Source organism: Thamnophis elegans, chromosome 2 (genome assembly GCF_009769535.1).
Source record: "Thamnophis elegans isolate rThaEle1 chromosome 2, rThaEle1.pri, whole genome shotgun sequence".
NCBI lineage: Eukaryota > Metazoa > Chordata > Lepidosauria > Squamata > Colubridae > Thamnophis > Thamnophis elegans.
In genome coordinates, this window is record NC_045542.1 from 5,989,720 (window position 1) to 6,061,808 (window position 72,089).

The 72,089-nt window shown below is 43.2% G+C and overlaps 1 protein-coding gene across 1 annotated transcript; it reads right to left on the bottom strand.

Annotated features, from left to right (window-relative positions):
* Positions 1-8,438: 8,438 nt before the first annotated feature.
* Positions 8,439-25,517, bottom strand: MRPL4 (mitochondrial ribosomal protein L4). The gene is given in 11 exon segments (XM_032211810.1): positions 8,439-8,668; positions 8,671-8,733; positions 10,570-10,640; positions 14,480-14,610; positions 15,490-15,596; positions 17,089-17,206; positions 19,700-19,751; positions 21,159-21,326; positions 22,794-22,878; positions 25,108-25,243; positions 25,420-25,517. Coding segments are annotated over 8 exon segments (765 nt in total). The 5' UTR covers positions 21,284-21,326; positions 22,794-22,878; positions 25,108-25,243; positions 25,420-25,517; the 3' UTR covers positions 8,439-8,570.
* Between the last annotated feature and the right edge of the window lie 46,572 nt (positions 25,518-72,089).

Consider the following 72,089-nt stretch of genomic DNA (forward strand, 5'->3'; position numbering starts at 1 on the left):
AAATCATTCAGTGAGTGGAAAGCCATTATTTTTCTCCGAACTGAGACCAAAAGAAATAGCTCCAAAATAATAAATACTTTACATTCTTTATATTTGGGAGGAATAATAAAACATCAGAACTGAAGGGACAACTTTGAATATCAACAGCACATTTAGGGCATGGGATGACAGTAGATGAACATAAAATATTGAAGAGCTTGGACTGAAACTGGGAGAGCTTATGTTTACATTCCATTCAACCCTGAACTTTCATTTCTGCTTACGAAAACCTATCACACAAACTTTCTAAAATTAACAACTCAAGTTATGTAATCCGTACGATATGTTCCTGTAAATTGCAAGCTTGACAGCAATTTCACTTTGAGCAATCTGCCAGTTGTCCTTAAATCAAAATTCCCCATCTAAAAGTCATCAGCTGTCATAGGTCATCCATTTCGTTCTTGATCACACAAATCTGTTCTTCCCAGTCCACTCTTTATATTCTATGGCCCAGAGATGCTCAGGACTCATGTCGCATAATCATCGCCATAAATAACCTGCATCTAGTGGTGAACTTCAGTAGGATTCCTTCAACAATCAAAACGGCCGTAATGCATTGCTTAACATGCACTGACAATTACTCACTGCAGTCTTCCATAATGTCATTGTTATGTTGTAACCAGTGATGTGCAGTCAGGGGAGGCACAGCCTCACCACTGTCAATCATGAAAAGGAAAAAAACATGTAAACGGGAAAAGGCGAGTGCTGAGGTTAGGCTAGCTAGCTGCTGCCACACCGTGAATGACTACCTGTTTAAAAAAGCCTCTATAAAGCGCCCTCTACTATGAGGCAGGAGAACTAGTCTGATTTTTTAGGCGCTCGAGCAGAGTTAAGAGAGGGTTAAAAGCCTAAAAAATCCCGAAGTAGTTGAGGCACGCAGTTCTCCTGCCTCATAGTAGAGGGCGCATTTTTTTAGAGGCTTCAACTCTGTCGTTCTGTTTAAAGCTGCAGCGTCGCGCTCACTCTTCCTCCTCTCTTTCTCCGTTTCTGATGCCCTCCACCCCACGCTCCCTCTTTTCCTTCAAATTTCCTTTTTTTCTTTTTTCTTTAATAAATGCAATGCTCAGGCATTCTCTCCTCCCCTCCCCCCCCCGGACACCCCACTGACTAAAGCACCCGTTGGGCTGCCGCGAGCACAGGTGGGCGAAAGAAAGTGCTTTAGTCAGTGGTGGTCGGGGGAGAGGACTGCCTCACCAGCCATAACCTCACTGCACGTCACTGGTTGCAACATTATCTTTTCTCATAGCAACTTCGAACTGAATGGGAAAAACAGAGGCTGAAGGACATATCAGAGCTGCCAGCAGTTTCTCAACCTTGGCAAATTTAAGACATGTGGACTTCAGCCCTCCCCAGCCAAGCTTTGAGAGATGAAGGCCACCCAGCTTAAAATGGCCAAGCTTGAGAAACACTGTCCTGTGTCAGTGCTCCTTCTTTTGGTGACCTGTAACATCCAAATAGTGCTTCCTTGAGAATTATGGTATTTAAGCCTGGATAAATGTGGTACTTGTGGTTCTTTTCATCCTCTAATTCTCTAGACTGAATTACTGTTACGCGCTCTACATGGGGCTGCCCTTGAAGAGTGTTCGAAGACTTCAGTTAGTCCAGAATGCAGCCGCGCGAGCGATTGTGGGTGCACCCAGGTACACCCACGTTACACCTATCCTCCGCGAGCTGCACTGGCTTCCCATTGGTCTCCGGACACGTTTCAAGGTGCTAGACGTTACTTTTAAAGCCCTATATGGTTTAGGACCTGGCTACCTGAGAGACCGCCTCCTGCCATTTACCTCCCAGAGACCTATAAGATCACACAGACTAGCCTCCTCCGGATTCCATCTGCCGGTCAATGTCGGCTGGCGACTCCCCGGGGGAAGGCCTTCTCTGTAGCTGCTCTGGCCCTATGGAACGATCTCCCCGTGGAGATCCGGACCCTTACTACTCTCCCAGCCTTCCGCAAAGCGATTAAGACCTGGCTGTTCCGGCAGGCCTGGGGCTGTTGATTTATCCAGCCCATTCTAAGCTATATGATGTTGTGAAATTTTAATGTCTGTTCTTTTTAATTTTTAATGTTCCCCTTCCTGCTTTATCTGTAAGCCGCCCTGAGTCTCTCGAGAGTGGGCGGCATACAAATCCTAATAAACCTAAACCTAAACCTCTAATATAATAGAGGAGGTTCCCAAATCTGGTTACCTTCCAAAGATTATCCCTGATTGTCTGGTGCAGCAGGTTTAATTAAATGCATGAATTCAAGGCCACTTCTCTCCAAGGTTCCAAGAGCATATGGCAAGGAACAATAGTGCCACTGAAGTAGGACCACTAGATGGAAGTCTGGGTCCCCATAGTTTGGAAATCCCTAAAATTTAGCACCATATCCATTTTTTATTCTAAAAAAAAGCAACAGGTGTGGATTTACAAAAAACTGTCCTCTTTGTGAGTTGCTGCCAGGCACGACAGGTTGCATCCATGCCTGAAGGTTCAATTAAACTGACTTATCACCAGAGGTGGTTCCTACCAGTTCGCACCAGTTCGGTAGAACCGGTTCGTCAAATCTACCGAACCGGTTAGAAGAGGTTCCACCAGTGGACCCGGAAAGCAGGCCACACCTACAGAAGAGCTTCCAAAATTTTTTGAAACCCACCACTGACCACACACACACACCACCACACTCACACAGAGAGAGAAAGAGAAAGAAAGAAAATAAAAAAGAAAAAAGAAAGAAATAGTGAGAGACAGATGAAGAAAAAAAGAAAAAAGGACAGAGAACAAAAAGGAAAGGAGAAAGAGAGAAAGAAAGAAGAAAAAGAGAAGAAGAAAGAAGAAGAAAGAAAGAAAGAAAGAAAGATGCCGGCCCACTCCCACCAGGTCACATGGCCCAAGTCACTCCCACAAAGGAGGCCACACCCACAGAGTAGGTTCGAAAATTTTTTTGAAACCCACCACTGCTTATCACTCATCATGTCTATGCAAAGGAATCTTCCTAAGTGTTAACAGCTGCTTGGGGTTAGCTAAGGCTCAAGAGAACTCGAGTTGAACTTGGTTCTCTTGTGGCTGTGTAAGGCTGATTCCTCTTTTCACTCCACCCCCAGATTCTGCCACTTCTTCTCTTACGTTTGTTCCGCAGTCTGTCTTCTTAGTTGTCTGCTGTTCCTCTCCTTGGGGAAAGAAACCGGAGGTCAGATGGGTGACAGCAGGGATGGGTCCTGCCAGTTCTAACCTCCTCTATAGAAAGGTTCCACAAATCTACAGTGCCGTTTAGAACCGGTTCCAGATCCATCCTCCCGCCCGTCCGGACATCATCAAGAGAAGAGCGAGAGGAGGAATTCTGGGAGTTGAAGTCCACAAGTCTTAAAGCTGTCAAGTTTGAACACCCCTGTGGTTTTTTTTTCTAAAGGGTTGGGGTGCGAGGGTCTTGTAACTTGACAGCTTTAAGACTTGCGTGCTTCAAATGCCAGAGTTTCTGAGCCAACATGACTGGAGGAGGAATTCTGGGAATTGAAGTCCACAAGTCTTAAAGCTGTCAAGTTTGAACACCCCTGGGGGTTTTTTTTCTAAAGGGTTAGGGGTGCGAGGGTCTTGTAACTTGACCGCTTTAAGACTTGCACACTTCAATGCCAGAGTTCCTGAGCCAACATTTGGTTGCTAAGCAAGAGCGTGTGTTAAATGAGTTTCACCACATTTTCTAAATTGGCCACCACCCACCCAGTCACATGCCGGCAAGCCACTCCCACAAAGCAGGGCCACACCTACAGAAGAGGTTCTAAAAAAATTTGAAAACCCACCACTGGGCAGGGCCAGATTGATAATATCACAGTAATGATGTATTTTATTGTCTCTCATGTAATTTACAAACTTAAAAATGGGAGGTGAAAGGGCTCATAAGTGGAATAGCCTAGGGCCTCTTTTCATCTAAATCCGGCACTGCCACTGGGTGACAGGCAAGTTCTTGTCTACTCACAACTTTTCTGATCTTCTGACAGCATCTTGTTCAGAGCCTTTCCTTTGGGAAGAGGATCTGTGCTCTTTAAGCCATCAATGGCTGCAACCACAGAGATAGCAAACTTCCTTTTACTGGGGCAGATCTCACTTTGCTATTGAGGAAGCGAAGTATCGTCTCTTAATTCTGTGGTTGCAATCTTTATCCTTCTTTCAGAGATCTGTGATCAATCTTTAGTAAGCATGCACTACCTTCATATTTAAGACAACTGTGCGAAATAGGAAACGAGGTGGCGTTTTTCCTCACTTGGACTTTTCAGGGAGAGATTTCCCTCCTCCCTTTTCAAAGAAGATATGTGAACATTATTTCAGCTTACACTAATTTTGCTGCCTTCAAATGATAGAAGATAGCTGTGCCAGGTTTAAGTTTTTTGTCAAGATTGTCTCCTAAAGGCACAGGAAATGATATGGGCACAAATAGAGTTTGCTCATCATGGTTTTATAAGAAATATCTTGCTTTATCCATTTAATCTAAGAATTAGTTTAAGCTGAACGAGGCTATCCTGTGAGCTCTGCAATGAGCATAATTTTTGAGTCCAAATCCCAAACTTCAACCTCCCCTTATGCAAGCTCTCTCCAACATGCACCCACAGCGTGAATAGGATGTGCATGAATTCATGACTAAGTAAGCTATGCATAGAGACAGAACGCCCTTCCCAGACTCTAGAAGCTACACAAAGGAAATTTTGAGATTTCAGCAAATTTCTGTGTAAAATATTCTGCTCTGAAAATTTTTGCTAAGTTGGAATGCTGGAAACCAATTCTTCTCTTCAGAAATGAAGATTAATTTGGTTCAAATAAACATTAAGTCACATTCCATTTCTCACTGTATTTGAATACTTACATGTTTAACCCCAAATATGTTTTCACTCTAGATTAAGGGTTGCTCTTTCACTACTTCTCTTACGTGCTGACATTACCTTTGAGGTTTTTAACTAAATTATTATAACAGTTTCACAAAATCACCAAGGAATTCCACTGAAATTGGCAACTGATGCTTGCGTAACCATATCCACCTCTGTTTCAAAACTAAGATTAAAAAAGGAAGCCTAATGCAAACTGTCTTCATTAGCAGCGCCCAAATCATTCTGAATTTGAACAGGCTTATTCTGAGTTCAAACCAGATTGCTTCAAACTAACTAAGGGTGTTCCAAATATTCCAAAAATGTTCCCAGCCTCCCCTACTCCCACCCAAAAGTATTTGATTCAAAAGTATTGGAGGTTTGTAGGGTATTTCAGAAAGGAAGAACCTGGCCTGAAAAATGATAAAAGAAATTTAATTACTACAATAGAAGAGGATGTGTTGGAAATGTGGAAGAAGGGATGGAACATTCTACCATATTTGGTGGTCTTGTACTGAGGCCACGAAATACTGGAGAAGGATTCAAAAATGGCTAAAAGTGGTTACCGGGGCAAGCATGAAATGGAAACCCGAGAAGTTTTTACTAAGCATAAAACCAGAAAACATGAGTAAATCTATATGGCATTGAGCCTACATATAATTGTGGCCGCAAGAATAACCTATGCGCAGTTTGGAAATCTACTATCATACCATCGGAAGATGCCATAATTAAAAAGATCTATGAATGTGCAGAAATGGACAGAATGACGGGTTGGCTGAGGGACAAAGGAGAAAACGGAACATTATCTTAGCTGGAACCTATGGTAATGTGGGCGACAAGGAGAACAGCAGGACTTAAAATTGGGGAAAGTCAAACAGCGGTTGTTAACAATGGGAACTAAAAGTGAATGTGGGTATTGTAATAGATCCCTGAACTTTGTAACAAGGAAAGATGCGGCTTAGAGACTAAACAATGAGGAAGGAAAAACAAAAGTTGGGCTGTGCATGACTGTCACCCGCGGGGGTGGGAGGGGGGTTGTATGTTTAAAATTGCATTTGTATTTGTATGTTTTGCTCTTTAAAAAATGTATAAACAATAAAGATTACTTTAAAAAAAAGAAAGATGATTTATTTACAGAAATACATTATACGGATAGGCCACCTTGCTAATTAGATCCTACCAGGACGGGAGTCAGAAAGAATTGCTCAATCAATGCATGGGTTGGAGAAAGGGAGACGGAAGTAACCTCAGATTACTCTTTTAGATAAAAAGCAAAGAAGGAACAAGTGAATACATCAGAAATCACCTCCCTCCTCACTTTTGTAGTCAGTAGGCCGTGAGATATTGCAAACTCAGCAGCATTGGGTGTGTATCTCCAACCTCATTAGAAAGCTGCCAACAAGATCAGGATGAGCTGTTTGGAACCCGAAACAAAGTGGCATTTCAAGTACAAAGCATTTTGCACACTTAGTTGTAAGTGTACCTTGTTCGATTAAAGTGTGTACTGTACACAGTTCAACAATATAAACTTGCAATAAATGTCAGTGCTGGAAAGTTTTAGTATTACAACTTTACAAATTCAAATATTCCTCTGTTCCCACAGTTTAGGGAGCCAGATAAGTAGTACTTATGAATGCAAAAATAAGAACGTATCTAATGGAAAAAACATCATCATCAAATTAATATAGGAACAGAAATTTAGTAATTTAGTAATTTAATAAATTTGTATGCCACCCAATCCCGTAGGACTCCGGGCGGCTTACAAAAACAAGATAAAAGATAAGAGTTAAAAATAGAAAAAGAGAAACAAATTTAAAAACAACACACCATACATTCCGTCTAGATGGGGCTGGACCTCGTTCGTGAAGTCAACAGCCCCAGGCCTGCCGGAATAGCCAGGTTTTAGTGGCTTTTCGGAAAGCCGAGAGAGTGGGTCTGGACCTCTACGGGTAGATCGTTCCACAGGGCCGGAGCAGCTACAGAGAAGGCCCTTCCCCGAGGAGCCGCCAGCCGGCATTGTCCGGTCGACGGCACCTGGAGAAGGCCCAACCTGTGAGATCTTATCGGATCGTTGGGAGGTATGTGTCAGGAGGCGGTCTCTCAGATATCCAGATCCTAAGCCATGTAGGGCTTTAAAAGTAATAACTAGCACCTTGAAGCGCTGAAGTTCAGAATGTTGAACTGGGCAAGTCTTGTCTCTCTGCATCTCTTCCTAAGTTACAATTCCAGCCATTATATTATGCCACTTTATTCTGTAGCTGTAGCATCACTTTTTGTTTCTCTGCCACTGACAGGTAACTTGCAGTTAATCACTTCCCTCCAAATACATCTGGGGCTTGCTAACAGTGAAGTATTGTTGGTCAGGAATGCATCACAGTATCATGAAACTTTTTTTTCTTTACAAGAGTAAAATTTAAGATATTTCACCCCCATCACTTTTTTTATTATTTCTAGGAAGCTGACGAACCAGGGAAACAAAAGAAATAAAATGGAGAACTCCTCCTGTTGGGCTAAGAAATTTCCTACATTAGATGTGAAATAAGTTGGGTAGTTACTACAAGGATACTTTATCATAATTTCCACTTTGAAGACTTTAAGTACAGTGGAGGGGAAAAAATATTTTTCATAAAGAACTTAAAAGAACTTAAAAGTGAGCATTCCTAGCATCTATCTACCTTCAAGGTCTATTTTGCACTGCGGGAAAACTAACATCTTGTTTTCCCCATAGTAAAAAAAACCCGTAAAAATCTTAGCTTTGTGAAAACCCAAGTTGACTCTTCTAATTTCTACTCAGGTGCAGTCACTAGTTGTTTCTGAAAACAAGATTCCCAGATTTTTATTTTCATTTTAAACCTCTCAATAACCTTGGTCTGATTCAGCAAAGTCTTTCCGCCATTTCTCTGAAATACATTATATAAACCAGGTGTACAGAGCCGAGGTGGCACAGTGGTTAGAGTACAACACTGCAGGCTACTTCAGCTGACTGCAGTTCTGCAGTTCGGCTGTTCAAATCTCACCGGCTCAAGGTTGACTCAGCCTTCCATCCTTCTGAGGTGGGTAAAATGAGGACCCGGATTGTTGTGGGGGCGATATGCTGACTCTATAAACCGCTTAGAGAGGGCTGAAAGCCCTATGAAGCGGTATATAAGTCAAACTGCTATTGCTATTGCTATTCCATCCTTCCGAGGTGGGTAAAATGAGGACCCGGATTGTTGGGGGCGATATGCTGACTCTGTAAACCGCTTTAGAGAGGGCTGAAAGCCCTATGAAGCGGTATATAAGTCTAACTGCTATTGCTATTGCTATTATAGTCAGCCTTTTATACCTACCGCCCACTTTTGTATTTCTGTTAGTAGTAAAATTTTCTAATCGCCCACCGGTTCCACAGTAATGGTGATTTATAAAGTAGGGAAGTAACTTTACTTTATAAAATTTATAAAGCAGTTTTACATCAAACCCCTACCGCCCACCATGAAAGCTGGAACACCCACTAGTGGGCGGTAGGGACCAGGTTGACTACCACTGATATAAACAGTGTTGCCTTCATCTAATTAATTCCCAGAGTGATAACATTTTTAAACTGAAAGTTTTTATTTCAAGGCTGCCCATTCTCAAGGACAGATGACGACTCAGGAAGAAAGTTTAGTTTTAATGTACATATTTTAAAAAGAACATACACACGCACACCCACAAAATGGGTCAGTCTTTGACCAATGAGCTAGGGGAAATCGCTGTAGGGCACCGGAAGGGATACAGTGGACTGTATCGTGAGTCATGCCACAGCAGTTTCTTTTCAAGAAGGAGATGGTCTCCAAGGTGAGCACCAGGGTTTCATGCTTCAGCATGCTGTGCACATTAAGACCTAGGGGGTGAAAAAGAGTTATTTTACTCCACAGGTGAAAAAACAGGAAAGACGCCGTCCTCAGCCCCCAAGTCTGTGGAAGCAATCTTTGGAAACACTGTTGGCATTGGAAGATGCCAATTACAGAATAGTTTTTAACTGTTTCGATTAAAATACCGTAGTTATATAAAGCTTTTATGTTTTATGTCTTGTTCACTACCCGGAATTGAGGGAATGGGGGGTTTCTAAATGAGGGAGGGAGGGAGGGAGTACTGCAGACCTCAAGCAAAACATAAGGACGAGCAAATGGTTACATATGCCCAGTGGTGGGATTCAAATAATTTACCACCAGTTCTCTGCCCTAATGACCAGCTGGGTAGGAGGGGCTCTGTGGTCATGTGATCATGTGGCGTGGCCAAGTCAATGTCACTCAGGTCGATGGGCACTTCGCCTTAGTTGTTACAATAGAGAGCCGAGGTGGCGCAGTGGTTAGAGTGCAGTACTGCAACCACTTCAGCTGACTGTTATCTGCAGTTCGGCAGTTCAAATCTCACCGCTCAAGGTTGACTCAGCTTTCCATCCTTCCGAGGTGGGTGAAATGAGGACCCAGACTGTGGGGGCGATATTGTGACTCTGTAAACCGCTTAGGGAGGGCTAAAAGCCCTATGAAGCGGTATATAAGTCTAACTGCTATTGCTACAATGGTAATAAGGGTTAATTGGAGAGGCAGTTTCTGTAAGCAGGGCAATAAAGATTAGACTAGAAACAAACACAGAAGGTTTCCTTCCTGCCTTCCTTACCAGATTAGCCCTGTAAAGTGGGAAAAAACAAAAGGAGATTTCTTCCAACAATCGGTTCTCCGAACTGCTTAGAAAGTTACCAACCGGTTCTCCCGAATAGATGCGAACCGGCTGAATCCCATCACTGCATATGCCTGTTCTTAGCGCACTACAAACATAGGCAGCAAGAATGTTTTATGTTCATTCTTCCTGTATCCTGACAAGCCTGACTGCGAGAATTGCTTTTACGATATTGGCGGCTGAAAGGAACAAACCCAGGTTCAAGCACCTTGTTAAGGTATCGCTTGGCCTGTTGTTGCTGGCTTAAACAACAAAAAAGGACTAAAAGGCAAAGAGGACACAAGGCAGTAGCATTTGCTGCAGATATAACCTGTCCCGGATAATGCAATATAGGTAATAGCACTTCGTAGGCGATGTAACTGAACATTTCTTATGGCCTTTTATTGGGGGAAAAAACATTCTTAACAAATCCTTGGTGCTCTCTTGCCAAATATCAGGGTGTCAGTCATATACCGAAGATGTTCTTTCTGGCAGCATCTCCAAGATTTGCAGTTAATATTTTCAGGCTGTAGGTGTGAATACCATCAGTTTGCAAAATGTTAGACTGACTGGTCTGTAATTATGGATCTCTCTGGATCTCTTTTTGTTAAAATAAAAAATAAAAAAAACGATGCTGCATTGCCTACCTTCCAGTCCTTGCTAGGAAGATTTTTTTTTAGTGAAGAATCAAGCCTTTTTCCCAGGAGAGGGCCAGCTGCCCTGTTATATTTTTTATATATATATAAGGTTTTATGTAAGGTGGGATGTATATTAGCAATTCCTTTTATTGTTTGCTAAAACTATAGCGAAGTAACAGATAACACAGCCCTAAACAATAAAAGAAGCAGCAGATTATCCCCAAAAGCTGAAAAGGATAAAAGGGTTTTTAACATCGTAGGAATTACTCTGATAGCTAGAGACTGAGAAGGGAACGGCAGAGGCCGATGACTGGTTATATAGTTTGAGAGGCAAGGACTCTCATCTGTTGAAGCATCCTACCCATCCAATCTCTACTCACCTATTGCTGGCACCACTGTGAACGTTTTAAGATCGCTTGTTGCAGACTGGATGTTTTCAGGTATTTCATCTCTGAAAGCCAAGAAATCAAGTATGTTATACAAATCCAGATCTAGGATCTCCTAAATACAAACTGCTAGCCAATGCCCTCCATTTGCGGGTAGAACCCCTTCTGACTGCTGCTCTCAATGCCTCAAGTCTCTCTCATCTTTTGAGCAGTGGGTCAAAAATAAATGGTACAATTCTTTAGTAATGAAACTCAGGCGTAGAAGCCTCAATGAGATATCAGGGTTCCAGAACAGGACTGCAGCTAACCATTAGAGCAGGGCTGTCCATAATGGACTGTGCTGAAATGAGTAAATTGACATTTGAAATTACAGAACAAGAAGATGGGAAATTTTATAAGATATGGGACTTGTTTTATCAGTGGCTGGGGGGGAAAAACTTGGAAATGAAAAATGTTTTACTCATGTTTTAACTGGAGGGGTTAAATGATAACACAATTATGCTGTGAAATAGATTAACAACCATACAATGAAAAACTGATACATCTATGAATTGAATACTTTAGAAATTTTTTTGTTTTAAAAAGGATAAGGATAACAATGATTTATGTATACTTGATAGAGGATTGGTGATATAATGTATAACCCTAAGAACATATTACAATGATATCTTGTTGTTGATAAATAATCTTAATAAGGGAATAATTAAAAATTGGTATATATATGTAGCAACTATTTAGAATATTTTGTTGAAAAATGAAGGAACATCTCTGTTTGAATGTATGATGTACAAGGACAATAATGAACATAAGCATACCTGATAGTTGATTGTGGAATTATGCATAATTGAAAATAGTGACATACAAATATAAATGGTTGGTAATTTTTTTTCCCTTTCACATTGGGATTATATAAAGGTATACTGTTATCAAATAGACAATCAAGAATGTAAGGGAATAATGATATATTGGGAAAAAATAATACTAATTGTAATTGAACATATATTCTACAATGAAAGTGAGGTATTTAGTTATACTAGATGAAAAATCTGTGATGGTAAATATTATTCGAGAATATGGATGTAAAAACACTTGTAACCAAATGACATGCTGTATGTGATGATGATTTTTTTTTTGTCTTTTTTTTGTTTTTTGATTGTTGTGTGTGTGTGTGTGTGTGTGTTGTCTGTTTGATAAAAATAAAAATTTATATTAAAAAAAAAGAATGACGTAGAAGCCTCAGCAAGATATCAGGGTTCCAGAACAGGACTGCAGCTAACCATTAGAGCAGGGCTGTCCAAACTTGGAAACATGAAGACTTGTGGAGCTGGCTGGTGAATTCAGGGAGTTGAAGTCCACAAGTCTTCGAGTTCCCAAGTTTGGACAGCCCTGCGTTAGAGAAAGGTTCCCCGTCTCTCTCCTGCTCTCCTCCCGTCATAAGCTCTAAGAATTCTGCTTCCTGACATTCCATTTATTGCCTTCAAGGGGTATCCCAATTTTGGAACTTCAGAACGAGGTTGGCGCTCAAATGCGGTTATTAGGGAATGGGCGATATTTGTTTCAAGGTACAAAAAGAAATATCAGGCCCTTTCACTAATTATACAGCAGGTGGAAAACAATTCTGTTCCGGAGTCAAAAGATGCAGGATTTCTAGCACTCTAAAGAGGTCTTTGTAAAATCAGAAGCCTTACAATACACTATGGAGAGTTTACAACTAGGGGTACTTCAAAACTTGGATTAAATCCTATCGGTGGCTGGGGGAAAAAACCTGGAAATGAAAAATGTTTTACTTATGTTTTAACTGAAGGAGTTAAGTGATAATATAATTATGCTGTGAAATAGAAACGATACAATAAAAGGCTGATACGTATATGAATTGAATACTTTAGAACTTTTTGTTTTAAAATGGATAAGGATAACAATGATTTATGTATACTTGATAGAGGATTGGGGATATAATGTATAACCCTAAGAATATATTACAAAGATATCTTGTCGTTGATAAATAATTTTAATAAGGAGTAATTAAAAATTGGTGTATATATATATATATATGAAGTGACTATTTAGAATACCTTGTTGAAAAATGAAGGAATATCATCTCTGTTTGAATGTATGATGTACAGGACAATAATGAACATAAGCATACTCGATAGGTGATTGGTGGGATTATACATAATTGAAAACAGTGATCTACAAATATAAATGGTTGGTAAATCTCTTTCATATTGGGATCAGTGATTATATAAGGTATATTGTTATTAAACAGACAATCAAGAATGTAAGGGAATTAGGTTTACTGAAAAAAATATTAATTGTAATTGAATATACGTTGTACAATGAAAGTGAGGTACAATTTTGAGGACTAGGGATGAATCAACCCTATTCAATGCCATTGTAACTTTGAATGGTCGCCGAAGGAGTGATTGTAATTCAAGGAGTACCTGTACTGTCATCCCTACAGCTAAATGTATTAAAGTTACCCCCGTGGTTGTTAATTCATGGGAAGATGAATAGCGGCAGAGAAACTTCCACTTGGGAGCTTTCAAGGCTACAATAATCTTCTCGCTCAGACTCCCACTAGCTAACCTGTTGTGGCCCAGCAGGAGCCGTTGGAGCTGCCACCATACTCCGACAGCGAGGGGCCCTATGAGTCGGCTTTGGAGGATGTGGAAGACTCTGGACAGGGTTCCGACTCCAAGCAGGGCGCAGAGAGGCTGGTTGGCTACTAGGGAGGCGCCTGAGCCTTGGACCAGTGGGGAGAGACAAGGGAGTGTGTTCCTGACGTCAGCAGTGAGTTGTTCCTGGATGGCCCGGCACCGAAGAGCTAATAGGTGTCAGGAACAGTTGCGCAGTTACAGGAAGTAATTGCACTCAGCTGGTGGTCATTAGGCTCCTCTCCAGACTATAAAAGGGATGCTTGTGCACACGCCCCTTTGCAGAAGTCGAGGTTCGAGGTTCATTATTATGTTCATTTTATTTATATGCCGCCCTATTCCCAACGGGACTCAGGGCGGCGCACAAACCCAAGGAGGGGAAGGGAAACACAAAACTACAACAGAAAATACAGAGCATTTAAAACAACCAACAGCCACACGATTCGAGAGGGGAAGGGAACTCATCGACCCCAGGCCTGCCTGACACAGCCAGGTTTTAACGGCTTTTCGGGAGGCCTGGAGAGAGGTGAGGGTCCGAATCTCTGCGGGGAGCTTGTTCCAAAGGGCGGAGCCCCGGGTAGTGGCCAGATGACATTGGCTAGTAGACGGAACCCAGAGGAGGCCTAATCTGTGTGATCTAATGGGTCTTTGGGAGGTAATTGGCAGCAGGCGTCTCTCAAGTACCAGGTCCAATACCATGAAGGGCTTTATAAGTGATGACTAGCACCTTGAAGCGTATCCGGAGACCAATCGGAAGCCAGTGCAGCTCGCGGAGGATAGGTGTAACGTGGGTGTACCGAGGTGCACCCACAATCGCTCGCGGCGGCTGCATTCTGGACGAGCTGAAGTCTCCGAATGCTCTTCAAGGGCTGCCCCATGTAGAGCGCATTGCAGTAGTCACGCATGCACTAATGTTGGAGAACAGCATTGTGAGTTTGGCAGGTTGGATTACTGCCAAGACTTATCTGTGCCAGTTTGCTGCCAAGGACCTGCCTGTCTGTTAATAAATTCCGTAAAGTATCTTTGACTCAGAGTGTGTTGGTGTGGGACGAGGGGGGGGGGGGGGTCACAACACTAACCTATGGCTGCCCTGGGATGTATTTTGAAAAAGATTTACAGGGGAAAAAAATTCATGGCTGAAGAGACCAGCAGTCCTAGGCAAAACAAGGTATTTTACACTGTGTGGCATGTATGTGTCTGTGTGTCTGTGTGTGTGTGCACACCCGCACAACATGCTTCATCCTTTTTACCTCACAACCAAAATCAACTCACACATCCACGAACAACACCGATCTCCCCAATGCCTGTAGCGAGCCAGGTCTGCCAAATACTGAGGATCGAAGGTTGGCATCTCTAGAGAGTCCACAATATGGAGATCACCCTGCAAGTTGGGGGGGGGGGGGGAAATAAGGACCTCTATATAATCCAGAGGCAATGGACTACTCCACCAAAAACCCTGTTTCTGGAACCATTTCAAAGTGAAAGAGGCTTATAATATGGAGGCTTTAAACACCCCCGCCCACCGAAAGCCTCCATATCCCCCAAGTCACTCAATCAGTTCAACCAAATATGGCAACATACCCTGAAGCTTAAACAAAGCCTTCTCTAAAACCCCTGCTCTCCGTGGTAACCCAGATTTCTGTGCAAAAGCATGCAAATAGCAATAGCAATAGCAGTTAGACTTATATACCGCTTCATAGGGCTTTCAGCCCTCTCTAAGCGGTTTACAGAGTCAGCATATCGCCCCCTAACAAGAATCCGGTCCTCATTTCACACACCTCGGAAGGATGGAAGGCTGAGGTCAACCCTGAGCCGGTGAGATTTGAACAGCCGAACTGCAGAACTACGTCAGCTGAAGTAGCCTGCAGTGCTGCATTTAACCACTGCGCCACTTCAGCAAAATATTTGAAATATCTGAAACTCCAAACCTACATCAACTTAAATGCAGAAAGCTTAGAAAATAATTCAGCAAAAAAATGCTCAAAACCAAGTATGGTCTCTATCATTCATTAATAGAGCTCATCATTCCTCTAGCTTCTGTGCCCACCTGGCATAGCAGCTGCTTTAAAAGCTTTTAATGCCCGTTTTATTTAATCACAGTGGGCTCAGGAGAGCCCAAAATATTTCTGGATTGTACAGACAGCTGCTCAAGGGAGCATCCATTGGAAAACTAGCTAGGAACCAACCCAACAAGAACCATAGAGTCTCATAAGCAGGCCAGGACAGAACAGGCCTTCCCATTGCAAGATGGCTCTCGTACCTGCATCTGCTTGCTTGTCAGCGCCACCTTGAGGCCGAGGACCCGCTCTTTCATGGGAAGCATATAGTAATAGCTGGTGGGGCCACGGGGGCCAAAAGCCTTACCGCCTAGAATGAAACAAAGGAAGGGTCATAGAGCTCAAAGACCTGCCTGCCAGAGTGCCACTCTTGCACGACCGGGCTGGATGTGAGCAGCAGAACCAAGCGGGCAGGGTGAGTTGCGGTTCAAGAACTGGGCTCAAAACTGGAGAACCCTGGCCACAAGGCCATCCTCAGCCACTGAAGCTCACTGGGTATTTGGGGCCAGCATGTTCTCTCTAGCCACGAACTTCACCGGATGTTACGAGAGATGAGCGCGGCTATATAAAGTTGCTTCCAGGGTACGCTCCGTACAAAGGTGGTTCTCATTTAACGGCCAAAAGTTTGAGCTGGAAGGTTCTGAGAAAGTAATACATGGTATTGATGGCCACTGCGGTGTCCCCTGTAGTCATATGATCCGGTTCCACCACAAAACCGCGGTAGACTAAAGTGCGCTCGACGAAAGCGCGTACATGACGTCATCACAGCGCGACGAAAACAGCACGCTGTGAGCAGTAAACTTAAAATTAACGCGTAAATCTAAACCTAACCCCCCCAAACCTAACCCTAAGCCTAACCCTTAACCTAACCCTAAACCTAACCCTAACGCTTAACGTAACCCTAAACCTAACCCTAACCCTTAACCTAACCCTAAACCTAACCCTAACCTTTATGTGAATCGGCTTGCTTTAAAAGCGCTTTTTAAAGCGCCCTTTTTCTTTCTTGTCACGCTGCTGCTGATGTCACATATGCGCTTTAATCGGCGCGCTTTAGTGGACCGCGGTTTTGACGTGCCACGATATGATCCAGGCACCTGGAATCACAACTACCACACATCACTCTATCCCTTGGTCCAATTGCAGCCTTCTTTGTTGACTTCCTACACGCAAAGTCAGCGGGGAAGCTTGCAGAAGGACACAAATGGCAGCTTGTGACACTGTACTTAACAATGTTGCAGGATTCACTTAATGACGGCAAGCGGAAGTGCTAGAATTCCTGTCGTTAAGCCGCACAGTCATGTGACACCAGGCTTTTTACGACATCAGTTAGTAAAGTAGAAATTCCAATCCCAATTGCCTTTGTTAAGTGAGGACTCTGCACTGCCTTGAGCTCTGGAGGAGAAAAAAAAAATGAGAAAACTTTAACAAACAGACAAATTCATGGCGGCTTTTACCATGGGCTGAGAAAAAAAAATCAGAGAGTGGTTTCACTTTCCGATCAAAAACCACAAAGCAAATTTCAGGTTTATGTGTTTCCAATCTTTAAAATATATTTAATGAAACACAGGCTTCCGGAGGGCCTATTTGCAAAAGAAAGAAGAAAAATCTCATCCTGTCTGCAGGAAGGCTGTGAAATCAAAAGAAAACTTGCAGAAAAGGCCAGGCAAGAAGCAATTTACCCTAAAATAATATATCTTACAAAGCTATCAGTTTTGTGTGTCCTCTGCTGTGGTCTGATACCCACCCACTTTATTACAAGAAATGGGAACAGCTGACCACCAGAGACAGAACTTTTCACTCACCTCCGTGCCATAAAGGGGATCGGATGCTGCCATGCCGTGCCCTACCCGTGCCCTTCTGCCTCCAGGGTTTCCTACCACCACCACGCATCTCAGCACGTGTCTTGGCGACGGCATAACTCTGGAAACGAAAAGGAAGATCTGAGACTAAAAGCTGGAGCAGGATGTTTCGGAAAGGAAGCTCACCAGAACGTTCCATGAAGTTTCTGTTTTGTCATTTCTTTTTACAAGTTAGCTCAAGTTTTTACCTCTTTCCCATGGATAGCAATAGCAATAGCAGTTAGACTTATATACCGCTTCATAGGGCTTTCAGCCCTCTCTAAGCGGTTTACAGAGTTAGCATATCGCCCCCACAGTCTGGGTCCTCATTTCACCCACCTCGGAAGGATGGAAGGCTGAGTCAACCTGAGCCAGTGAGATTAGAACCGCCGAACTGCAGATAACAGTCAGCTGAAGTGGCCTGCAGTGCTGCACCCTAACCACTGCGCCACCTCGGATCCAGGGACAACTAAGAGAACAGACTGCCTGACAGGAATTCACGGATTAAATCAAATCTGAACCAGGGACTCCCATAGCAGCTTCTTCAGATAATTTCAATCTGAGGTCTTTTTTCTTTTTCCCAAGTATTAGGAAATGTTTACAATTGGGGCAGAATCATCAACCTGACACAATTCCTGTACCTATACAGAGGAGGCTGACTCTGCCAGGAGTTCGATACTAACCGGCTCAAGGTTGACTCAGCCTTCCATCCTTCTGAGATGGGTAAAATGAGGACCCAGATTGTTGAGGACAATACGCTGACTCTGTAAACCGCTTAGAGAAGGCTATAAAATCACCGTGAAGCAGTGTATGAGCACTATTGCTATAAAAAAAACCTCCTAAGCATGCAATCATTATTAAGGGATACACAGTTTTATAGAATAATAACCCTCAGGGATGTACAATCTTAACTTTTGGTGGTAGTAATATAGTACCCAACCTCCTGCCAAAATCAATCAACGATAATGGAATTACACAAGGTGGAAATCAGTGGTGGGATTCAGCCAGTTCGCACCTATTCGGGAGAACCGGTTGGTAACTTTCTAAGCAGTTCAGAGAACCGATTGTTGGAAGAAATCTCATTTTGTCTTTTTTCCATTTTACAGGGCTAATCCTGTAAGGAAAGCAGGAAGGAAACATTCTGGTGTTGTTCTAGCCTAATCTTTATTGCCCTGCTTACAGAAACTGCCTCTCCGGTTAACCCTTATGACATTGTCACAGTTAAGATGAAGCGTTCATCGACCTGAGTGACCTTGAGTTGGCCACGCCCTCCCAGTCACATGACCACCGAGCCCCACTTACCCAGATGGTCATTAGGGCAGAGAACCGGTTGTTAAATTATTTGAATCTCACCACTGGTGGAAATGTAGACAAGTCTAAATTGTATTCTACAAGACCTGCCAACCTCAGTATTAAGGGCCATTTATGATTTGAAGAAGAAATAATCATTTTCTTGTTTCCATTTTCTAAGGCGTTAGAATTTTGCTCCAAATGGGAAAGCTGGCAGGAAGTTACAACTTGCACCCATAAGTCACTCCTGCTCCTGCTACTTTTTCACCCATTCATCTGCACTCTGGCACATGAGGCACTCTGGCACATGAGGCACTCTGGCACATGAGGCACTAGCCTGTATCCTCACCTTAAGGTACAGAAAATGTGATCCTTATAGCGGCAAAACAAGCCAGAGCTATTGACAGGGACAAGTCAACTGTGCTTGTAGTGCTCTTAACTGTAATTTATTAAGAATATTAAGAATAGTGAGAGCCAAGGTCCATTTGTGCTTTTTTTGGAGTAGGAGAAATATAAGGCTACTTAAATGTGTGGCCCAGCAGGAGCCGTTGGAGCTGCCACCAGACTCCGACAGCGAGGGGCCCTATGAGTCGGCTCTGGAGGATATGGAGGACCCTGGACAGGGTTCCAACTCCAAGCAGGGCGCAAAGAGCTGGTTGGCCACCAGGAGGCGCCTGAGCCTTGGACCAGTGGGGAGGAGACAAGAGAGTGTGATCGTGATGTCATGCATTGGAGCAGTGGGAAGGAGCCAAGGGAGTTGTTCCTGGATGCCCGACAACGGAGAGCTAATAGGCGTAAGGAACAGTTACGCAGTTACAGGAGATAATTGCACTCTGGTGGTAATCAGGCTTCTCTCAAGACTATAAAAGGAATGATTGTGCACACGCCCCTTTTGCAAGAGTCAACGTATTCAAAGTTGGAGAACTTTTGAGGCTAGCTTGGCAGGCTGGATTGCTGCCAAGGTTACTCTGTGCTGGATTGCTGCCAAGGCTTGGACTGCGCTGGCTTGCTGCCAAGGTCTGGATGATGCTGGCTTGCTGCCAAGGTCCTGTCTGTGTATCAATAAATCTTTGCAGTATCTTTGTCTCGGTGTGCTTTGGTGTAGGACGAGGGGGTCAGAACACTTAAATATCCAGCTTTACCCTGCAAGACTGTTTGGGAATAGCAGTACTTTTCATGCAGAGGTGCCCCACAAAGCCTATTGCACACATCTCTCTGGACAGGTAACCTCAAGTACAATTTGATTAGCCAAGGCATCTGTTGCAATCTATATTCAAATACTCACAATTCTTTTGAAATTCTTCTGCCAGATGGCCACTGAATGTAGGATATCAAGGCTGAGAAGGAAAAACACAAGAGACACGCTTCAGACAGATGCAATAGCTAGCAAAATATATCAGAAGCAAACAATGTTAAAGTGCACCCAACAACAGAAATTGAAATTGAAATTTGAAATTTAATAAATTTGTATCCTGTAGGACTCTGGGCGGCTTACAGAGACAAGATAAAAAAATTAAAAATCATGAATAAAAAGATAACAGTTTTTAAATTAACACACCATCCATTCTGTCTCGATGGGGCTGGATATTGATCAACAGCCTCAGGCCTGCCGGAACAGCCAGGTTTTAGTGGCTTTTCGGAAGGCCGAGAGAGTGGGAAGGGTCCGGATCTCTATGGGTAGATCGTTCCACAGGGCCGGAGCAGCTACAGAAAAGGCCCTCCCCCGGGGAGTCGCCAGCCGGCATTGTCCGGCCGACGGTACCCGGAGGAGGCCCAACTGTGAGATCTTATCGGCCGTTGGGAGGTATGTGGCAGGAAGCGGTCTCTCAGATAGCCAGGTCCTAAGCCATGTAAGGCTTTAAAAGTAATGACTAGCACCTTGAAGCGCGATCGGAGACCAATAGGGAGCCAGTGCAGCTCGCGGAGGATGGGTGTAACATGGGTGTATCTAGGTACATCCAAGATCGCTCGCACGGCTGCATTCTGGACCAACTGTAGTCTCCGAACACTTTTCAGGGGCAGCCTCATGTAGAAAGTGGCACAGGCAAACCAGTTCAGAATTAATGCCCTAGAATTTCTCTGTTGCTCATAGCTCTAATAGCTGAGATCTATGCCTATCAGATTTTCACTGCCATACAACTCTGACTTTATATGAATTAAATGGTCCAGGGCAACAGATCCATGGACATCATCAAGTGAGCCAGATGCTGTCCTTGGAGATGATTCCTGGGACTCTGGGCGGCTCACAACAAAGTAAAAACATATAAAAATTTAAAAATACAATTATTAAAATTAATATCATCCATTCAATCACGTGGGGCTGGATATTAATCAACAGCCCAGGCCTGCCGGAACAACCAGGTCTTGGTGGCTTTACGGAAGGCTGGGAGAGTGGTGAGGGTCCGGATGTCTGCGGGTAGCTCGTTCCACAAGGCCGGTGCAGCTACAGAGAAGGCCCTCCCTCGGGGAGCCGCCAGCCAGCATTGTCCGGTCGACGGCACCCGGAGGCCCAACCTGTGCAATCTTATTGGTCGTTAGGAGGTGAATGGAAGGAGGCGGTCTCTCAGGTAGCCAGGTCCAATACCATGTAGGGCTTTAAAAGTAAAGTCTACCAAGCAGCTCTTGCTTGGTAGACTTTATTAAATTGTATTTTTGCCTCATCCCTTCTGTCATAACTCAGCAATATCTGCAATGCTGAGGCTTTATGGGAGTGTATGGAAATGAATAACACAACAGCCTTTTACCGAGGCATCACTGCAAATACATCTGGATGCAGGTCAGCCAAGCCCAGGTGCCTAGCATCGTAATGTTGCAATGATTCGATCCAGGCTTGGACTGGCTTAAGGTGTTTGGGGACGGGAGGCTGCATTTCCGTAGAATTGGGTTACTGGAGACTACTTCAGGAGCGGTTTCTAAGAAAGAAGAAGGGAAAAAGACACAGCACACAATCATTTCAGAGGATCCTTTAGATGGGATGAAAGAGTTATAGATCATACCTAACTCATACAGGTAGTCCTCAGGTTACAGCTGTAATTGAGCCTGGCAATTATGCTTATAAGTCGTGATGGTCCTAATGTGCATCGCCATGTGACCAGATCCAATTTTATGAACTTTTTGAGGTGCTGGTTAAGTAAATCCATTATTCACTATGGGACAGTTTTTTTCCAGAAACCAGAAGTAAATGCCAGGGTTTTATTGTTGTTGTTGTTTTTGGGGGGGATCACAAATTGCTGTCACATGACCGCAGGGCATGCAAATGGTCATGAATGCAGTCACATGACCATGGAGAGGAGTCATAACTTCTGAATTGGGTTGCAAGTAGTTTTGGGGCAGTCTGCCATAGATCAAGGATTACCTGTATTACATCTTGAATAATAGCAATAGCAATAGCAGTTAGACTTATATACCGCTTCATAGGGCTTTCAGCCTCTCTAAGCGGTTTACAGAGTCAGCATGTCGCCCCCACAGTCTGGGTCCTCATTTCACCCACCTCGGAAGGATGGAAGGCTGAGTCAACCTTGAGCCGGTGAGATTAGAACTGCTGAACTGCAGATAACAGTCAGCTGAAGTGGCCTGCAGTACTGCACCCTAACACTGCGCCCTCGGCTTTTGTGTATGTATCTACATACACACAGCTAAAGTCAAGAAAAAAAACCCAAAATATTCCTTATCCAGTTTATAAATACTTGCTTTCTTTGCTACCTAGGGGAAATGCTGCTGCCTCATCATGGGTGGCTTCTTTAAAAACAGCAACAGAATATTTCCCCCCCAAATGCAATAGAGATTTCAGAGAAAACTGGGAAAAAAATGTTTAAAGGAAAGAAGGGCTACTACCAATATGCTTCACAGATAACGAAACTGAAACACTTATTTCCCATTTCTAAATGCTTGCATCAAATGCGTAGGATGAGTTTCCTTTTTTTTAGTTACAAAAAGTAGTCTCTTGCATTTGTTAAACATCTTTTTTTTTCATCTGAAGAGCTGACCATAGGAATTCTCACAACATTACTTCAAAAGATTTGCAATCAAAAGATTCCAAAACATTTCTAAAACATGTTTTTGCAAAATAATATTGGAAGAGGACAAAAAAACCCTATTCCCTACTGCACATCACAGCTTGGAGGAGGTACCAGTATTTGATACATTCAATTAACTTGTACCTAGAATAGCAGTTATGCTGTTGGCCAAAGTGGGGAAACTTGGCTTCTAATCTAATTTCACCCGTGGAATTCAGTTAGTTACCCAGATCTAGCCAGTAACTCTCAGGCTAACCTAGTTCATAGAATTACTGCTATAACTACTTGTGGTAATGGAGAAGAAATTACAAATATAAATTTACATACATAGAAGTAAACCATGCTCTCATGAAATAAACTTACTTTGCAATGAAGATTCATCCACCACAGCAGCTGGAGCATCTACGTTGCCAACCAAACTTTGTTCTTTTGACAATGTAAAAATAAGCTTGGGATAAAAAAAAAACAAAGATGATCTCCAATGCAAAGATTGTGTTCAAAAAAGAATGCTATAAATCATATTAAAGCATGAGAAAGGGGGGGGGTGATTGATAAATAACCAGGCTCATAGCTAATTCTCTTTTTTTGCCCAGTTTGCTAAAATAGGAATAAGCTAGAATTCAATTTCACATTAGCAGCTGTTTTTTGGTTACTGCAAACTGGAAATTGTGGTTTGAAGCAAACAGTAGTTAAATAATCCAGGATTGTTGTTCAAATGTTCAACAAGTGAAAATGCCTCTAGATATTTTGGACTATAACTGACAAAATGCCCAGCTATTGGTATTTTGGCAGGCCAGGCCATTGCGAATTAGAGTTCCAAGTTAAAAATCTGAAGAGTACTCTGACCTGTGGTTCATTGGATAAATGTGATCTGGATGGATTTTCATTAGGCTGCTTAGTTAGTATCACTATTTTTATACCTGGAATATCCTTTCTTGTACCCAACCTTTTATTCGTTGCAAAGGCAAATAAATATCTGTGATAAAAATGCAGCACGGAGCTCAAATTCTGTGCATCCTTATTTAACCCACTACTGAGTTGATGTAGAGACATTAAAAGAAGTGTCTTTTTATATCAATTCCCTTGGCTTTGCTATCATGTTTCTTATCACATTCCCTGTGCTACAGAATATGAGCAGCTCACTGAAGCAGGAATAGGCTTTCTGATTATGATCCCCAACGTTTTTCTATGTAGTTTGTACAATTCATTGGATATAAAAGTCATACTTGCTAATTTGTTGACTACCTACTGCAAACCAAAATTACTCTACAGAGCTGTCCATACAGCCAGTGTGATTAACTATGGTTCAACATTTCGTGGAAATGCTGCAACTAGGGTTAACTCAGTAAACCAGTGCTGTTATTAATAAGTAATGAACACCCAACATGAGCACAATGCAAGAAGGTATCATTTTCCCACAAAGCCTGCAAATACATTTGCAGACTTTCTGCAATGTAGCACTGTTCAGATGCATTGGACATGTTCCACCATCCCAAGTTGCTATTCCAAAAGAGTGATACCTTAAAGAGAGGTCATGTTCATGCAACTTGCTAAAACATGAATATTCTTAATCTAGATTACCTGAATTAAACATAATTAACTGGGATTATGCATAGCCCCAAAGGAAAACAAGCTTTGATTTTAGTGTGTTCTGTGAACTCAAACTGATCTTATCTATTAAGAGAGTTTACTCTTATTAACAGATAATCTTAAATGAGATCTAGTGTGATGTAAAAAATAGATGTTTATCAAGAAGTCACAAGCATGAATCTCTTCAGATACTATATTCATGTTGTAATCTTAGATAGGTCATTATCTCAATTTAATTGTCTCCCAGGGATGTTAAGAGGATGGTTTATAAAAAGAACCATGGGAAGAAATTATTTTAAACTAATAAGAAAGATAGAAAACGAAACAAACAGCTGCTAAATAAATAAAAGGAAAAGAAAAGAAACTTTGTGACCGAAGATTAGTTCTTATGCAATAGGAGAGTATGTAATGGATTTCCTATGCATAGTTTGCTATCAAATTTGGGATCGCCCAGGACAGCCAAGAGGGAATATTCTTCTGTTCTCAGAAGATGTAAACATAATGGCTGTACTCATACAACATAAATAGCCATGGAAAACACAAATTAGTCACTTTGGTGTAGTGATTAAGGCATCAGGTTAGACACCTGGACACCACCTTAAGCACAAAGGCAACTGGGTGGCCTTGGACCAGTCACTTTTTTTCAGGTCTAGGAAGGAGGCAATGACAATGAAAAGCTTTGCCAAGAAAACTGAGAATTGGACATGATTGAATGGAAGAGGGGGGAAACCACAACGATTTAATCCATTAACCTATGCCAGTGGTTCCCAAACTTGGCAACTTTAAGTCTTGTGGACTTCAACTCCCAGAATTCTCCAGCCAGCTGCTGGAGTTGAAGTCCACAAGTCTTAAAGTTGCCAAGTTTGGGAACCACTGACCTATGCTAAGTATGAAGACTTGTGGACTTCAACTCCCAGAATCCTCCAGCCAACTCTGCTCTGCGGGAGAATTCTGGGAGTTGAAGTCCACAAGTCTTAACAGTTGCCAAGTTTGAGGACCTATTGTAATTTAGCCCTTAACGGGACCTCGTAACAAATTCTCCCGGCCACCCAAGTAGCCTCCTGCCCGGCTTCACAATCTCTCTTACCCTCGAAGCAGCTCTCCGGCTGGACAATGAGCCAACAGGCGGATCATCGCGGCGAACCCCTTTCGCCTCGGAATAAGCAAGGGGCCTGCACACCAGGGCGGGCATGCGCTTCCGGCTCGGAGTGATGACGTCGCCCCTAAACAAAGCGTCAGAGCAGAAACGTTAAAAAGTGCAGGAGGGTAGGAGGAGGTCTTGGGGGCATTCTTGATTTTTAAAAAAGGATTCCGGATAATGTATTAAACACTGTAAAGGGGAGGAAACTCCCTTCCAAGTCATCTAGATAAAAATAGTATAATCTATTGACAGATGTACCTATATGCACGCCATTCTGTCGTCAACGGAAGTGATCTTTTAACCGGAAGTTGACTCTGCCCCACCATGGCCTTTCTCTATCATCCCCATCAGCCACACGCGTTTTGAGGCGGCTAGTGGCGGGAGCTAAACCTCTAGGGGCGTGAACCAGACAAGGCGGAAGTCGGAAAGGAGAGGAGGGGGGCAAAGCCAAGCTGACTTGTAAAATTGCGTAGGATTCTGGGAGTTGAAGTTCTCACACAGCTTAAAGCCGCCAAGGCTGAAGGAGTCCCACATTCAAATCCCCATAACTCACCAAGTTCATTAGGTAGCCTTGGAATGATGTCACTCCTTTTGTTTTTAATCCACTTCACAGGATTGTTGCAAAAAAAAAAACATTTAAGCTTAGCAGACAATTATATTTTGTTCCCAATGGAGGGAAATAAAAGAATGGATACAGGAACAAAGGAACAGAAGGATAGAATGGAAAGAATGAAATTGTTATTATTAAGTATGTTTTGCCTGCCTATAACTGTCCTTTTGCTTGTTAACTGTGGGAAGCCACCCCTCCCAGAAGAATGGCATATTTAGGAAATATTAAAAAGGCAGAATATTATATTTCCCTAAAGGAAAAATAGAGAAACATGTTCTTTGGAGACAGAAACAGCCCCCAAGTCTGTTAAATAGCCCCAGCAGATATTTTGTACTCATTGAAAAAGATTGGGCCACCTTATCTACAAAACAAAAGGCCTTCAACTCCGGATGATTTGATTAAGGCATGACCCCACTCAAGACATAACAGACAAGAGGAATGGCTGGTTTATTGCTTAATGTTATATGGCCCCGGTTATGCACAGTATATATGTGACTGTACGAAAATGAAAATGGAAAATAAAAAACACATTTACAAGAAAAAGACCTACTTCCCTCTCAGCCCAATGGAAGGTTAATAGGAATTCAACAATCAGGAATTTTAAACTGGTTTTCCAGAAATGTTGCTAAGCCTAAAGCATAAACTGAGATCCAGATGGAGTTAATGGCTGATTTTCCAACTGGAAATAGGAGAAAAGTTACTTCAGGCTACAAAATGGAAAACCGCTCTGTCTATATGGATGCTGATGAAAGGAGGCAAGGAGAAGAATGAAAGGACATAAGTAAAGATTGGAAAAGTGAACACAATATTCTACATCAGAAGTATTTGTTGCAGGTCCCACTTGTTTTTCTTTGGCATCACTGATGCTTTTCTTATTGTTTAACCTAATTCCATTATCAATGCTATGGTTTCTTTTATGATTCCTATAAACGTTATGCCTCCCCTCCTTTTTTTAAAAAAAAAAAAAGCCATGATATTTCATGTCTTCCATAATATTTTTTAAAAAATTTGGAATAATATATTCTTGATCTAAAAGTCATGTGGATAAAAGCCCTAGTTCAGACATTATTTTGCTTTGCTTGATGGTAAATGCTTTTATTTTTACCTTTTTTGTTTGCTTTATGTCAATCTACAGTGTGAAAAACATGTGCTGAAGGCCATCCTCATGTGTCAGTGTTCTGCAAGAAATAAAGTTCAAAAAACAAAGCAAAAAAAAAAGACATAACAGGATTAACCATTAGCAGCAGAGCTCACTACATGGCACAATCTCCTTAGGACTTGCATCAGCCAAACTTCAACCAAGCTTGGCTCAGACAAACTCCTAGAATTCACACATGGCACCGTGGGAATTTGACAACAGCCAATAGAATATGTGTTCTTGCACAGGAACAGGAAGTTCAAGTGCAAAGCCCAAGAGAAAGTATAAAAAGCCCCTCACTCTCAACTCCATGTGGTCAGCTGCCCAGGACCATCCATGTGGTTCTGCTTCATCATGAAGCCCTCTTTCCAATCAGCCTCCATGTTTCCAGACATGGAAACTTGGAACTGAACCAGATGGATATTTCTCCCAACATTACTAAGTTAGCAAATAATGAAGGGTTTTTTTTTTAAAGTTTTCTTTGTGTTAACCATATTTCTAATGCAACTTTAAAACAATTTTGTTGTCCCCATTTTTATTTATGACTGTGTTTCTATTTCTAATATGCTGTTTCAATGAATTATGTACATTGTAGTATGTATGGTGATACTGCAGCCTATTCCAGAAGAAAAACTGAAGGAGGGGATGTTTTTTCATTAGTTATTTTACACAGTCGCCCCAACATTATTCTTTAGTGGATTAAAAAAAAAGTCAAGTTGCACAGGAAGGGCAGCAATAGGATTAGTAGCCAAAAGCTGCCCTTTTTATAGCTGCCACCTGTGACAGTGGGGGATCAAGCAGCAACTCTCTGACTGCAACTATATTAAGCATATTTCAGTTACGGTTTCATTCAGAATCTCAGGATATTATGCCATCAATTTTAGGAACCTGGCTTGAGATGGCTTCAGGGATTGGAGACTACGCAGCAGTGGTGGGTTTCAAAAATTGTTCGAACCTACTCTGTGGGTGTGGCCTCCTTTGTGGGAGTGGCTTGCCACCATGTGACTGGATGGGAGTGGCTTGCCACCCATGTGACCGGATATGAAGATGCCGCGACACTGTCAGAACCACCTTAAATTACCTCCCACACAGCACTGGCATGCATAAGAATAGGATGTAAACTTGTTTTTTAAAGCGCATCTTTGGTTTGCGTTTTTAAAACAACTTCAACACACGCAATGTTCTGATTGCACCACAAACGCAGTTGTCATCCTTACCTTTCACAGAGGCACTGAGTTTTATAAATAGGAGCATGATAGTGTAGAATAATCATATCCAAGGACCAGTGGTGGGTTTCAAAAATTTTTGGAACCTCTTCTGTAGGTGTGGCCTGCTTTCCGGGTCCACTGGTGGAACCTCTTCTAACTGGTTCGGTAGATTTGACGAACCGGTTCTACTGAATAGGTGCGGGCTGGTAGGAACCCACCTCTGCTCTATTCAACGTAGCTGTTCTACGTTGGTTTTTCACCTGCTGTTTAAGCAATAGCCTGATTTGTATGTCTTTTTTTTTTGTCTTCAGATTCCACCTAGTTGATCCTCAGTTCCTCTGCTCCAAATGAACCCATTCCTGGTGGTATCTCTTAACATCCTCCTTTTCTATTTTCTCTCGGCTATACAATGTTTGAAAGTATCTTACAGCCAGGGGTGGTTTCAGGCGGTTCGCGGCGGTCCCCGCGAACGGTTGGTCGGCGAACCTGGAAGTAAGTAACTTCCGGGAACGCCGAAGGGTCCACCTGCCCGCCCGCGTTTCTTACCCGGTTTTGACGAGTTCTGCGTTCCACGGATGCGCAGGACGCATACAGCGCCTGCGCGATCCTCCAGGAGTAGCTGGAGCATCGCACAGACGCTGGTACACATGCGTGCATTGCGCGCCTGCAGGAGGACGCCGCCGGCCCCGTTCCAACCGAACCGGTTGGAACGGGGCGAGAACCCACCCCTGCTTCAGCTATGCTTTTTTTCCTTCCTTTGGTAATGTATCACCCCTTCTTCATCCTCTAGTTGCTGTATTAATTTCTTTTCTTTTTCTTTTTTTAGTGTATAGGCTAGCCATCTCCCTGGTTTGTTGTCCTTTTCGAAATAATTTTGTCTGCTTGATCTAATATTATGGGCCACTTCCTCTTGTGTAATTAAATTTAGTCTATGTTTAATTATTAAAGCCCACTCTCGCAGCCTTCTGAACGTCTATTAAGACCGGGTTTTCCGGCAGGCCTGGGGCTGTTGACCTCTTGAATGAGGTCCAGCCCCACTAAGGTTGAGTGCATGTTGTGTCTTTTTAACTTGCCTTCTCTCTCTACTTTTTAACTTTTTAATATTTTTTTAAATTGTTTTATGTAAGCCGCCTGGAGTCCTTCGGGAATTGGGCGGCATATATATTTATTAAACATTAACATTAAACATTTCTTTTTCTTCTTTAACTTTCCTGGTTTTGAGGATCTTTCTGGAATTACAAGAAACCTCAAATCCAACCTGAGTGGTAAGAGGAGGCTTGGAGTAATGTAGGCACTATGAGCCAATGTGGTTTTGTTTTCAAACTATTAACACACGTTGTAAATAAAACAAATTTCATTTATTGAAAATGTTCTTCAAAAGTTTATATTTTTCTGCAGGAAAAAGGAGTTCTTGTTATGGGCTCCCAATTGCCGGAAAAGGAGTGCTTATTTGCTCTCCAGTTCCTTGGCAGACAGCATTGGAAATCATGACCTTCCGCTTTCCAGGAAAAATGGTTTTATTAAAATCAAGTGACACAAGGGATCGTAAATATTAGCTCTCAACTGGATTCTGCCTGAATTCAGAGGGACGAAAAACACTCATGTAGACGCAGCTCGCAATTCACCAAGAATGCAAAAATTTGGAGCAGCTTTCAGTTTTTTTTTAAATGGGAAATTATTTACAAATACAATGTGATGAAAGAAATGTCCTTCTGGGTTCTGTTCCAAGTGGGGAAAAAGACACTGGAGACGTGGAGGCTGCTTGGAAAGATGGTTTATTGTTGGACAGGGCCACATGGCTGAGCCCTGGACAGAAAAGGTGATCACATGCTTCAATGTTGGTGCAGAAGAAGAGAAGGGCTGAGGGAGGGGCTTGCTAGGATTTTTATAACCTGTTCAGTCCCACCTCTCTGTTTTCCTGTTCTGTGGTAAGAAATGTATTCTGATTGGATGTCAGACTCCATGGGGCCATGCAAGGACCAACTCTCTAGGTTGTGTTTTGAATCCAGGTTTGGTTGAGTTCTCAGATGCATGTGGTCAGTGGGGCCAATATTACTCATGCTTTTAATCCCATCCCTCCCTGCAGCTGCAGTGGAGCAGCCTTTATTATGTAAAGTGGACTAGCTTGGCCTTCTGAATGGCCCATTGACAAAAGTGGAGATGGGCAGGAAGCTACAGACAGCTATTCTGTCTTTTAAACATGTTTCTTTCTTTTCACATCCAGAGAAATATTCTGCATTTTTCAATATTTCCTAAGATATTTCATTTTCCGGGAGAGGGCTGGCTGATAAACTTCCTACAAGTGAAAAAGAAATAACTTAGAAAAAAAAGCCAGACAGTGAAGGCCTGTAAAGAAAGCATGCCAGATGATTTTCCAGCAGTTTGGGTTGTGGGAGAGAAGAAACATCTTCCTTTCTGTACATTGCGTTAGTATCCTAGGCGCATTCCTTTATGGGAATGCTTAGCTTTCCTAGGCAGCTGGGCCAATGTGCAGAGGCGTAGAAAAAGCCATGCTGAAGACTCAAGTTGCGTTTGTTCCTCTCTTCCCCATGATGCTAAATAGAGCACTGACCTTATGATCCTGATACTTTATAATCTAAACAGGAGACAACGTTTGTTTAATGGAACTTTGAAAGCATCATAAAAGAAGCTTCCTTGCACATTTCTTTGTCTCACCGTCACTTAAAAACATATATATTGAAAAACATATATATTGAATATATATACAGAATCTGCCAGCAAATTTTTTAGAAGTGACAAGTACACAAATAATTTTCCGTACAGCCTCTAAAATTTCATATTGCCAATATAAGTCATAAGCTGAAGCTGCTGTCCTCTGGTTCCAGATGGACCCTCAGGAAGTGCTGGATTTGTTGGTGTGGCCCCTCTGATATTGTAGTGTGGGAAGTTATCACCCAGCCCTCTCCCAGAAAATGAAATATCCTAGGAAATATTGAAAAGGCAGAATATTTCTCTGGATATGAAAAGAAAGAAACATGTTTTAAAAGGCGGAATAGTTGCCTGTAACTTCCTGCCCATTCCCACTGTTAATGGGCCATTAAGAAGGCCAAGCTAGTCCACTCTACATAATAAAGACCTCTCCACTTCAGCTCCTGGGGGATGGCATGATGGCATCATCAGTAGAAAGAATTAGCCTTCTCATTAGAAGCCTCTGGGGCACTTTGGTGTAAGTAGAAGGCCAAAAAAAAGCACTTTTAGGAGAGAGGATGGAAATTTGCTGGATTCAATACCCCTTCATCTTAAACCATTTCCTCGTTAGAAGGAGGGTTTTATAGCAAGCGCTGGGCTTGTTATCAAGAATTCCCTCTGACCAACAAGGAAGAAGAGAGGAGTTAAAAAGTGTATCATCCAGAATTAGCATTGACAAAACCTTTGGAATTTCTCAACAGCACTGACATTTGCCTCCCAAAAACTATATGTAGGATTATTCTGACTTGCACAATGTGAGTTTGTTTTTGGTAAGCAGTTTTTGTCCAATATAATTAATTTTTTTAAGAGGTTTTCCTAAATTGTGCTCACTTTATTATCAAACTCCTGTGAGACAGATTTTACAACGACATAATTATTAGAAGAACACCTCTCGTGATAATGCATTCCTTTCAGGACAACAGAAGCAGAGTGGGTTCCTAACCAGTTCACACCAGTTCGGTTAGAATTGGTTAGTCCAAATCGTATTGAAACCGCGTTAGAAGCAGTTTCCACCAGAATAGCAGTAGCTTATATACCGCTTCATAGGCCTTGCCAGGCCTCTCTAATGCGGTTTACAGAGAGTCAGCATATTGCCCCCAACCAATCTGGGTCCACACCTACAGAAGAGGTTCCAAAAAAAAATTTGAAAACCCACCACTGACAACACATAGCACCACAAGCCACACACACACACACAGAGAGAGAGAGAGAGAGAAAGGAAGGAAGGAAGGAAGAAACAAAAGAAAAAGAAAAAAAGAAAGAAAAGTGAGAGTGAAGATGAGATCAGAGAGATGAAAAAAAAAGGAAAAAAAAAAAAAGAAAAAAAAAAAAAAAGGAAAAAAGGGATAAAAAAGGGACAGAGAGACACAAGGAAAGCAAGAGAGAACGAGAGGGAGAGAGAGAAAGAGAAAGAGAAAGAGAAAGAAAGGAAGAAGAAAAAAAGAAAAAAAGAAAAAAGAAAGAAAAAGTGAGAGATGAAAGAAAAAAAGGAAAAAGGGACAGAGAGACAAAAGGAAGGAAAGAGAGAGAGAGAGAGAGAGAGAGAGAGAGGAGAGAGAGAGAGAGAGGGAGAACACATGGCCGGCAAGCCACTCCACCAGGTCACATGGCCGGCAAGCCACTCCCACAAAGGAGGCCACACCCAAGAGTAGGTTCGAAAAAAATTTGAAACCCAGCACTGCACAGAAGTATGTCTCAACTCTAGAATGTATTTCCATTGTGCGGTAATTCTGTCCCTAACCGTAACCCTTCATAACACTCCTGCCTATTTTCTTACCCATGGATTTCAACTATCCCATGAGATGGATGGACTGCAAAAGGATTGATGCCACTAGCATTTTATGAACACAGGCCCTTAAATTCTTTGCCTTTGAGCAGACCTACATTTATTTAAATAAATTTCTGTCCCGCCCTTCCAATCTCCTAAACAGTTTTCAAGGCAGCCTATAGCATTCAAAATATAAATTATTTTAGAGCAGTGTTTCACACGCTTGGCAACTTTAAGCTGTGTGGATTTCATCTCCCAGAATTCCAGAGCCAGCCAAAACTGATGGGAAAGCACAAAAACAACAAACAGCATAAGTTATCAATTTTTGCAAAGAATTCGTGTGGGCAAATTTGGTTGACGGGCATAGAAAAGTCCCTCTTACCCAAACCTCATCGAACCATAGTTTGTAGATGGTAAGCAAAGTTATGCAGTAGATAAAAGTGTCTTGAACACAAGCAGTTCAGTGAAGCACCTTAAAAGAACCAGAAGAGGGCGGAACGGATATAATAAATATTGAGTAAGCCATTTCCTAGAAGGCAATATCGGAAAGAAAATTAGCAGCATAGTACTGTATAAATAGATGAGTTTCCTCTTGCCTAATACTTTATGCAGTTACTCATAACCTCAGAACAGGAAAACAAGACTTGATCCATCCCATACAATAATCCTGAACCATCTAAAATGTGAAGAAGGAACAATATACCCTCGGTAACTGATATTTATTTTTATTTTATTGTGTCATCATATACAAGGTAACAGGTATTAGTATAGACATGGACATTATCGTACAAATAGATGGATATAAATAAGTGTTGTGGCCCAGCAGGTGCCATTGGAGCTACCACCAGACTCCGACAGCGAGGGGCCCTATGAGTCGGCTCTGGAGGATGTGGAGGACCCTGGACAGGGTTCCGACTCCGAGCAAGGCGCAGAGTGGCTGGTTGGCCATCAGGAGGCGCCTGAGCCTTTGACCAGTGGGGAGGAGACAAGGGAGAGTGATCTGGATGCCAACAGTGAGTTGTTCCTGGATGCACGCCATCAAAGAGCTAATAGGCGTCAGGAACAGTTGCGCAAGTATAGGAGGTAACTGCACTCAGCTGGTGGTAATTAGGCTCCTCTCCAGACTATAAAAGGACTGCTTGTGCAAACGCCCTTTTTGCAGAAGTCAACGCGTTAACTAATGTTTGATGAACAGTATTGTGAGCTTGGCAGGCTGGATTGCTGCCACAGCTTATACGTGTTGGATTGCTGCCACGGGTTATCTGTGCCGGTTTGCTGCCGAGGACCTGTCTGTCTGTTAATAAATTCCGGAAAGTATCTTTGACTCGGAGTGTGCTGGTGTGGGAAGAGGGGATCAGAACAAATAAGTATATAAATAAGTATAACATGGCCATGAACACATAAAATGAGTACATATCAATGGGGACAGTAGGACAGTAGGCACGCTGGTGCGCTTATGCATGCCCCCTTTATGGACTTCTTAGGAAACGTGTGAGGTCCACAGTGGACAATGCCGGCTGGCGACGCCTCGGAGTAGGGCCTTCTCTGTTGCTGCTCCGGCCCTATGGAATGAGCTACCCCCAGAGATACGGACCCTCCCCACTCTCATGGCCTTCCAAAAAGCTAATAAGACCTGGCTATTCCGGCAGGCCTGGGGCTGTTGACCTCTGGATTGAGGTCCAACCCCGCTTAGATTGGGTGCATGTTGTGTCTTTTTAAATTTGTCGTGTTTTTATCTGTTTTTAATTTCTCTTAATTTCTGTTTCTGTAAGCTCCGGGATTGGGCGGCCTATAAATTTAATAAACAGTTAAACAGTTAAACCTTGACACCCTTGCAAATAAGGCTTTAAAATAGAAATATTGCTTGAGACACATTCAAATTAGAAGTTCCTGAAGAATTGCAAATTGAAGCTACCAGTAATTGACTAAATCAGTGTTTCTCAACCTTGGCAACTTGAAGATGTCCGGACTTCAACTCCCAGAATTCTCCAGCCAGCATTCGCTGGCTGGGGAATTCTGGGAGTTGAAGTCCGGACATCTTCAAGTTGCCAAGGTTGAGAAACACTGGACTAAATGCATCTTGGCTGGAAAGAAATCAGCTACACACCCTGACTGATTGCTTCAAATGCCAGATATATGGAGGAGGATTCCATCAACCAGCTGACTGGAAAGCCAGTTTCACCTTTGCAGCAAGCTTCTTAGTTAAAAATTCCAAATAACATCCATGTGATTTCCTCTTCCTCAGTCATCTTGTCTTTTGACCTTAATCGGATGTCTACTTATCATACAAGGGTTTGTGCAAGAAAAAATAAGTCAGGAGAAGAAAGACAAAAAAGGGGGGAGGTGTCCTACTTCTATTATCACCATTAAATGACAGCTGTTGCAATGCAATCTTGTGTGCCCTATTTGAGGGTAAACATCAGGATTAAGTATTCAGGATTAAAAACCCTCCACGTGCCGAAAAGATATATATATGGAGCAAATCAGGAAAGCTATTAGAGAACCGGAGAAATGCAGGCCAGCCAAAACCCTTTGTATCTTCTCCTGCCACCCTGCAACAATGAAGTAAGAAAGGGGGGAAATCGGTTAAGAAAGTCAAAGACAAAGAAAAGAAAGAAAAATCAAAAGAAAACATATGGCACATTTGGAAAGAATTCAGCAGAGTCACATATCGCTGATTACATCTATCTCATTCCAAAACGTGGGCCAAAAAGGCCTGTCGTGATTTGAGGAGTTCCTTGTCCCACACATTCATACTGTAGGAAGTTTATCACCCAGCCCTCTCCCAGAAAAAAATGAAATATCCTAGGAAATATTGAAAAGGCACAATATTTTTCTGGATGTGAAAAGAAAGAAACATGTTTTAAAAGACAGAATAGCTGCCTGTAGCTTCCTGCCCATCCCCACTTTGTCAATGGGCCATTAAGAAGGCCAAGCTAGTCCACTTTACATAATAAAGACTTCTCCACTTCAGCTCCAGGGGGATGGGATTAAAGCATTATAATATTGACCCCAATTGACCACATGGCATCTGGGAACTCAACCAAACCTGGATTCAAAACGCAGCCTAGAGAGTTGCCCCTGCATGGCCCCATGGGAATCTGACAACCAATCAGAATACATTTCTTACACAGGAACAGGAAACAGAGAGGTGGGACTGAACAGGTTATAAAAAGCCTAGCAAGCTCCTCCCTCAGCCCTTCACTTCTTCTCCACCAACATTGAAGCATGTGATCCCCTTTTCTGTTCAGGGCTCAAGCCATGTGGCCCTGTCCAACAATAAACCATCTTTCCAAGCAGCCTCCATGTCTCCAGTGTCTTTTTCCCCACTTGGAGCCGAACCCAGAAGGACATTTCTCTCATCAAAACCTTCTCTGCTCTCATTAGAAATCTTTGCCAAAGGTCTTTTGTAAGCCCTGCTGCGCTCAGGAAGGGAGGATCTACTAGGGAGGCAAAGAAGTGTTTACAAAATAGTTTTGAATTATTAAAAAAAATAAAGTACAGGTTTCTCCTCGATTTATGACCACCACGGGGCCAAATGGATGTTGATAAGTAAGACATTTGTCAAGTCCCAGTTGGCAGCCTTTCTTGCCTTGGTTGTTAAGTGAATCACTGCAATAGTTAAGTTATAACCCGGTTGTTAAGTGAATCTGGCTTCCCCGTTGACTTTGCAGGTCAGGAGGTCACAAAAGGCGTGACCTGTCAAAACCGCGGTCCACAAAAGCGCGCTCGACGAAAGCGCGCATTTGACGTCATCACAGCGCGACGAAAAAAATTAAAAATTGAAATAAAATAAAATTAAAACAAGCCGATTCACATAAAGGTAAGGGTTAGGGTTAGGGTTAGGGTTAGGGTTAGGTTAAGGGTTAGGGTTAGGTTTAGCGTTAGGTTAAGGGTTAGGTTCAGGGTTAGATTTAGGCTTAGGTTAAGGGTTAGGTTTAGGGTTAGGTTTAGGCTTAGGCTTAGGTTAAGGGTTAGGTTTAGGGTTAGGTTTAGGGTTAGGTTTAGGGTTAGGTTTGGGGGGGTTAGGGTAAGGTTTTCGCTTTATTTTTACATTTATCGATCACAGCGCGATGTTTTCGTCGCGCTGTGATGATGTCACGTACGCGCTTTCATCGAGCGCGCTTTTGTCGTCCGCGGTTTTGTGGTGGAACCACAAAAGGTGATCACATGAACCCGGGACAGTGCAGCCTTCGTAAATATGAGTCACTTGCCAAGCTTCTGAATTTTGATCATGCGACCTTGGGAGATGCTTCCACTATCGTAAAAAAGGTTTATAAATCATTGTAACTTTGAACTCTCAATAAATGAACTGTTTTAAGTCGAGGGCTATCTGTACCGTTTCTGTTAGTTATGTCAATGTGACTTTACAATTTTATAGATTTTATCTCAGGGATATCCTGGACAGCGGGAGGGACGTGTTTCCAGAAAAAAAAATCAAAACCATATGACTAAAGCTTTGCCTCTTTTTGGAACTATCTTAGCCAGCATCTTGACTTTTTTTTTTGAAGCCTCTGCCACATAGATGTCTGTCTTTTATTTGTTTTATTTTATTTATTTTATACTCTTTTCAGTTAAATTCCCTTCAGGGAGTGTTATAAAACAAAGCCTGTTTTGGGAACTGGGTCTGGATGGGAGCGAACAAGCTTGCACTCAACCCAGACAAGATTGGATTGGATTTATTACATTTATATGCCGCCCTTTTCCCCGAAGGGGACTCAGGGCGGCCCACAATTCAGTCAGGGAAGGGGGTACAGACAGGGGATAAAAAGACGAACATAACAATACACAATTAAAACACACAACAACCATACAAATTCGAGGAAGGGGGCAAAAGCTCTTTAGCCCCAGGCCTGTCGGAACAGCCAGGTTTTAAGGGCTTTGCGGAAGGCCTGGAGGGTGGTGAGGGTTCGAATCTCGAGACCGAGTGGCTATTGATGTTCGAATCTCGAGACCGAGTGGCTATTGATGCTGCCTCCCAAGGAGAGTCCAGACATTCCACCTCTTAGCCTGGGGGGTGAAATTATACACCCCTCGGAGAGGGCCCACAATTTGGGTGTCCTCCTGGACCCATAGCTGACGTTAGAACACCATCTGTCAGCTGTGACCAAGGGGGCTTTTGCCCAGGTCCGCCTGGTGCACCAGTTGCGGCCCTACCTGGACCGGGAGGCACTTCGAATGGTCACTCACGCCCTCTTCACCTCAAGACTGGACTACTGTAACACGCTCTACATGGGGCTGTCCCTGAAGAGTGTTCGAAGACTGCAGTTGGTCCAGAATGCAGCCGCGCGAGCGATATTGGGTGTAGCTAGATACACCCATGTTACACCTATCCTCTGTGAGCTGCACTGGCTCCCTATTGGTCTCTGAACGCGCTTCAAGGTGCTAGTCGTTACTTTTAAAGCCCTTCATGGTTTAGGAGCTGGCTACCTGAGAGACCACCTCCTTCCACATATCTCCCAATGACCAACTAGATCTCACAAGTTGGGCCTCCTCCGGATGCCGTCGACCGGACAATGCCGGCTGGCAACTCCCCGGGGGAGAGCCTTCTCTGTAGCTGCGCCGGCCCTGTGGAACGATCTACCCGTAGAGATCCGGACCCTTCCCACTCTCTTGGCCTTCTGTAAAGCCGCCAAGACCTGGCTGTTCCGGCAGGCCTGGGGCTGTTGATCAATGTCCAGCCCCACCTACACTGAATGGATGATGTGCAATTTTAATTGTGTACCTTTATTTTTAAATTTTTTAAATGTTTTTTATCTGTCTGTAAGCCGCCCAGAGCCCCTAGGGAGTGGGCGGCATACAAATTTTATTAAATTGGAAATTGGAAATTGGAACATCTCTGAAAGTAATATAAATAATAAGAATGGAATAAATAGACTAATAAATGGTATTAATTCTAACATTATTTCTTCCCTCTCCATATTTCTACCAATTTTATATGCCAAAGGCAAATCTCCTAGACTGGCCCTGAATATATCTGTTTTATTCCAGCATGGATATTCTTGCTTCCCTGTTTATTTACTTACATACATAAGAGTTATAAAATGCTTGACTCCGAACCATTTGGCATCTTAAACTATAAAGAGTTTAGTGCAACAGGTGAATGGGTTGTTTGCAAAATACAATGTAGGAAACCAACCTACAGAATTTCTTGCAAAATTAGACATTTAATCTGAATTAATCTGCTGACAGGGTTTTAAAAATGTTAGCACTGGCAAATGATTAAAGGTTTTCAAGTGGATTACTCAGGCCATTTATCTGCTGACTTAAAAGTAAATTTCCTCTCCAGGGTAGTAAGGCCAGCTCAAAAGAAGGAGTCAGAACCTGAGTTTTACTTTGAAGTGCTTACAATGTTAGCCAAGAAGGAACAAAAGATTGTGATCTTTTCCAAGCGTCTGTATATGATAAGGCTGAGAAGCTGCTCCCTGCTTCCCAGTTGCTTCTAACCGGCTCTTTCCTCTTTTCATTTTCAGCTTAGTGGAGACCTGGTGAGTCTGAGAAAAGGATAATTGGGTGTCTCTCTCTCTTCTTTTTTTTTCTGCTGTTGTTGAGAAGCTGACAAGACATGAGAAAGCACAAGATGCTAATTTTAGTCCTGTTTGTTTTGGAGGATTGTGTGCCAGGCGGCCCCTGTGGAAACTGCACGTGTAGTTTTTCAAACTCCCGTGTGCTTCTTAAATAGCAATAGCAATAGCAGTTAGACTTATATACCGCTTCATAGGGCTTTCAGCCCTCTCTAAGCGGTTTACAGAGTCAGCATATCGCCCCCACAGTCTGGGTCCTCATTTCACCCACCTCGGAAGGATGGAATAGCAATAGCAATAGCAGTTAAGACTTATATACCACTTCATGGGGCTTTCAGCCCTCTCTAAGCGGTTTACAGAGTCAGCATATCGCCCCCACAGTCTGGGTCCTCATTTCACCCACCTCGGAAGGATGGAAGGCTGAGTCAACCTTGAGCCGGTGAGATTTGAACCGCTGAACTGCAGATAACAGTCAGCTGAAGTGGCCTGCAATACTGCAACCCTAACCACTGCGCCACCTCGGCTCTTTTAGGAACAACTGTAAGCACCTTTGCGAAGCCGTTCTGTAGCCATCTGTAACCCATGTGGCATTGTCCTCACCACCTGCTTCTTCTCGGCTGAACTGCTCAACTGACTTGGCTTTGCACAGCTTCAGATCGCAGCTGCATTCAAGCCACATAATGTCATTATGTGGTTGGTTGTGGCTCAGCGTGTTGTGTGAACCTAGCCATTTGTGGCTTTGTCTACAACTAGAGCAAAACTCTGGATTATTACCATGCCTGGACCAAGGTAAAAAGCCAAAGCCAACAAGCAAACCACAATATGACCGTGTAGGATGTGAACTTAGCCACTGTCATTTCTTCAATCAGCCACAAAGCAAACCATGATTTTAATGTAATGTGTGAATAGGGTCCGTCAAAACCAACATTGCCCTCTGCCTTTGTTTTGACTTTCAAGCAAAGAGTTTTCTTCTCATTTTTTTCCACCAGATTCTTTTTGTAACTAGAAACCCAGGAATTTAACTTAGAATTTTCCACATCAGCCTTTCTCAACTGCCTTTAGATTTGCTTTTCAAAAACTCGCTTTCATTTTGGTTATTTGACCTGTGCCAAAAAAAAAGGGAGCCACTCAATGCACAGTGTTTCTCACATTCATATAAAAATGTGGACGCTTGATTGTCTTTTAAAACTAAATTTGTTTTGATTTTGAATATTTTATTTTTATATACATTTGCAGAAAGGTAAACATTTTTTCTTGGTTTTGCCCCTGAATATTGCATTGCATTGTAAAGCAAAGTAATAAATACAAAGAAGTTTTTATCCTATAAACCTCTTTCAAATTTGCCCATTTCAGATTCGTCTTTTATTTTTTTCCAAGAAACTATGGAGACTGTATTTTAGAAGGACAAGTTGCTGTCTAAAACCTGTTTACTGTAATACCCAATTATGTGGTTATACAAAGTAAATTCCCCCTGAGTTCAGCTATGCTTATTTCCATACATTTTGGACCCTTGATTTCAAGTCTATCACAACAAAGGTAAAGAGGCCGTATTTTGAAATGCTGAATAAACCAATATGGCTGCCCTATTGCAGTTTCTCCTTAAATCAAATTCAGATGGGATCCTTCGTTGTGTGGACTATGTTTAAGCCTCATCATAGTTGTGAATCCTTATTGAGGAAAGGATATTGCTCAGAATATTTACAGAAGCGTACAGGTGATCCTTGACTTTCAGCCGTTCACTTAGTGACCTGTGAAGTTCCCAAGAGATGACCTAATTAATTTGCAAAGTTCAAACAAAAACATTCATTTATTAGGATCAGCATCTTGGCTTGATCTTCTGTGGAGCCTAAACTGGCTTTCGCTTAATTGCGTTTCAACTTTACTCCTCTACCTCCTCCCTTCTGTCATACATCATACATCATATTCACGAACTAGGTTGTGGAAATATGAGACCCAACTCTGGCCAAAGGTATGCATGAAATGCCAACCTGATAATAGTCATGGCAACGCTTTAGAAGTTGACATCCGGCTCCCCTCACTTCCCGAAAGCGACCTGTGTGACACAAAGACAGTTTGAGTACAGGTATATAATTTAGGGATTTGTTTCTCCCCAGGCTTGTCTGGATTTTCTGCATGGAATTTTGCTATAAGGCGATCAGCCTGGATATTCCTACTTTTTACCCAAGATGCCTCTGATAAGGGGTAGCCCTTCCACTTGATTAAGTATTGGAGTTGTCTCCTGTGCCACCTCAAATCAAGGACTCGTTGAACTTCATAATGGGTTTGGTCCCCTATGACCATAGGGCCAGGGGGCTCCCGGGGTAGCGGTCTCAGAGTGGTTTTAAGAGACTACTATGAGATGCCGGGTGTATCTTCCCCAACAATCGAGGCAGTTTCAATTGCACTGTGACTGGGTTGATGATCTTTACTATGGGGTATAGCCCCATAAACTTCAGCCCCAGTTTCTTGCTAGGCAGTTTTAATCTCAAATAGTTTGTGGAGAGGTAAACTACCTCTCCCACCCGGAATGGCCGTTGCGGAGCCCGGTGTTTATCTGCCTGTTTCTCAGAGGTTCGTGCCGCTTTAGCCACTGCTTTTTTGACATTTTCCCAAGTTGCTTTCAGCATCGACATCCAATCAGTCAAGCTGACTGAGGAGAGGGGGGGGGGGTCCTATGGATACTCAGGCATTGGGACAAAGTCCATGCCTCTCACTATTTGAACGGTGTGAGTCCTGTGCTACTGTGAACAACATTATTGTACGCGACCTCAGCAAAAGATAAAAGGTCTGTCCAATTGGACTGCTGATAGTTCACGTAGCACCTCAGGTACTGCTCTATCATGGCATTCAGTCACTCTGCTGCCCCATTAGTACTTGGATGAAAGCTGAACTAAGATCCTGAGATGACCCAATGGACCACAGGAACTCCCTCCAGAACTTAGCCATGAACTGGACCCCTCTGTCTGAGATAATTCTTCAAGGTTCTCCATGCAGTTGTTAGATATGCTTCACGAACATTTTAGCCAGCTTGTGAGCCAAGAGTAGTCCGTTACAGGGTATGAAGTGTGCCTGTTTGGAGAACAGATCTATTACAGTCCAAATCACCGTGTCACCAAGGTGGCGCAGTGGTTAAATGCAGCACTGCAGGCTACTGCTAGATCAGCAGGTCAGCGGTTCAAATCTCACCGGCTCAGGGTTGACTCAGCCTTCCATCCTTCCGAGGTGGGTAAAATGAGGACCCAGATTGTTGGGGGCAATATGCTGACTCTCTGTAAACCGCTTAGAGAGGCCTGAAAGGCCTATGAAGCGGTATATAAGTCTACTGCTATTGCTATTGCTATTGCTATTGTTTCCCCCACTTTTTGGCAACTCTACTATAAAGTACATTGCGATCTCCTCCCACGGCCTCATTGGCTCTGCTATTGTTTGCAGCAGTCTGGGGGGTTTTCCCGGTCATCTCTTCATTGTGGTGCAGATGGTGGAACTTTTCATGTAACTATCTACATCTTTCTTTATGCCAGGCCACCATTGCCTCCAGCTAAGTGTAAAGTCTTTAGGAATCTAAAATGGATTAGGCTGCTTGCGGATTGGTCTTGCCGGTCACGGCGTTGCCGCCTGGTGGTTACTTGGGCAGCTGTTTGAGTAGAGGGAATGATGGCGTCCACTACATGTTACCATTCGCATTTGTACTGAGGAATGTGGGAAAAAGTTCCTCCTGCCTGGAATGTGCTTTAAGACAAAATCAAAACAGTTGAAGTATTGAGCCCATCGGACTTGTTTGAGTGATAGTTTCCGTGGGGTCCTAAGCGCCTCCAGATTTTTGTGGTTGGTCCAGACTTCAAACGGTATCTGGCTCCCTTCCAACAGGTGTCTACAGATTAGCAGTGCCATCTCACTGCGAAAGCCTCCTTTTCCCATGCAGCCCATTGTCTCTCTGTGTCTGTGAGCTTGCAGGAGGTGTAGGCGCAGAGTCGTAAGTTTCCTTGGTTGTTTCTTTGGAGTAGCACTGCTCCCACTGTGATGTCACTGGCATCTGCCTGGATCACGAAGAGTTGTTCGGGGTCAGGATGCTTCAGCACTGGCTCCTTTGCAAACATTTCTTTTAGTGTTTAGAATGCCTCTTGAGGTCCCACTGTAGAGGTTGTCCCAGATGAGGTTTCATTCCTGGGCTCCCTGTCTTCAGGAGGTCTGTCAGGGGTTTGGCAATCTTTGCAAAGGAGGGGATGAATTGCCTGTAGAAGTTTGCAAACCCTAGGAAACTTTGTAGCCGTCTGTCTGTGTGAGAGGGTTGCCAGCTTAGGATAGCTTGCACTTTAGCTGGGTCCATCTCTGTTCCCTCATTTGACACTTGGTAACCCAGGAAGTCTAACCGTGCATAGTGGAATTCCCATTTTGATACCTTGACGTACAGGTTGGCTGCCAGAAGTTTTTCCAGTACTTGGTGGACCAGGGGTATGTGGTCATCAATGGTCTCAGTGTAGATAAGGATGTCATCTAGTTAGACGAGGACCCCCTTGTAGAGGTGCTCATGCAGCACCTCATTTATTAACTGCATGAATACTGCTGGGGGGGCCTGTAGTCCGAAAGGCATCACTTTGAATTGAAAGCTCCCTAGGGGGCAGTTGAATGCTGTTTTCCACTCATCTCCCTCTCTGATACGTACTCAGTAGTATGCTTCTCTGATGTCTAGTTTGGTGAAGACTTTTCTCTTGGCCAGATGAGATAGCATGTCCTTCATGAGGGGGAGCGGGTAAAGATTGTGTACACACTCCCCATTTATCCCTCGAAAGTCCACACACAACCTCATAATTCCATCTTTTTTTTTCTTTGAAGAGGACTGGCACAGTGACCTGTGGCTTGGCTGGCTCAACCCCCTTGCTAGGTTTTTGTCTATGTATTTGTGCATCTCTTACATTTCCCGGGGTGTCATGACGTACAGTTTGGGCTTGGGTAGTTTTGCCCCGGGGATGATTTCGATGGCACAGTCTGTCTCCCAATGGGGATACAGAACATCGCACTCGGCCTCACTGAATAGTTCTGCGAGGTCCTGATATTCCATCAGAATCAGTTCAGCCTCTGGGGTTTTGTCGGATGTGGTTGCCAGTTCTTGTGGGCTGTCTTGGGGGGTTTATGGCATGGGTGGTGTTTCTGCTTGCTGGTTTGGGAGGGGTTGGGGGGGCCTTGATATCCTAAGACTGTGGGTACCCCCTTGCCACCAAATGGTTGGTCCCCACTTGTCTAGCCAGGAAAGTCCCAGTATGATTGCATCTGTCATTTTGGGGGCTATTATGAATCGAATTACTTCCCAGTGATCCGCTAGTTCTAGCCTCACTGGTTCAGTTAGGTGGGTGGCATAGGCTCCTCCCATTAGGGACCCATCGACCTGCTCGAGCCGGATCGGTCTTTTTGCTCTGATCCCCAGTGTCAGGACTGTGGTTAGGTTGATCAAGCACCTTGTGCAGCCTGAGTCTATTAGGGCTTGAAAATCCCCCTGGTTTCCTGTTTTTGGGGCTGTGAGGCGTATTGGAAAAAGGAAATGATGAATTGATTCACTCACCATTGGGTCATTTTCTCCCTCGTCTTCACTGTCATATGATTCGGGCAACTGGTTGTTGTTGCCTGGGGTTTCACCACTTTCGCCTGAGGGGGGAGGGGCCTCTGCAGCCTGGAGGGCTTTCCCGGACATGCTGGTGGTCCGTTTGGGCCCTCGTTCTGGTCATGCCCTGGGCGGTGGGTCTGACCTTGGTTTTGGGGCTGGGGTTGGGCATGCAGCTGCCATGTGGCCCATCTCCCCACATCTGCAGCATTTCAGCGGACTTTGAGTGAGGGGTGATCTCAGGGCCTGCTGTGGTGCTATGGTTCCCCACCAGCTGAGTGCTTTCAGGTCAAGTTGACCTCTCTCTTTTGTGTCTGGTTGCTTTCTCGTGTCATTGGCGCACAGCACGCTTTTGTTGCTACTCGGAACCACTCAGAGAGTTGATTTGGGATGTCGCAGTATGCGGTTACCTGGGCAATTTGCTTGTCCGGGCTTGTTCTGAAAAAATGCACCAGCAGTCGCTCTGGTAAAGGGGGTAGCCTTCCTATGACCCTCCTAAATTCACAGATGTGCTCTTTGATGGGGCGGCCCCTCTGCTTTAGGTTGCTGATTTCCTGTTCTGCATATGGGTCCTCCTCCACCTCCTCAAATCTGGGCTCTAGCACTCTCAGGAAGTCATCTATGTCTTGCAGCTGGGGGGCTCTCCTCTTGTGGAGGGCTGCTAGCCATTCCCTTGTTTCTCCCTCTAGACCAATGTTTCTCAACCTTGGCAACTTGAAGATGCCTGGACTTCAACTCCCAGAATTCCCCAGCCAGCGAATGCTGGCTGGGGAATTCTGGGAGTTGGAGTCCAGGCATCTTCAAGTTGCCAAGGTTGAGAAACACTGCTCTAGACCCTGTGCGATGGTATTCACCATGGCTCTGGAGGATGGGTAGATGTGTCCATAGCGTTCTAGGTGGATATCAGCTGAATCAAGGAATAGGGCTAGCTGGTCTGAGTCTCCGTCAAGCTTTCCCCTGAATTGGGGTGGGTCGTTCAGCCCTACTCCTCCAACCTCCTGTTGGTCTCTGTATACTTGCGCCTGATATGGCTGGTCATCTTCTTCACCCCCAGTTTGGAGACAGGGAGGGGGTTGCTTGCTCTTGGCAGCCTGCCTGCTGCGTGGGAGAGGCACTGGTTGCCGTTTTGGGCTCCTTCTCCTTCAATTGGGATGGGGGAGGGGGCTGCGCTCCAGTCTGCAACTCCTCCCTTCAACAGGATCAGATGTTCCTCCCCTCTCTTTTGGGCGGCATGATGGTCCCTCATGGGTCATTCAAAATTGCAACAGCACTAAAAAAAATGTGACTTACAACCGTTCCTCACACGACCATTGTAGCATCCCTACAATCACATGATTAACATTCAGGCTGTTAGGAATTGGCATGTATTTATGCTGGTTGCAGCCTCCTGGGGTCACCTGATCGCCATTTACAATCTTCCAACAAGTAAAGTCAATGGGTCAGCCTGGATTCACTTAACATCTGCATGTCACACTTAGTTTAGTTTAGTTTAGTTTAGTTTTGGTTTATTTGTATGCCGCCCTTCTCCAGGAGGGACTCAGGGCGGCGAACAACTCAAAGGGGAAAGGGAACATAAACAACAGTACACATAATTAAAATACACGAAAATCACAGCCATACCAGTCGAGAGGGGAGGGGAACTCATCAACCCCAGGCCTGCCAGCACAGCCAGGTTTTGACAGCTTTCCGGAAGGCCTGGAGAGAGGTCAGGGTCCAGATCTCCACGGGGAGTTCATTCCAAAGGGCCGGAGCTGCTACAGAGAGGCCCTCCCCCGGGTAGTAGCCAGATGGCATTGGCTGGTAGACGGAACCCGGAGGATGCCGACCCTGTGTGATCTGACGGGTCTTTGGGAGGTAATTGGCAGCAGGCGGTCTCTCAACGTATGATTCACTTAACTGCAGTGATGGTAAAAAGAAATTGTAAATTTGGGCACAACTCACTTATCAACCACCTTGCTTAGCAGTGGAAATCCTGCAACCAGTTGTGGTCGTAAGTTGGAAGACTAGTGTACATTCTTTAATTTAGTGCTGTCTGGGCTAAGAGCACTCTCCATATTTGTGATGCATGTACAATCTTTACCGCCCTCCTCCCAAGATCTTTGAGCTTGGGAAAACCAAGTGTAACTTCCCCCACCCCACTCTGGTTCTTGTCTTGCTCAATACTTGGCTGATGGCCCTTAAAATAGCCTTACCCCAAGCAGCCATTTAGCTGCTTGTGTGGCAATGGTTCAGCTTTGGTTCATGAATGCAGATGTTTCAATCCCACAAACGGTTCCCGGTTTTGCTAGTTGTGAGCTGAGCAGAGCTCAGGCAAAACGCAGCCCGGAAATGCAAACTCCACTACAGCATCTAGGAGTTCAAGAGGTTATGACAATAAAATGAAATCATGCGTCTCTAGTGCTTTCGTTGGCTCGGTAGAGGAGTCTGCGACCTCCCTGCCCGGCCTCCAGTTCAGATAAACATCTCAAAGCTTCCCATTCCTTCCGAAGGCAGTTTGTTTACAGTCACTTTCAGGCCCTTCCAATACGCTTCTAGGGTGGGTGTTTTTTTTTCTAGACTGAAACTGACATTCCTAAGTGCTTTTCTAGATGACTTCCGGAGGTCTCAGTTACATTGTCCAGTAGTTCTGCTCCCCCTGTCCTTTGGGATCCACTGCAGTGGCCGAAAAGGAGGAAGGTACAGTGAGCAAAAACAAAGAGTAGATACAACATATGAACTCTGGAATCTTTTGAAATAGGATGTCAAGCTACTACAGAGCGGGGGAAAGAAGCTGATTTGGAACCGTTTCTAGTTTAGTTTTAGTTTAGTTTAGTTTCCCTTTATTTGTATGCCGCCCTTTTCCCTGGGGGGACTCAGGGCGGCTCACAGTTCAAAAAGGGGAGGGGGGAAGGACAAACAATTTTCCAAACATGAGGACAATACAACATATTAAAAGAAGCACAACAGTCACACAATTCGGGTGGGGTTAGAGTCTTAACCCCAGGCCAGCCGGGACCGCCAGATCTTTAAAGCGGCGCGGAAGGACTGGAGGGTGGTGAGGGTCCGAATCTCCACGGGGAGTTCGTTCCAGAGGGTCGGAGCAGCCACCGAGAAGGCTCTCCTCCGGGTAGTTGCCAGTCTGCAAGATGGAATTCGGAGGAGGCCTAATCGATGCGATCGTATCGGTCTAGTGGAGGTAATTCTACTCTTGACAATGATGGAAAGCATGCATTGTAGGCAAAGTTACAAGCTAAATGATCCTTTCTAATTCATCTTGAGTATGCAAATTATCTTGCTAATATCGGGAACAGACCTTATTGAATAGTTTATTATTTTCTGATCGCAGCTGGGAGAGGAGAGAACTGCAGCTGAGAGAAGAATGAAGCCTCAGAAGTATCAGAAGCTTCCCAGTTATTATGTAAATTCTTTTGTTTGTTTCTTTTCAACCACTTCTATAAAAATGTGTTTCCTAAATATCATGTCACTGTTTTACAAATAATTTTCTAAGATCCAAAGACTAAAATACAGTTTCCCCCCTGTTTACTCTGCATTTCCAGCACCATAACATTTATTTTCCCAGAGGAAAATTGATGCGGCTACTGTGTTCAGTAGCTCTCCAGCTCCTTAAAATATTGCATATTTATTTATACAAAATATTGCATAGATTGCTACTGGAAAATGAAAGACAATGCCAGAGACAGCCTCTCCGTCCTCTTTAGGAGCAATAACTCTGTAGCCGATATTTTCCATTTGTTGGCTGTACAAATGAAAGCATGGAGAGATTTTCCATGCTTTTGTTGCAAAAATAATGGCCTTTTTACCTGCTAACAGCAATAGGATTTTTAACAGCAAACTGCAATATGCTTCTGAGAGTACTATTTAATAGTAGGTTTCTGATCTCCTTTCTATTCTGCCATGAATGACATCATATCGGATTCCTGCATGGCACAGGAAGTTAAAGATCTCAAAGATCCCTTGTCTATGGAGATTCTCAGTCATTCAGGCCATGGTGTCCCAAAGGTGCTTTTTCAAGAGACAACTGGACTTTTTGGTTTGTCTTGAATGACATTTCGCTTCCCATCCTAGAAACTTCTTCAGTTCTGCTTTCACTTCTTGGATGAAAAACCAGAAAATCATGTTGCCTATTGAAAAAACACCTTTGGGTCAAAGATTCCTTCCACCCTTGAGATTCGATTCTGTGAATCTAGGAATTCTGATGAACCTCATAACATCAGAGTTATGACTTTCCCCGTGCCATCTTATGAGCAACAACTATTCAATGTAACCATTTCTGTTGTGCAGTTGCAGCTCCACAGCAGATATTGAATGATAGTATTACAGAGATAAGGGGGTGGTAAAGTCAAGAGGGTAAATATGATTGCATGATCAAATCCTTGCCCTCTTTTTTAGGCATTATATTAAGGTGACCAGACGTCCTGATTTCAGCGGGACAGTCATGCTTTATAACAATTTGTCCCGTGTCCCGGGGCTTTTTTAAAAAGTCCCGATTTTCTGGCTTCATGTTGAAAGCCCAGTGAATTTGCTTAAGAAATCCTAACCAGGGCAAGACAAAAGACACCCTGTCTAACTAACCTCTCTCTGTGTCTCAGTACTTTCATTGAAGATATTAAAACTTTAAAGCAAGAAAACGGACCCCGCCGTGCCCCTTTTACCTCATTTTATAAGAAAAAATGACCAAGTACCACAGAGCTCCAGGAAATGCTTGGCTAGAGAAGCCGCGAGTGTTACTTCCTGAATTTTCCGTAGGGGGAGGGCACGGAGGTTGGAGGTCGGCTCATGTGGAAAAAAATGGTGGCAAAGTTTCTTTGAAAAATATTTCCCTGACTAATTTCACCATTTTAATTTGCTCAATTCTTTGTATTAACATCTATATCATTCTGGATTGACTTGGGGTGCTCACTTGTGCCTGCTGGTAAGTGAACTGGGTTTTTTTCTTTTATTTTTTAATGTATTTTAAAATAATATTTTATTTATTGTGCATAGGATTTTTAAAAAGTTTTATTCTGTGTGGATTCTTTTTTTAAATTGTCTTAGACTATTTAAAAAAAGATTCTATCCAAAATACAAAATACCAGCTGCAGTTATTCACTTAAGAACTGTGGCAAGAAAGGTGTTATAGTGACCAAAGTTACAATGGCATTGAAAAAAGTGACTGATGACCATTTTTCACACTTAGCGACCGTTGCAGCATCCTCATGGTCACGCGATCAAAATTTTGATGTTTGGCAACAGATTCGTATTTATGATGGTTTCAGTGTTCTGGGGTCATATAATCACCTTTTGACAAAGTCAAATGGGGAAACCAGATTCACTTATGTTAGTAACTTATCAGCTGCAGTTATTCACTTAAGAACTGTGGCAAGAAAGGTGGTATAGTGACCAAAGTTACAATGGCATTGAAAAAAGTGACTGATGACCATTTTTCACACTTAGCGACCATTTTCACACTTAGCGACCGTTGCAGCATACTCATGGTCACGCGATCAAAATTTTGATGTTTGGCAAGAGTTACAATTTATATTTGTAAATTGTAGTTATGTTGAAATAAAATAAAATTGCAATACTATTTTTGCGTTATATGAAAATTTTTGTTGCTCCGTATAAATTTTTTAATCAAGCCCCCCCCCCCCCCCCCGGTCAAAGATGTCCCTCTTTACCAATCTGAAAATCTGGTCACCTTACCTTATATGCACAATGCACTTCTAAAATAGATGGGTCTCAATTGCACAATCATAGCTGCCATTTTTTTGCATTTTGGCACACATCACAGCTGGTGCCAATATACATTTGGATAGTTTAAAAAAAAACATGTTTTAAGGGTAAGAACTGCCATAAATGTTTTAGGGAGAAAGGTGATATTTTGTGCAAATAGAAGTTTAGGGGGAAATGTTGCTTGAAATATCTGGTTTGCAATCCTGACAGGCTACAATTTGGGAATCATTTGTTGTGCAGTTGATTTTGTTCTGCCAAGTTACTATGACATTAACACATTAGCCAAAACTGTTGTACGATGGCATTGTTACTAGGCAAAAAGAAAGAAAAGGTCAAGTTGGAACAAACAAAAGAAAAAATAGTGAAGTTTCAAGACTTCTACAACAACTCTGGAAGGCTGAGTAGAATGAAACATGGGAACAATTAACAATGAGACAGGCAGAATATAAATAAAATAATAAAGTATAATAAATAAAATAAAATTATTTACCTGGGAAGATTCTACAAAACGGACATTCCTGGTAAATAACAGTTGATTGAAGAATCGCCCAAGTTTAGAAGTCCACTGAAGATATTTTCCAAATCAGGAAATAGATTAAAAAGAATTAAGAGCAAAACAAACTACTTGCAAGTTGGCATCTCAAATCATAGTAATTTGTTTCAATCACAATTTACTGACTAAGCCACTATTGTCTGGTTCTCATGTAGCATGAAAAACAAACCTCAACAACTGAATTCAATGTGAAGATCCAGATATTTTCTAAGCTTTTGCTGATTTGTGTGTGTGTGTGTGTGTGTGTGTGTTTCACACTTTCCTAGATTGAAGTTTAAAATGTTCCGACTGAATTTTCAACCTTGATTTTAAATTGAGATATCAATTGAAGTGTGTGTGTGTGTGTGTGTGTGTGTGTGTAGGTAGGTAGGTAGGTAGGTAGGTAGGTAGGTAGGTAGGTAGATAGATAGATGATAGATAGATAGATAGATAGATAGATAGATAGATAGATAGATAGATAGATAGTCAGTTAAAACATTTTAACTGACTACATTTTAACAGTACAGTATGCTGATAGTGGGTCACAATAGAATTGGAAAGTATTGATAACAAATGCACTATTACTGTCATATCGTATAAAATATCACAGATAAACTGAGAAATAAAATAAATAATGGAACAGTGTATTTAAAAAACATATAAAGGGAAAAACAATAAAATCAAAATTAAAGCCAGCGATGGAAATACCAGAGAACTCCTTTTAATTCTTTTTGTGATGGTTTTGATTGAGAAAAGGTTGTCGAATGTATTTTAAAGGAACCATAAATTTTGGCCAAGGAAAGTCGGGACTCTCTTTCAAAGGGACGTTCGAACTAGAATCATAAAGTGCGTGGGCAGAAGTAAGCGATCACATGTTTTAACCTGAACCTAGTGAACTCCTATTTCGAATGCTACAGATGCTTGCCCTTTTTCCACCCCTGCCTAAGAACAACTCATTGTGGTCTGTTCGAAGTTTTGTTAACCTGGGACTAAGCCAGTTCCACTCTATTTAACACAGTAGCCTTCCCATAAACCATTCTGGGCCTTTCTGCCAGCGTGAGATCATTGTCTTGGAGAAGAGAGGGTGGCTGAGGAGGGGGTGGGTGGGGGGCGGGATAGGACCTTTGCAAACAGCTGGGACCACTTCACGTCTGAGTTTGTTGACTTCACCGCTCGGCAAACACAAGATAAATCCCTCAAGTGCAAATGTGCCTGAACTATGCCAGAGACAAATGGATTCCATGTGAGCTGAGTAATGCTGGGGAGAAAGGGTGGGGGGGGACGGTCAGAGGAGAGGGAAGGAGAACAAGACTGGGAATGCAAGTGCGAAGGAATCTGTGTTCCCTCCACCTCAAACAACTGTTGCTCAAAAACACCAAATGTCACCACTAGTCCTGCTTAAGGAAGAACTTTTGCGGGGGGGGGGGGGGAATGCAAACTCCTCCGGGCATTGTTCTGGCCCTTTCAGAACTCCTGCTTCAATTTACTGGAGCCTCCCACCCACGCATGAGGCCCTCTTGTTGAATGCCAGAAGATTTCTGGCTTCTAAGAGGAAGGGGCAAAAGTCAGGGGGAAAAGGGTCTTGGAAGCAGGGAACCAATCCAGGGCTTTACCCTGCTCCTGACACTTCTTTCTCGTGTTGAGGCTACAATTTCCGGCCACTAATCAAGTTTCTTGTGCCTCTTCCATCATTCCCTGTTGCCCAGGGGTCTCAGTGGATCCAACGTCGGTGTATAAAACTGACAAAAGGGAGGAATTTGGCACTCAGCAGGGTATGGACTGGTGGCCACCGACTTCCAATTGATTAAATGGCCAATTAAATGGTCAAAATATATTAAAGCAATTAATGGAGGATTGATCTCTCACTAATTATTAACAACAGCTATGTACTGGAAGTTGAGATTATTCTTGCTGTTTCTGTAGTGGTTATAATTTTTACAGGGACCAGTTCAGAGGTGGGTTCCTACCAGTTCGCACCTATTCGGTAGAACCGGTTCGTCAAATCTACCGAACCGGTTAGAAGAGGTTCCACCAGTGGACCCGGAAAGCAGGCCACACCTACAGAAGAGGTTCCAAGATTTTTTGAAACCCACCCCTGGTCCTTGGATATGATTATTCTACACTATCATGCTCATATTTATAAAACTCAGTGCCTCTGTGAAAGGTAAGGATGACGACTGCGTTTGTGGTGCAATCAGAACATTGCGTGTGTTGAAGTTGTTTTAACGCAAACCAAAGATGCCTTTTAAAAAACAAGTTTGCATCCTATTCTTCTGCATGCCAGTGCTGTGTGTGAGGCAATTTAAGGTGGTTCTGACAAGTGTCGTCGGCATCTTCATATCCGGTCACATGGGCGGCAAGCCACTCCCATCCAGTCACATGGACAGCAAGCCACTCCCACAAAGGAGGCCACACCCACAGAGTAAGTTCAAACAATTTTTGAAACCCACCACTGGACCAGTTGGTAGCCCGATGCCCAAATCCTCCTCTTTTCTCATCCGGGCTTGGGACCAACAATGGCGGAGTGATGGCAATTAGAAGATTAAAATAACAAGGCAGCTGGCTTAGAAGAGATAACTGCAGAGATCCTAAAACGGGACAGCCAGGCTGTGGTGAAAGAGCTAACAACGTTGTTTAATAAATGTTGGCAAAATGGTGTAGTTCCAGAGGGCTGGCCAAGTGGGGTTATTGTTAAAATCGCCAAGAAAGGCAATGTCTCAGAAATGCACCAATTGGCAGAGCATTACCTTCCTCTCAGTGCCTGAAAAGACCTTTTGAATAATTTTCCTTAGGCAACTGCAAAGTGCCATAGACCAACATCTGAGAGAAGAACAAGGATTTTGATGTGGAAGTCCCTGCTGAAAACAAATCTTCACCGTAATGAAATGTCATAGAACATTGCATTGTATATCAACATCTGCTGGTGATTGATTTTATTGATTTTAAGAAAGCATTTGACAGTGTCCCCAAGAATCTTATGTAGTAATAGAAAGTTATAGTTATTGTTATGAAGTGGTTGTTTTTTTGTTATGATATATAGAGCACTACTCACATGATATATAAAGGACAATAATGATTTCAATGTATAAGAGTGGGATGATTTGAACACTTTGGTATAATTGTATGTAGTGACCATTTTATATTAGAAAGATCTTTGTATATTAAACGGACCAATGATGATGTAATGAACAATTGATATACATATGATTTGAAATACTTAACCACTATATTGGATTAATAATTAATAATGGAAAACTATTTTTGGAACTCTGGATGATTGGTGACATTATGGTCAATTGAAAATATGAATGTATATTACAAATTAATGGGAATTCTTTGTTCTAATTTCCGCTTTTTCTCCTTGGAGATAGGTGTTATTATAATACTTTAAAGACTTATTGTTATTTGATAGATAATTATGAATTCAAGGAAATAAGGATTGTTGCAAATGAAAGAATATTAATGGTAATTTGAACACATAATGCTCAATGACAGCGAAATATTTGGTTATGTTTCATGCAAAACCAGTGATGTTATTCTTAATCTTAAGAATCGATGCACAAAAACTTGTAATCAAACGACATGCTTGATGAAATGGAGGAAAGATGTTTTTTTTTCCTTGTTCTTGTTTTGTATGTGTTTTTTTTTAAGAAAAAGAATAAAAATATATAATAAAAAAAAGACTCTTCTCTGGCTGAGCCTATATTTATATGGTGTACAGACAGTCTTTATTATTATCTTTATGGACTTATACCTACAATCAATCTGCTGTGTTAAGACCGAAAATGGTCATATGGAGATCTTCAAAATTATTAATGGGATTAGACAAGGCTGTATTCAATCACTACTTGTCTTCCTCGTGGCCCTCAATTATATTATGTTATGAATATCACCCACTGGGGAACACATTCATTTTTCCGTGGCACGACAACACCGCGCTCGTCAAAATAGCGGTGATAAAACCGCGTCGCTAAAGCTGCGACATCATCACCGTGCGTCATCACCGCTGCAACAACAGTGCGGCAGCAGAAGGGCGCTTTAAAACAGCGCGGCGGCAGAAAGCCGATTTAAATTAAGGTAAGGGTTAGGATTAGGTTTAGGGTTAGGTTTAGGGTTAGGTTTAGGGTTAGGTTTAGGGTTAGGTTTAGGGTTAGGTTTAGGGTTAGGGTTAGGGTTAGGGTTAGGGTTAGGGTTAGGTTTAGGGTTAGGTTTAGGGTTAGGTTTAGGGTTAGGTTTAGGGTTAGGTTTAGGGTTAGGTTTAGGGTTAGGTTTAGGGTTAGGTTTAGGGTTAGGGTTAGGGTTAGGTTTAGGGTTAGGTTTAGGGTTAGGTTTAGGGTTAGGTTTAGGGTTAGGGTTAGGGTTAGGTTTAGGGTTAGGTTTAGGGTTAGGTTTAGGTTTAGGGTTAGGGTTAGGGTTAGGGTTAGGTTTAGGGTTAGGTTTAGGGTTAGGTTTAGGGTTAGGTTTAGGTTTAGGGTTAGGTTTAGGGTTAGGTTTAGGGTTAGGGTTAGGGTTAGGTTTAGGGTTAGGTTTAGGGTTAGGGTTAGGGTTAGGGTTAGGTTTAGGGTTAGGTTTAGGTTTAGGTTTAGGTTTAGGGTTAGGGTTAGGTTTAGGGTTAGGTTTAGGGTTAGGGTTAGGTTTAGGGTTAGGTTTAGGGTGCTGAGTGCTTCGGAAGGCGCGGATTTGCCCTCCACGATTATGTCATTTCGGTAGGGTCGCGTTTTTCCTTAGCCCTTCGAACGGCGCGGATTTGCCCTCCGCACTTATGTCGGCCCGGATAAGGGCTTCGCGGTTTTGTGGTGGAACCCATTTTTCTGACCAAGGCTGTCTTGGTGACCTGGATTTTGCACATGATATTGCCTTACTTGAGGAAGAGGAGATGAAACTGCACAAGTGACAACTGCCTTAGATGAAGAAGCAACCAAAATGGGCTTCAGGATAAGTGCCAAAAACATTAATGATCAGGTATATGAGCTCCAGTGCATAGATACAAGGAATCACAATTGGATCACAGCGACTTGAGGGAGTAGAAAGGTTTGGGTACTATAATCACCCAAAATGGAGATTCAGAGACGGAGGTCAAGTGTCACATTGGAAAAACAACAGCTGTTTTCCAGAGGACGAATAACATCTGATCTTTGTTGTCTATATCACTGAACCTTAAATTCCGTTTTCCCAAAGTTGCTTTTCAAAAGGCAACGGGACTATTTTTCCAGATTTTGGTTTTTTTCCCCTGAAGACGTTTCACTTCTCATCTAAGAATCTTCTTCAGTTCCAGTTGCCTTTTGAAAAGCATTTTGGGACAACCATGACCTGGATGACTGAAAATCTCCACAAACATCTAAAGTCCATTTGCTCATCTCTATAGTCAGTGACGTGCGGTGAGCTTCATGGCCAGTGAGGCAAGTGCAAAAGCCTCGCCGAAGCCCCACTGCCGCATCCGCCATAGAGCGGGTCCCGGTCCCAGATGCTGCTACTCCCAGATCAGGAGGCAGGAGAATCACGTGCCTCTTTTGCATAAGGAATTTTTCGCCTTTTAACCCTTGCTTAACTCTGAGCAAGGGTTAAAAGGCGAAAAATTCCTTATCCATAGAGGCCTTCCCCTACAGTTAGCACTAAGCAGACTCAGAGTCACTGTGACTCTGGAGTCTGGCAGCAACTACCTTAGCCTTTTTAATTATTTTAAATATTCTTTTCTTTTCCTCATGACACTGGTGAGGCCCCGCCTCCCCTGCCTCCCCTGACTGCACATCCCTGTCTATAGTGATCCCAACAGCCATTTATGACAAGTGAGATCTGGAAGGGTCAGTGAGAATTAACAAGAGACTTGATGTCTTCCAACTAAAATGCCTTCGCTGAATCCTAAAGATTCCCTTTTTTTGACCATATTACTAACAAAAAGTATTCTAAAAGAGTTTCACCTGCAAATCACATAACATTTTACGTGCAGATGACTCCAACTTGCAGGTCATATTCTCTGTATGGAGAACAGAACCCCCAAGATGGCAATGATGGACTTCCCTGATGCCAAATGACTAAGAGGACATCCTCGAAATACATGGCAAAGAACATTCATGGAAGACCTCAAGAGCCTAAACATCACACTGAAGTATGAGCCCAAACCAGAAAATGCTTGATAAAATCCCTTGCTGCCCAATATGTTACACAGCAGGAGAGGATCTAATGCTTATGCTAATGTACTGGAAGCTTCCAATTCATGGCAATGCATCTTTATGTAGAGAGGCATTGTTCTGCCGAGGTGGCGCAGTGGTTAGGGTGCAGTACTGCAGGCCACTTCAGCTGACTGTTATCTGCAGTTCAGCGGTTCTAATCTCACCGGCTCAAGGTTGACTCAGCCTTCCATCCTTCCGAGGTGGGTGCAATGAGGACCCAGACTGTGGGGGCGATATGCTGACTCTGTAAACCGCTTAGGGAGGGCTGAAAGCCCTATGAAGCGGTATATAAGTCTAACTACTATTGCTATTGCTATTCTGGGAAATGGGGGAGGAAATGACAAAAACAGCATGATATTATATTTATAGAAAAGAAACAGAGCTTGCAGCTTGACAGTGTAACATTGCTTTCTTCGTTTGGACAAAGGTTTATGATCCCCCAGTGGTCTTTATCTACCTTTATCAAGATAGAGAGAAGCCACCAATTTGATCCGTTGTTCTTGAATGCAGTAAAGAATCTGGCCATCTGCGTTGGGAAAGAAAACATCTGACTAACCGATCTTTGCTTCTTCAACAAGACCAGTCTAATTTTCATAAGAAAATAAAGATTAAGAGCCTTGGATATGCCAATTTCTGGTGAAAGTAAACTAATTGCCCTTGTTTAGCTTATCCCTCCCTAGTTATGGTATCTTTGATGTGGGGTCTTTGGTGCTCTCTGAGCTCGGTCATTTTCTTGCAGATGTTTCATTATCCAACTAGCTAACATCATCGGTGCTGAACATGCACTCTCACAATTTCCAAGCCAGCATTGCGGAGAATAATAGGAAATGAAAACCACACATTTAGAGGTCATCTTGGTTGTGATGAAAGAAATGTCCTTCTGGGTTCGGCTCCAAGTGGGGAAAAAGACACTGGAGACATGGAGGCTGCTTGGAAAGATGGTTTATTGGTGGACAGGATCACATGGCTTGAGCCCTGAACAGAAAAGGTGATCACATGCTTCAATGTTGGTGGAGAAGAAGGGAAGGGCTGAGGGAGGAGCTTGCTAGGCTTTTTATAACCTGTTCAGTCCCACCTCTCTGTTTCCTCTTCCTGTGTAAGAAATGTATTCTGATTGGTTGTCAGACTCCCATAGGGCCATGCAGGGGCAACTCTCTGGGCTGTGTTTTGAATCCAGGTTTAGCTGAGTTCTCAGATGCCATGTGGTCAGTTGGGGCCAATAGTATCATGCTTTAATCCCACCCCCTGGAGCTGAAGTGGAGAAGTCTTTATTATGTAAAGTGGACTAGCTTGGCCTTCTTAATGGCCCATTGACAAAGTGGGGATGGGCAGGAAGCTACAGGCAGCTATTCTGTCTTTTAAAACACATTTTTTTCTTTTCACATCCAGAGAAATATTCTGCCTTTTCAATATTTCCTAGGATTATTTCATTTTTCTGGGAGAGGGCTGGGTGATAAACTTCCCACAGTTGAAAAGGTAGATCTGATGATAGCAAAAACTGTCCCCCTTTGTGTACACTGTGCATAAAAAGATGTGTATAATCATTTGAAACAGGCACGTAAGTTGAGTATTTCCAGCAATATACATGCCTTCCCGGTATCTTTGCTAATTTTCCTTCTGTTCAGTCACCAAGCATAATCTGAATGTGGTACATGACCTTTTTTTTTCTGGAGCCCAGACTATAGCATAAGCCAAGTTGAGAGATTTGACTGGCGCCACTCGAGAAGAAAAGCAGCCGCCTGTGTTTGCTGTCACTCATCCGGATTCACAGAATCCTTCATAGCTGCTTTCCAAATGGAACATCCTCCCTCTTTCTAACAGCATGTTTGATTATTATTTTTCTTCTGGAGCCAACAGCTGTCTCTAGTTGGGTGACCTCAACTAGGCTTCAGTAGTTGTGAAATAATTTACTCCAAATGATAGAAGTGGGAAAATGCATCCAAGGCTCAGGGTTAGACCAATGTTTTCCTGTAGGATCCGATCTGGATCAGTTCCTGGGGCCAGAGGTTTAATGTTCTGAGCTTTCCGACTCCTGCTGGAGCCCATCCTCAGGGAACTCTCTCTCACCAGAAAATTAGCCTTCATATAGCAATAGCAATAGCAATAGCAGTAGACTTATATACCGCTTCATAGGCCTTTCAGGCCTCTCTAAGCGGTTTACAGAGAGTCAGCATATTGCCCCCAACAATCTGGGTCCTCATTTTACCCACCTCGGAAGGATGGAAGGCTGAGTCAACCCTGAGCCGGTGAGATTTGAACCGCTGACCTGCTGATCTAGCAGTCAGCCTGCAGTGCTGCATTTAACCACTGCGCCACCTTTGCAAGGTTTTCCTATTCAGAAGCAATACAAAGCCATTGGGGCCAGTTCAGCAGGAAATAATGAAATCATCTCTTGGGGAAAAAGTATTCCAATGACACAATCCAGGTATGTGTTTATTTATTTATTCCCTTGTCTTGTATGCCGCCCACTCCCGGAGGACTCCAGGCGGCTCACAAAAGACAAGGGAAAGGGGGGAACGAGACAAAGACAACATATTAAAAACAAAACAACATTCACAATTTCTGTGGAGGTAGATGCTTCTCAGCTCCCCCCAGCCTGCTGGAACAGCCAGGACTTGGTGGCTTTGCGGAAGGCCGGGAGGGTAGTAAGGGTCCGGATCTCAACAGGGAGCTCGTTCCAGATTTCTCTGGATATGAAAAGAAAGAAACATGTTTTAAAAGACAGAATAGTTGCCTGTAGCTTCCTGCCCATCCCCACTGTTAATGGGCCATTAAGGCGGCCAAGCTAGTCCCTTTTACATAATAAAGACTTCTCCACTGCAGCCCCAGGGGGGATGGGAGTAAAGGCATGATAATATTGGCCCTTTACTCAACTGACCACATGGCATCTGAGAACTCAACTAAACCTGGATTCAAAACACAGCCCAGAGAGTTACCCCTGCATGCCCTTTGGGAGTCTGACAACCAATCAGAATACATTTCTTACACAGGAACAGGAAACAGAGAGGTGGGACTGAACAGGTTATAAAAAGCCTAGCAAGCCCCTCCCTCAGCCCTTCTCTTCTTCTCCACCAACATTGAACCATGTGATCCCCTTTTCTGTTCAGGGCTCAAGCCATGTGATCCTGTCCACTAATAAACCATCTTTCCAAGCAGCCTCCATGTCTCCAGTGTCTTTTTCCCCACTTGGAGCTGAACCCAGAAGGACATTTCTTTCATCAGCTTATGTGACAGCGATAAATGTAATGGAAAATGAACATGGGGAGGGTTGTTGGAAGAGGTCTGGAAGACATCTGTACCTGCTATAGGCAATGCACTAATGGACTCACCAGAAAAGTAACTTGACTCCTAGAGATTTAACTTTCAGAGCACCAAGGCAAAGGGCTTAAACTCTGAACAATGAAGCCTGGAGCTACTCTCCACAAGTTTTGCATCTCAGCCTAACCCAAGCAATCCTCACATTAAAGATAAAAAGAAGCACAATGGCAAGAAAGCGGTTTGTTTACCGAGCCTGGATTCCAGGGAGCATAGACCATCCTAATTAAACAAAGAAAGCTGGAGCCAATTGCAAGCAGAAACTTTTTTTTCAACTGCAGGATTAAATGGCAATAGTGGAATAGGTAGTGTAAAGTGAGCCTTTGCTTGACAAGTTTTTTTGCTGAAGAAATAGCTGCTGAACAGAGATGGAGGGAAATCTCATGTGAAGGCCTTTTGCAAAGCTTGGGGGAGGGCTAGTCTCTATGTATTTCCTTGGTCTCCGGACTGTGTGTGTGTGTATAGTCTGCATACATTCACTCTATAGGTCTTGGATGAAAGCCCAGGCTTCATCCGTCAGTGCCTTTTGCAAACTCACACCCTTCCCCTTAATTTTGAAATGGGAGCTTCAGACTGCCGTCATTTCTCCCTGCAGCTGAGTAGGCAGAAATGGGAGCATCAGGATACCTGTTTCCAATTAGCGTTCTTCCCGTCAGCCTAGAAAGAAATCAAGGAAATCTGATCTACCAGATCCTTCCAGCCAAAAACTTGGGAGAAAAGTGGGGGCTGTTTCTCTTCCTTAAGAAGGAAGAGCTAAATTTATTTATTTGTTTGTTTATTATTTATTTATTTATTTATTTATTTATTTATTTATTTATTTATTTATTTATTTATAGGCCGCCCAATCCCGGAGGACTCCGGGTAGCTTACAAAGCGAGAAGAAGAGTAATTAATAAAAAATAAAGGAAAACAATTTAAAACGGTTCCACCACAAAACTGCATTCGACTAAAGCGCGCTCGACGAAACCGCGTAGCTGACGTCATCACAGCGCGGAGAAAAAAGCATGCTGTAAACGCTAAAGCTAAAATTAACCCCTAAACCTAACCCCCCTAAACCTAATCCTAAACCTAACCCTAAACCTAACCCTTAACCTAACCTTAAACCTAATCCTAACCCTTAACCTAACCCTAAACCTAACCCTAAACCTAACCCTTACCTTAAGTTGAATCGGCTTGCTTTCAAAGCGCTATTTAAAGCGCCCTTTTTTCTCCGCGGTCGCTGTTGTCGCCCTGCTGATGACATCAGCAACGCAGTTTAATCAGGCGCGCTTTAGTGGAGCGCGGTTTTGTCGTGCCACGTTTAAAACATCACCCATGCACCCAATCTGATTGGGGCTGGACCTCAACAATGAGGTCAACAGCCCCAGGCCTGCCGGAATAGCCAGGTTTTAACAGCTTTTCGGAAGGCCATGAGAGTGGGTGAGGTCTGGATCTCTGGGGGTAGTTCGTTCCACAGGGTCGGAGCAGCCACAGAGAAGGCCCTCCTCCGGGGAGCCGCCAGCCGACACTGGCTGACGGCATCTGGAGGAGGCCCACCTAGCTGACTCAAGCCAAACAAGCAAAATGCCTAATCTATGGGTTCTACCAGCTTGAAGATCTGACTACAGTGACAATTTAAGTCAATATTTCTCAACTTTGGCAACTTTGAAGATGTGTGGACTTCAACTCCCGGAATATTCCAGCAGCCATGTTGAAAAATACTGATCTAGCCTCTCAAGTCCAGGATGCATTTGATTCTGTGGGAGGTTATCACCCAGCCCTCTCCCAGAAAAATGAAATATCCTAGGAAATATTGAAAAGGCAGAATATTTCTCTGGATGTGAAAAGAAGCATGTTTTAAAAGACAGAATAGTTGCCTGTAGCTTTCTGCCCATCCCCAGTTAATGGGCCATTAAGACTAGCCAGGCTAGCCCACTTTACATAATAAAGACTTTACCAGCAGCTACAGAAAGCCATGATAATATACTCAACTGACCACAAGGCATCGGAGAACTCATCACAGCCTAGAGAGTAGCCCCCTGCATGGCACCATGGGAGTCTGACAACCAATCAGAACACATTACTTACACAGGAACAGGAAACAGAGAGGTGGGACTGAACAGGTTATAAAAAGCCTAGCAAGCCCCTTCCTCAGCCCTTCTCTTCTTCTTCTCCACCAACATTGAAACATGTGATCACCTTTTCTGTTCAGGGCTCAAGCCACGTGGCCCTGTCCAACAATAAACCATCTTTCCAAGCAGCCTCCATGTCTCCAGTGTCTTTTTCCCCACTTGGAGCTGAACCCAGAAGGACATTTCTCTCAACAATTCTACTGAATTCTAATTTTATGATGTGAGATTTTGCTCCCAAAATTCATGTGAACACTTGTTACTCATAAGGTTCCAGCTGAATGCTGGTTGACTTGGGTTGGATCCATATAGCACGCTGAATCATGGAAGCCAAACCACATTTTAATTGAGCAAATTATGAACCCAACCATTTATGGTTCAGCATTGTGTGAACCTAGGAATTATAAAAGCCAAGCACAGCCTTCGTTCTGAAACCAAGTTGGGGAAACCAAAGCTCTCCACAGTGATATAACGCTTCATGGAATGGATTGCTTGCTCTTTTCTGGATTTTTTTCTGGCATGTTTGTGATGTAGGGGCCAGAACAGTCCTTTCATCCGAGTTGTTTCCAAAGAATACAACAACAGGAGTTGATTTTGATTATTTCCTAATAGGATTCATTGCATCTTTCATGCTAGTCATCTATGAATCATGTCCAAACCTCCAGTGTTTTTATCTCCCCAATGTCCTTTTGGCATTGGGTATAATTGTTCTCCCACAATTGTTCTCCCGGAAGCAGTCAGTGGGCTTCTCATTCACGGGGGAGTAAAAAATATGATCACCTTACAATTATGTTGTAAAATAGATTAACAATGATACAATGAAAAACTGATGCATATATGAATTGAATACTTTAGAACTGGCCAATATCATACTGTCATCCATTGCACTTGTGGGAATTCTCCATTGGTCTCAATTAAATGTCACCTAATGATAGAAGAGTCTGCAGAAGGCTTCTATCGGCCCTAGCCTCTTAGCAGTTAGCAGTTAGACTTATATATCGCTTCATAGGGCTTTCAGCCCTCTCTAAGCGGTTTACAGAGTCAGCATATCGCCCCCACAGTCTGGGTCCTCATTTCACCCACCTCGGAAGGATGGAAGGCTGAGTCAACCTTGAGCCGGTGAGATTTGAACCGCCGAACTGCAGAACTAGCAGTCAGCTGAAGTAGCCTGCAGTGCTGCACTCTAACCACTGCGCCACCTCGGCTCTGGTGCATGCAAGGAATAGAAAGGAGGGAGTGAATGAAGTGAATGAAGGTTTTACCATTTATATTGTCCTCCCACAAGTCTGGAAAGCCTCCTTGGATATGCAATGGCTTTTCCTTAGGGGAGGCGTCGCTGTGGCCTATGTACTGAGGCAGATCAACTCCTGTGCCCTGTGCTCCAGCCACATCAAGTCTGGATGTTTTCAATTTGCTTCCCCTTGGAGGTTGCGCCAAAGATTGATTTATGTTTCTTGGAATCAGCCAGGACATGGATTCCTGGGAGAGAACATTTCTCTGGCCAAAAGAGGAGGATGGAGGAAGCTGGGGGAACCTTTCTCTTATAAGCCTGACCCACATGATACGGATACTGACGGATTTAGCGTGTTCAGAATAATTTCCTTTGTGTTGGTAGGAGGGCCCCTAAGACAGAAAAAAAGTAAGGATTTTTGAATGGTTTTTTTTTAATGGTTTGCAAAAGGAGAACAAATTCACTTTAAAAATCTGGTTTACAGGAAAGAAACTTTTAAAGAGCAGGGAGTTCTTCTGTGGGAAGTTATCACCCAGCCCTCTCCCAGAAAAAATGAAATATCCTAGGAAATATTGAAAAGGCAGAATGTTTCTCTGGATGTGAAAAGAAAGAAATGTGTTTTAAAAGACAGAATAGCTGCCTGTAGCTTCCTGCCCATCCCCACTTTGCTAATGGGCCATTAAGAAGGCCAAGCTAGTCCACTTTACATAATAAAGACTTCTCCACTTCAGCTCTAGGGGAATGGGATTAAAGCATGATAATATTGACCCCAACTGACCACATGGCATCTGAGAACTCAACCAAACCTGGATTCAAAACACAACCTAGAGAGTTGTCCTTGCATGGCCCCATGGGAGTCTGACAACCAATCAGAATATATATTTTTACACAGGAACAGGAAACAGAGAGGTGGGACTGAACAGGTTATAAAAAGCCTAGCAAGCCCCTCCCTCAGCCCTTCTCTTCTTCTCCACCAACACTGAAGCATGTGATCACCTTTTCTGTTCAGGGCTCAAGCCATGTGGTCCTGTCCACCAATAAACCATCTTTCCAAGCAGCCTCCATGTCTCCAGTGTCTTTTTCCCCACTTGGAGCCGAACCCAGAAGGACATTTCTTTCATCAGAGGAAAGCCAAACTTCTGCACTGTTTTATAGTTTTGAAGGAACCGAATACCTGATTTAAAGCATTCCAGAGAGGTGATTGTCTAACCTCCACTGAGATACTTCTCAGAGTAGCTGGTTTTCACTGAGATGTTTTCCCACCTACCGTATATACTCGAGTATAGGCCGACCCGAATATAAGCCGAGGCACCTAATTTTACCACAAAAAACTGGAAAAGTTATTGACTCGAGTATAAGCCTAGGGTGGGAAATGCAGCAGCTACCGGTAAATTTCAAAAATAAAAATAGATACCAATAATGTTTTTGAATATTTATTTCAAAGAAAAACAGTAAACTAGCGGTGTATTCAATGAAATACTTCACTCACCTCATGATGCTGATGTCCCGCTGTGATGATGATGTCCCGTGCAGCCGCGGGAGCGATGTCCCGCCTCCTATGACACACGGCACAGTGATTCCTATCATTGGATCACTGTACCAGAGGAGGTGGGACATCGCTATGTGGCTGCTTGCCATAACAAGGAGGAGGTGGGACATCGTTGCAGAGCGGCAGGAGGGGGAGGAAGGGGAATCGTAAGACAGCCCTGCATTACATTAGAACGTGAGGAGGGGGGATGGTGCGGTGCGCGCTGCGCGGCAAACTGACACAGAGGGAGGGGAAACTCACAGGGGCACCGGGCCATTCACGAGTGTCACCCAGCGGCATGGCCCCGCCCCTTTTTCTCCTCCATTTCGGGCAAATTTTTCACTGACTCGAGTATAAGCCGAGGCGGCTTTTTTCAGCCCAAAAAGTGGGCTGAAAAACTAGGCTTATACTCGAGTATATACAGTATCTACCATTGTCCATTCCTGTTCCCAAAAAGGCAATACACTGTTTCCTAAGATGGCCTGCGAGAGGGAATTTCCAAAGCAGCTTGTACAAGGCAAAATAATTGCTCCTATCCCCTTGATGGGGAAGGCAGGAGACTTTTGGCTGACTCCATTCCAGCTATGATGGTATTAATCTAAAGGCGAAAGCTAGTGAGGAGGGAGTATCATTTCTCGGTCTGGGGAGGACTGTTATGTAAATAGGGAAGCAGCTGCCTCCAACTCTCCAGGCCTGGAGAAGAACAGGCAAAAGTTAATGGAAGGAAAAGGCTTACAATTTAAAACCCTGGAACATATTTATAAATAGGGCTTGATTTTTATATTTGGCAGTCAACAGATCTTTGAGATATGTACATCCCCACCGCCAATAAAGAAACTTACTATTCACGTTAACACTGCAAAACCTCACACTGTAAAACTGTTAGGAAGTCCCTGAAGGAGGGAGGAGGGGGAAAGCAGGCCACACCTACAGAAGAGGTTCCAAAGTTTTTTGAAACCCACCACTGGTCCTTGGATAGGATTATTCTACACTATCATGCTCCTATTTATAAACCTCAGTGCCTCTGTGAAAGGTAAGGATGACTCCTGCGTTTGTGGTGCAATCAGAATATTACGTGTGTTGTAGTTGTTTTAACGCAAACCAAAGATGCCTTTTAAAAAACAAGTTGACATCATATTCTTATGCCTGCCAGTGCTGTGTGTGAGGTCATTTAAGGTGGTTCTGACAAGTGTCGTCGGCATCTTCATATCCGGCCACATGGGTGGCAAGCCACTCCCATCCGGTCACATGAGCGGCAAGCCACTCCCACAAAGGAGGCCACACCCACAGAGTAGGTTCGAACAATTTTTGAAACCCACCACTGGTGTGTGTGTGTTTCAGTGGCATCTCAGCCAGATGAAAGAACATGCTTCATTCTTTCTTTTCCAGATTTATTTTCAAATGATTTAAGAGAGACAAAGGCAGATGCAACCAATTGATATTTTAAAACAGCACATTGTGAATGAATCACATGTTCCCTGAAATGGGGGTCAGGGAGACACAAATTCATTCTGCAGACATGAATTAAGAGAAGATACCACTTTTAGCACAGGGGTGTCAGCGTCTGCTTTGCTGCTGCTTTGGCTGCCATTTTAACGGGGAGGGGGGGGCATGGTATTAGGGAGGGGAATACTAATTGTGCTGGAGGAAGATTCTGGAGTTCTGCTCCCTGTCTTACTGCGCATGCGGAGGAGGTTTCCCGCCAAGGCCAACGGCGCCGACGTTCCATCTCGGTGATGCCTTTTGAAGTTATCTCACACCTGACACTTGGGAGAATTATGATTGGACTGTAACTGGGATGCCAAGGGGAAGGGAATGGGTTATTCTATATATCATTTGCTTTCGCGCCTAAATAATCAGTCTTCGCTTTGCTACGCTTCTGATCATTTATAATTAGTAAAGGTACACTTGATTTCTATCAATGGAGTCTCGTCGTTTTCTTTCCTAATTATTCAATGGAGGAGTGCTGACAAGGGGTCTCCCCAGAACTGCCTTCCGGATGCGACCTCCACTTTTCATTCCCTTCCTAGAGAAATAAGGGCTGCCTTTGCAATGAGCTTATCCACCTCAAAGAACCACATACAGATTGGAACCCAGCTCTGACTTCCCATCTGCCTCCTGAGTCACCATTACATTTTAGGTAATTGTGACTCTGCTCCATTCCCAGGCTGTTATTCTTCCAAGCCTATAATACTACCCTGCCTCAATTGGATAATTAGCGGCATGTCAGTGGCTGCACCGGGATAAATGTTTCATGCAGCTGCCGGTAATGTCTTTCTTTGCCAGATGTCTTTGCCAATGGACTTCAATTAGTGTACGATTAATAACTTCCTTTTATTTAGGGAACGGCCTTTGGATTGGCACAGGCAGGAATGTGGTTTCCTAGCTGTGGCCATTAGCCCAACCAAAGACCAGCATTGTAGCCCGTGGATTAGGGGATCTTGAAAGATGGTAGTTAGCAAGAGGGAAGCAGACATGCTGGGTGATCCATCAGTTAAAGTTCATGCTGGGAGCATCCAAGTCTTCCATGAAAGGACTAGAAACTAGTTTCCAGTGTGAAAGAGTTGAGTCAGGAGGAGAGATGGTTAAGGGGCTCAAGGACACCAGTCTAAAAGGGACAGAGCAATTTTCCTGCTGCTCTACAGCCTCCTTCTCTAGGTGTGTGAGCCCAGAATTTCTGATCAATTCCAATGCATCAGGAAGGCATCATGTTGAGAATTTTGAGAACCCTCTTTCTGCCTCTGCTTAGCATCTTAGCAATAGACTTATATACCGCTTCATAGGCCTTTCAGGCCTCTCTAAGCGGTTTACAGAGAGTCAGCATATTGCCCCCAACAATCTGGGTCCTCATTTTACCCACCTCGGAAGGATGGAAGGCTGAGTCAACCCTGAGCCAGTGAGATTTGAACCGCTGACCTGCTGATCTAGCAGTAGCCTGCAGTGCTGCATTTAACCACTGCGCCACCTTGGCTCTTGAACTAACAGCAATTGTCCTGACAATATCTCTAGCTTTTTTTTAATACTGTCAGGAATTTTGTAGGTCTTTGGATCTTCGATCACATTTTCCAAAAAAATCTCTGTAGTCATTCAGATCAATTTCATGATTAAGCATCTCGCCAAACTCAATCAATCCTGCCTCTGCTTCTGCTCATGGAATGACTACATCTTCAATGTTCCAGTAATCTGGCTCCAAATACGTGAGAAATTCTAATTTGTTTGAGTCTGGCAATTGGCTACCTGTTTTTAGATGGTCGCAATCCATCAGCCTTTTCTTCAAATTGGTGGTGATGCTTGCCAAAAGATTCTCATGAGGAAGGGCAACAAATTGTTGATTTGGAACTAATTTTATGTTTTTGAAGGCTTCTGAAGCTAACATTCCATCAACCTTTTTTTCATATGGTCCCTTTCCCTGTCTAAGCATTTCAAATGCGTTCATTGATCGCAATATCAATTTTTTGGCCTTGATGATATCTGTGTTTCTCCCCCGCAGGGCATTTGACAGAAGAGAAATCTCATTTAGAATATCAATCATGAGGGCCAAATCGTTTAAAATAAAATAAAAATAAATTTTCAAAATGGGAAGCCATGCCTGGGAATCTTTCATTGCCAAGAATAGCAATAGCAATAGCAATAACAGTTAGACTTATATACCGCTTCATAGGGCTTTCAGCCTTCTCTAAGCGGTTTACAGAGTCAGCATATTGCCCCCAACAACAATCTGGGTCCTCATTTTACCCACCTCGGAAGGATGGAAGGCTGAGTCAACCTTGAGCCGGTGAGATTTGAACAGCCGAACTGCAGAACTAGCAGTCAGCTGAAGTAGCCATCGAAGTACAATTTCTTGTATATCAAAATAATTCTAGTTTACCACCAAATTCTTGTCTAGCCTAATATATACCCCTCCCTCCCTCCACCCTCTCCCCCAACCCCCCTCCACCTCCCCCCCCCGACTTCCCAGAACCCGTACACGGTATGGATTTCTAACAAACACAGTCTAAAATCTATTGAGAAAAAAAAAGAAATAAAAAAAATTAATAACATTCTACATTGACCTTAGCTTCTTCTTGCTGAACCAACTTTAAACAATTTAAATCATTCCTGATCTTAAGCATAGGCTAACTGGAATTTCTTGGTCCCATATTTATTTTGTATATAGTCAATCCATTTTTTCCAGTCTCGTTTATATCTCTCATTTGAGTGATCTTTAAGAATCCATCTGATTGTGATCTAGATCAGGGGTAGTCAACCTTTTTATACCTACCACCCACTTTTGTATCTCTGTTAGTAGCAAAATTTCCTAACCGCCCGCCGGTTCCACAGTTATGGCGATTTATCAAGTAGGGAAGTCAACTAAATTTTAAAAAAAGGAAAATGCTTCAGTATCGGATAAAACTCCTACCGCCCACCATGAAAGCTGGAATGCCCACAAGTGGGCGGTAGGGACCAGGTTGACTACCACTGATCTAGATCGATAAATCTTGCCTCAGAGTGCCAGGACCTATCAAGTGGAATTCACTTTGCAGATGTGGTTCTTTAAAAACTGTGGGAGATCCGGGGATAAATTTCCTATTGTCTTTCTTAATTGCATTCTATAACTTCCACTGCATAAGTATGTGGGAGACCTTCTGACAGGTTTGCATTTTATATTCCATCAGGTTCAGAAGAGGATTAACACAGCTGGATCAGCCCCCTCTAAGTCTGAGAACTCGCTATGGCTGTAATTGTTTCAAATGTGTTGTTCACTAAGCATCTGAAACAGGATGAAAGGCTCCAGGCCTCTAACTCCTCTCCCAGAAAATCTCTAGGTCTAAAAATTTCAGCCTCCACCCTTCTGTATAATTGCTCAGTAGTTACAACTTGCATTGCCTATCTTCCAGGAAAAATCCTATTTGGCAAACTCCCCAGCCATGTTCTATGAGGTAGATGGGGGTTCCTAGAATCCGTTCCAGTCCGTGTGGTAATTAAAAGGTTAAAAATGGAAACAACAAAATAGTATACCTGCCTATAAGAGCCGAGGTGGCGCAGTGGTTAAATGCAGTGGTTAAATGCAGCACTGCAGGCTACTTCAGCTGACTGCAGTTCTGCAGTTCGGCTGTTCAAATCTCACCGGCTCAGGGTTGACTCAGCCTTCCATCCTTCCGAGGTGGGTGAAATGAGGACCCGGATTGTTGTTGGGGGTGATATGCTGACTCTGTAAACCGCTTAGAGAGGGCTGAAAGCCCTATGAAGCGGTATATAAGTCTAACTGCTATTGCTATTGCTATCCTTGCAATGTAAAGTGCAATATGTTATTACTGTATTGGTCTCCGTCTCTCCCCCTGTAGGAATTTAAACCAACCTCACAAGACATAAACAAAATCAATGTTTTATTGAATGAAAACAAACTTTAAACAATATAATATATAAAGCCAATCTTTACAAATGCATCCCACATTCTCAGCAGGCTACAAGATGGTTCTGATCTGATACAAACTTTTTGTTTGATGTAGTTATCTTGGGAGGAAAAGACAGTTTTTCAGTTATACATTAGTACCAGTGGTGGGTTTCAAAAATTGTTCAAACCTACTCTGTGGGTGTGGCCACCTTTGTGGGAGTGGCTTGCCGCCCATGTGACCGGATATGAAATTATGAATTAGTACTTAGGTCAGTCCAAGTAGCTATTCAGAAACTCTGGCATTGAAGCATGCAAGTCTTAAAGCTGTCAAGTTACAAGATCCTTGCACCCCTAACCCTTTAGAAAAAAAACTAGGGGTCTTCAAACCTGACAGCTTTAAGACTTGTGGACTTCAACTTCCAGAATTCCTCCTCCAGTCACGTTGGCTCAGGAACTCTGGCATTGAAGCATGCAAGTCTTAAAGCTGTCAAGTTACAAGATCCTTGCACCCCTAACCCTTTAGCAGTGGTGGGTTTCAAAAATTTTTGGAACCCCTTCTGTAGGTGTGGCGTGCTTTCCGGGTCCACTGGTGGAACCTCTTCTAACCAGTCCGGTAGATTTGACGAACCGGTTCTATCGAATAGATGCGAACTGGTAGGAACCCATCTCTGATTAGTACCCAAGAAAGTAATAAAGAGAAGAGTAAAACTTTAATTTGGTTTCAAATTGTGGAAAATGCCTTACCTGTGCAGATAAATAAGAATAGAAAAAGGTAAGTCTTCTGAAAACAGAGAGATAAAACAAATTAAAACTAAACATGATGTCCAACTAGAACAGTTATCTATTTTTAGGAGAGCCACATGGGTCATCAAAATAGTCAAAATAGCCCCCAGGTGATAGAAACTTCATCTCCTTTTACACATGTCACGCATGTAAAAAGGGTGTGACCCGACAAATGTGCGACCGACAAATAATAAAATAATAAAGACAGGATAAAAGTGAAGACTACTCGATGGAAGGAACAACTGCATAATTGTAGGAGATGATTGTGAGTAGCTGATGCTGATTAAGATCCCCCCTTGAGTATAAAAGAGACTGTTTGTGCCACGCCCTGGTGGCAGGAGTCAACGTTCTCGTTCACGTCCATGATTCAGAGAAATCAACTTGGATAAGTGGTTTGCTGTGAGAAGCTTATTTGTATTAGCAATAGCAGTTAGACTTATATACCGCTTCATAGGGCTTTCAGCCCTCTCTAAGCGGTTTACAGAGTCAGCATATTGCCCCCAACAACAATCCGGGTCCTCATTTTACCCACCTCGGAAGGATGGAAGGCTGAGTCAACCCTGAGCCGGTGAGATTTGAACAGCCGAACTGCAGAACTGCAGTCAGCTGAAGTAGCCTGCAG